The sequence below is a fragment of the Vanessa cardui genome, chromosome 24 (assembly GCF_905220365.1).
Source record: "Vanessa cardui chromosome 24, ilVanCard2.1, whole genome shotgun sequence".
Classification (NCBI taxonomy): Eukaryota; Metazoa; Arthropoda; class Insecta; order Lepidoptera; family Nymphalidae; genus Vanessa; species Vanessa cardui.
In genome coordinates, this window is record NC_061146.1 from 5389864 (window position 1) to 5461952 (window position 72089).

Consider the following 72089-nt stretch of genomic DNA (forward strand, 5'->3'; position numbering starts at 1 on the left):
ACGTAATGCAATTATTCTAAGTAGGTATATTATAGGCTAGGCAAGTGTACAGGATGAGTACAAAGGCTGAAATAAACGATTTGTTTAGATTGCGGACGCGAGCGTGGCAATGTAGCGGTTAGCATTGCGATAAGAGAAGAGGGCAATTCTAAACATGTCTAAGCATGTTGTAGCCTGCAAATTTTGTATGTAAACCATCTGATTTAGATGTGTAGATCGCTCGATAAGTTTCTTTTGCTGGTTCTTCTCTGATCTTAGGTCAGAGTATCAATGACTAAGAGTACAAAAGGCTATTTTTTGTACTTGTTATCAAATTTTTTATTTTAGGTACCATAAAGGCGGTTCAAATTGATTTAAAAACAAATTTCTTTTGAAATGATTGTGTTTAAAATCATTTTGGTAATTAATTTATTTCTAGTAAATAGTTTTGTATAAGAAAATAAAGTAAAGCTCTCTGTAAAAACTCTGTACTAGCCTTACTAGTCCTTCTTTCTTCTTGAGTTTAGCTCACCACGCTGCTCAAATTCTCTTTGGTGAATATATTGTAAAAACATTCTACACAAAGCTTTTCTCGCGATTTTTCTTTACTGCGGGAAGATGAATTTTAAACACAAATTAAGTACATGAATAAATAAGTGTGCTAGCCTGAATTGGCTAACTAATATTGGTTAAGATTTACGCGTTCAAGCCGATTGAAAATATTTGGAAATATTTTGCAGAATTACTCAATTGATAAGGTGAGTCAGGGCCGCGCCTGCGCGATGCGGGTTCCGGAGTTCGAGAGAACCTGAAAACTGATATCATACAATTATAACCCTTATTCTTTACCACCGAAGATTGACAATCTTAAAAAGTTTAATCAGCAATTATGCAGTACTCATAAGCATTGAGATAATACAGTTTAAACTTTACTGCTTAAGGATTAAAGTTGATTTTTCAGTAAGATATAATGATGATGTTGAGAATAGATCCGCTGTTGTATTCAGAAGTGGTAATCGAGTGGGGTTGTTGAAGAATTTTCTTGTTTCAGTTCCCTGTTATATGTTTATACGTCATATTAATCTTGATATTAAAATGAATAAACAATAAATACATATGTGGTGGCGGAGCATTGAGCAAACCCATTTAGTGGTACCACCCACTGTCCACTAATTACAGAATCCAATATCAATACTCAGTTTTGTTTAGTTCCCGTTTGAAGGGCGAGTGAGAAAATATGACAGGGGGGAGGGGTATGTGACGGATGTTTAATAACGTTTCAATCGACCAATCAAATTAAACTACTGAAGTAAGGAATTTTGAGTACTTTTGAATTGTCATCTCTATATAACACATAGCAAAGTCACTTCCGCCGTCTGTACGTTTTGATCTTTTAATCTGTGCAGTGGTTTTTAAAACGGTTTTCATAAATCAAGAGTGATTCAAGAGGAAGTTTGTATGCATATTTTAGGAGAGTAATGTTGGGAAATTCAAATGCCAAAATCGTTTGTTACTTTTGTTCAGGCTGTATAGCAGTGGGATTTAAAAATCTGCCGCAAGAAGCTAGTAGGCTATTCAATTTTTGACGCCCCTACTTTTTTTGCAACATTTACGATTTGTGATTTGTGTTCTATCGTCCTCATTGAATCGGTTTTTTTCCCGTTATTAGTATGATTATAAACTAGGTGATATTTCTGTCAGTTACTAGATTATTTTTCCAACCCGCTATGTAGTGACGAGTATACGGATTACGGACGTAATGTGTATACATATAATTATAAGTTTTTTTTAATTTCTGTAAGATAATATAAAATTTGGGCTAAATTTGTCCCGCCCCTCTAAATCTGCCGCCCTAGGCTTCAGCTAACTTAGCCTATTTGTAAATCCGCCTCTGCTGTATAGTGTTGTATTTGTTTACTCTTTTAGGTGTATAATAAAGTATAAAGTAAACTAAAGTATCCTGCACGAAAGTTATCGAATACTAACTCCTCGATTTTTTTATTATATGTATTGTTTTTTATCGAGGAATAAGCCTCATTTATCGCTGTATTAGTGACGAGAGACATTCATTTCTTACTAGACTAAGTAATGATTTATGATATATGTCTGCGGATTCTTAATATAGAAGTGTTTACCATGCTCCAGGAAGAGACGAGCTTTATAGAGGCGAGAACTTAGCGGGCTGGTGACGTGTGCTGAACTATACCTAAACTATAACTAAGCATATAAGTCTCAAAGGGAAAGCTTCAAAAACTCTGTAACAGATGGAAATAGTCATTGGATAATCGTAATCTTGTCCAATAGTGAACTTCTTTTACTTAATTAATATCAGTGATGATAACTACTGGTCCAAATAAAGTTTACCAAAAGCTTGACCACACATATCTTATACTATTTGTAGCTCATGGATTCGCTCGCGATATAGGGGTTGTTTGACATGTGCTAGGCAAAATAAAGTAGGCTATGTACTTCATTGGAGTTCAAATTTGCTTCATGACAAATTGGGTCAAATACGGTTCCTTGCTTTAACAGTTAAAAAGCGACTCACAGACAGACAGACAAGCAGGTACTTTTACATTTATAATATTAGTATATACATATATTGATTGTAAATATTGTTTAATTATTATCAACATTGAATTATAAGTAGTGCGTCATATATCCAGTGAAAGATTTCCATTACATAGCGAAATTCAGTAATCTTTACATATCCGGTAAATTCTTCAGAAGCAATCGACCTATAAATTAAAGTATTTGGTCGAGATAAGGTTATTAAAAACGAGATTATCTTCGAGTATTTCGAGCATAAATCGTCGCTTGATCTCCGTCGTCGCGATAAATGTACGGGAGTGATATGTTATCGGAGAAATTCGGCAAAACCAATAAAATAACTTTGTAAGTAGTCCACTCGAAGCTAAGCGTCTCAATTACAATAGCATTTTGTGATAAATAGATTTAAACTCACATCGTTATCAGAGCTTATCTCAATTTTACATTTTTTTTTATCCATTTTCCTATTTATTTTTATCGTTAACACTAAACGCTGATATTGAATAATTTACAAAATCTGTTTTTATGAAGAAGATTTCTTGGTTCGTACGTGGCTTAATGACGTCACTAGCTATCTAATATGGCTGACGCTGACACATGATTATATTGAAATATAAATATACGTATACATTAATGTTTCGGATAGAAGATTATTTTTTGTCAGGTACAGGTTTGTCTCTATTAGAGTTGGGCATAATAGTTCGCAACTGAGATCGATCAGTTTAGTTCGCCGAACCTAAACGAACTAGTTCGCTCTTTTAGTTCTTCAGTTCCCAGCTGCTTACCGACTACCGAGCATCTGGGAACTGGGGACGGATGATCTAAAACAGCGATCTGACTCTTATTGACTCAAAAAAGGGCAGATCGTTCGCTCGTTTTGATACTGTACTTACTGTGACGATAATAAATTAAAATTTTCGACTTAAAATAAAAGATAAATGAATTGAATATTCGTAAAATATATTATATTTATTGCAAACAAATAGGTTTATTATTTAGATAGTAATTAAAATCTCTGATCTTTTAGTATTTTTGCTTTTAAATTTTTTATTAAATTTCAAAATAATCAACGATAACTAATACATATTCTCTTTTTTGACAAGCATGTAAAAGTCAAACGAAAATAATCAACTTATAATATTCACCATATTAAATTATTTATATTAAAGTCTTTTTTAGAAATTATCAACAATGAGTGAGTGTCAGGTAGAATACCGCGCGAGCGAGCGAGACAACATTAGTTTGTTTGGCGCAACCTTGTCTCGCTCAGTAACGAACTAACGAACTATGGATCGAAAAATCGGAGATCTAGTTCGCGTAGTTCATCTGTGGGAACGGCTCTTTCGAACTAGTTCGTTCGCGAACTACACAACTCTAGTCTCTATTAGAAACATCAAAAAGCCGATTTCAAATGATTCAATCTGTCTAGAATACCATTTTCGAGAATGTCGATAATAAATACAAACACAATCTACAATCTACTTGGTGGTAGGGCTATGTAAGAGCATCTGTGTAGGTATCATCCACCGATAAATTCAAGGTACAATGCATAATAATTATGTGGTTTGGTTGGATGAGTGGGCAGTGTAACAAGTACAAGAGTCATTTTAGTTCCTATATTTGATGGTGCATTCGTGATGTAAAGATTTTTAAAGTACTGAATGCTTACAATCTTCTGGGTTATTTGCCCAATCTACCTTGGTCATGAAAACCATACTGATACTTATATAAACATTATACAAAATGACAGCCTGTGAACGTCTGACCGCTGGGCTAAGGCCTCCTCTCTCTTTGAACAAAAAAATCTTTGTGTTGCATTCATTTACACATTCTTAAAGCAATATCAACAATCCTAATAAATAGTATAGCAACACTCCGTTAGAACTTAAAGTCAGTATATAGACAATGTTAGTATAACTACAAATTTATCCAGTAATAGATTAATGGAAATGGCCAGTGCGTATACTTAAGGAAAATCATCATACGATCAAATCATCAAGCGCATTGTTTGATGAACCTTAGTTTTATTGGTGCGTTAAAGTCGTGAATAAACACCTACATTTCTAAGTATCGATTTTTTTCCATGAAGCGGTCGTATGACGGAAGTGTGTCACTTTTAGATTATCATCAAAGCCTTATCGGTTTTTAACTATTGTTCACTTGACCGACTCGTTGAAGTGTTTAGTTAGTTTTACCCGAGGTCCTGGAAATCAATTCCGGGTCGGGAAAATGTTTAAAATTATTGAGATTTTCTGTCTGAAAATTTTCAAAAGCTGTTAGTTAATTGTTAGAAAATTGGTAGTGATATACTACAATTCCTTGGAGGGCACGTAAAGTTGTAAGACTTGTTCCTGATCTCGGATTAATAGAGTGAAATAATGAATAGCGTTTTCGTGATTCCACACATTTTTATGAGTTGGCTCGTCTTCCTAGATCAAAGCAGCCGTCATCGCTATCGATCAGTAGTACAGCAACAACACTATAAAATAATTTTAAAGCATTATTAACTGCCATTCCATTTGGAGAAACGTATTTTATTAAGGATTTCTCGTCTGCACATAACTTTAATTACATACTTAATAATTACTCTTTTTATGCTGTTGGTTGGCGGACGAGCATATGGGTCACCTGATGGTAAGTGGTCACCATCGCCCATAGAGAATGGCGCTGCAAGAAACATTAACCATCCCTTTCATCGCCAATGCGCATCCAACTTTGAACTAAGATGTTATATTCCTTGTGCCTGTAGTTACACTGGCTCGCTCACCTTTCAAACCGGAACACAAAAATACCAGGTACTGATGAGTGGTTAATACCCTTGCACAAAGCCCTTCCACCACCAAGTAAATAATAATTTTATTACTAGAACTCTCTTCTCACGTATGCTTATTATTTATTGTCGTTTACAAGTAGCTACGAGCGTGGTATAAGATAGTATTTGTAATTAAGCGTGCTAATCGTTTACAATCTATTAATATGCAACGTGGCCTTTCCCATTCATGTATACTGCACGTCTTGGAAGAGATTCTGAAAAGGTGACTCGCTGAATTCTAATCTGCGCCTGACAGATGTGTCATGAGATCTCCGTATCATTAGCATACTCTTCCATTACATATTAAATACGTATGTAAATGCTTAGAAGGATATACGAAATGTTTTTGAATAAATTTATATGAATATACAAATTACACAAAATAATATATTGAGTAAATATAAAACAAAAGAAAAAATATGTCCCTTAACTGATTTTGGATACGGCCACCTATCGCAAGAAAGGCTAAGGTAAGCGACTTTGTTTTATACTATGTAATGATATTGCACGCTGTTCAAAATATTAACTTGGGGATCTCCACCACTGCTCACCTCTTGTGTGTTTGGGCGGGTATTATATACTCCATGGTGACATATATTGTAAGTTTTATTTTATTGTTAGCTTTGCTCACATTTTTTGGTTGTTTGTCAAGTTAAGTATAAAAAATGTATCTAAAATCATATGTTCTTCCTCTAGCTTCATTCCAAATTTCAATGAATTCGGTTCGGTATCATAGCAAGACAGACAGAATATCTTACTCGTTTTTAATATGTGTCATGTTTTTAATAAAACTTTATATTTATTTATGCTTTTATTTTATTTTTAATTAAAAACTCTTTCATTAAACAGTCATTTTGACATTTCACATCGTTCGGCCATACCGCGGTGTACAATTTCTTTTTTTTTTGAAATTCAAAACGGGCAACAGTCTTACATAATAGGCACAGATAAAAAAAGATCACTGAAATACAATTTAACAATTACAAGATCTTGATAAGATTTCTGAACGTTCCGCATCTTAAGTGTTATACAAACAAGTAAGTTATCTTCCACACTCTTTATCGACACATTATCACGATAACCTAACCCAGTTTTCGTTATATACGTCTGTTTGTACAGTGACCGGCTTACAATTTATCGAATTAATATCTATTTCCTAGGATTTCAGTTTCAAATTAAATTTTATTATCTATCAATTTTTATTGTAATAGTGTGTGTGTTTTACGTCAACGTAAAATTGTAAAGATCTTTGTATAATCTATCCAAAAATGGTGTTCTTTTTTATTATATTTTATGATATAAGATGGTAGAATTAGCATATTGGTTGATCATTAGTGATTCAGATGGTGGAAAATAATAACCATTTCTTACTTCACCAAAGCGATACAAACATTTTAGCTAAGATGTCCATCCCCTGTGCCTTTATTTACACTGGCTCACTCATCTCAACTGTACTAATAATACTACAATATAATACTAATAATGATACAACAATACTAAGTATTGCTGTTTGGCGAAAGATATCTTGGCTACCAAAAAGTCTGTAGGTACTTAGTGGAAGTACAAACACATTTGTTAATAAACATCGTATATATAATCGTTATAGTTTAAAGTAACTGCCTGTAAATCTCCCACTGCTGGGCTAAGGCCTCCATTAAGGAGAAGGTTAGGAACATATTTCACCACGCTGTTCCAATGCGGGTTGGTGGAACGCACGTGGCAGAATTTCGATGGAAATTAGTAGTTTGTCACATGCAGGTTTCCTCACGATGTTTTCCTTCACCGCTGAGCACGAAATGAATTATAAAGACAAATTAAGCACACGAATCAGCGGTGCTTGCCTGGGTTAGAACCCGAAATCATCGGTTAAGATACATGCGTTATAATCACTGGGCCATCTCAGCTCGTTATAGTTTAGTTTATCAACATAAAGCAATTTCGATTCAAACGTACTTAAACCGAATAAAATATTAAATATAAAATGGGGAAAGGTTCAACGGAAATCCAAACTTGATTTCGGAATATTACGTTCATTTATTTTCTCTTGATTGACGCACAGAGGAAAACATTGTCGCTGTCATATTTCATATCTATACAATATAATATAATGAATGAACGTTGTCTGTTCGAGTGTTGCTATCTTGACCGAATTGCTGAACTGAATTTTATGAAATTAGTATGAAGCAAGAATAAATTCCAAGGAAGAACATACACTTTGTTTTTGAACGTCTAATATCTGAAATCTAACTCCTAAAAATTGCGAGACAACTAGCTATATATATATACATATATATGAACGTTTAAATCTATGATAATAAATGGTTTTAATTACATTAGTATTTAGTATATACAAAAGTACAGGAACAAAATTATTCTACCCAGAGCTAAATCGAACTCAGATGATCAAAAATCAACAGCCTTGGCATAAGTAAGTGGCAATTTAATCTTAAAATAACACACATGTACCAAACAATTTTCAAATGACCAACATTATACGCCAGCTCATTCCATATTATCCTTCGCGGAAGCCGAAGACGATGACTGAATCAAAATATCCTCTTGTGGCCGCCAATTATGCCTGACCTTCCCCTCCCCGCTCGCCATTAACAACCGAGACCAAGTGAGAGATGGTTGGTGTGTTCTGGCAGGTCGAGGTATAGTGGATGAGGTTGATAGACAAGGTGTACCGTTACACGAGTCGATGATTGCATGTGAGTGAATGAATGCTGTCCATTCAACTGTTTCGAGGAAACGAAGAGAATATATTGTTTTGATTGTAAGATCGGTTTGATCCTTGTTTTATTTAATGCCACGGAATGTCAATATTTTGTACTTTTCAGGGTTTCCATTCGGTTTTCGAACGTCATTGTTGCATTGTATGCCTTTTGAATAATTGAAATAAATTAAAATTAAAGTTTGCATGTTTTTCCTTTATTATTAACATTTGATCAAACAGTGATTAAACTTGGGTGAGTTACTAACGAGCATGAGTAGGTATATAGTTTCTTGTTTACTTGATTTTCTGGGTTTGGGGGTCTTATGAACTGGTGAACATCATCTAGATAACATCATCAATTGAATCTTACAAAGTGTCATTCTATTTGATCACGGGAAATACCTATAGTCTGTAATTGAGACTTTCGAGAAAATATGGTCCTATGAGAATATATATAGATATAGAACATGTGTAATATTTATGGTTTCATATAAGTTTGGCATGAAAAACAGTTTACCCCATATATGTATATAACGAGGAGTCGGGCATCAACTCGTTATCAGACATGATGATATTCATAATATAAGACTAGTCAAGTTCATAATATCTTTCCTTCTATATCCTTTTTTTTCGCTGTTATGTATTCTACGTCATAGTGACGTCACCAGTATTTACGATATAAAAAAAAGAATCCTAATTAAACTGTTCGCTGCTTCGACATACATATATATAACGAGGAGTCAGGCATCAGCTCGTTATCAGACATGATGACATTCAAAATATAAGACTAGTCGTTCACGTTCGTAAAATCTTTCCTTCGATATTCTTTTAAAAATACCTTTTTTTGCTGTCATGTGTCTTACGTCATACCTACGTCACCAGTACGTACAATAAAAAATAAATAAATCTTAATAAACTTTTTGACGTTTCGACTTCTATATATATTTATATACATATTGTGAAATGACTCGTTACATTTCCATAAACAGAGTGCGTAGCGCTCATTAATGAAATTCAGTTATCATTTATTGTGGTTTTGATAATAGAATCATGTTTTCAGCCATAATTATGTATTATTTATGTAATAATGTTTCTTAAATTTAGGTATATATATTTCATTTACTATTAATGCTCGCGCAAATATAACCTTTTAGAAGAAAATATGCATACGTTTACAATTAATAAAAATATATTTAAGTATTTATGAACTTTATTTAGTTTATTTATGTACTATTTTTGTTAAGCCGTACTCAATACAAAATATGGTTTTATAATTAATTAGTCTTGATAAATTATATTAATTGTACGTCAATACACAGATTTACTTCAGATGACTGTGTTAATTTCTGTCTGGCTGGCAAAATAATTAATTAATTAAAATATATCCTTCTTCATTTTCCTTAAAATAAAATGAGGTGCAGTTTCTAATGAATTTCGGAAATAATTTAAAATAATAAACATGTTTGCTAATTATAAATAAAAAAAAAAACAATCACATTTCGAACGTATTATAAGATATAAAAAGTATTTATTTAATAATGTTACATGACAACATATGTATATAAAATGTGCATTAATAATAAGTCTGATAAAACAAATTTTAAAAACGCAAAGAAGCGACATCGTAACTATACCAGTAAAAGTAATAAAAAATACAGTCGACCTATCATATCCTACCTATCTTAAAAAGGTTCTCAATGTTACAGGGAATTTGGAAAATCTTTGGGTTCCCTTTGAGTTCAAACTTACTTCATACCAAATTTAATTAATTCCGGTTTAGTGGTTTGTCGGCAAATATAAGTAAGTGCAACATCAGCCTGTTAATTCCCACTGCTGGGCTAAAGGCCTCCTCTCCCTTTGAGGAGAAGGTTTGTCACATGCAGGTGTCACGATGTTTTCCTTCACCGCTGAGCACGAGATGAATTATAAAGACAAATTAAGCACATGAATCAGCGGTGCTTGCCTGGGTTTGAACCCGCAATCATCGGTTAAGATGCACGCGTTCTAACCACTGGGCCATCTCGACTAAGTAAGTACATTTTGCGTTAATTCCAGATCAATAATAGTAATTTTGTTAATAACTTCACACAATAATATAACAAGTAATACTTGCATTTATGTTAAATAATAGTTCTCTTTATAACGTTTAGTTCGTGATGTAATCTGATTAGATTAAATCACAAGTCGTTTGATTAAATTCACATCAGCCAGGAGAGGAAATTAAAGAATGGTTAGCGCGGAAGCAGCGGCCGTTGGCTCGGGTTGCGGTTCACATATTGATGTTGGCCGGGTCCTGGGATGAAACCGCGTTTATTATTCCAAACATTTCGTGCCTATTACATTTTCACTTCACATATACATAGCTGTTTTAATACGAATTATATTTATTAACATAAGAATTATTAATGTTAAGTATTAAGTTTTAGGCGTTTCGTTGTCATGTGCTAGGCAAAAAAAGCCTTGGAGTTCAAATTTCCTTTAAACTAAATTTGATCAAATTCGGTTGTGCAGTTAGGTAGTAAGACAGACAGACAGAGTTACTTTCACTTATATATATATATATATATATATATATATATATATATATATATATATATATATATATATATATATATATATATATATATATATATACAATCAATCAATCCCTTAATTTCTTTATGACTATAAATTTATTAAAACAATAGACGTTCGGAATTACGATTGAACGGGGAAATGTACACACACATATATATATATATATATATATATATATATATATATATACGGTGACAGATTTTTCATAGTATATATATATTGTAACTAGCATATAGTATAGATGCATTAAAAATAGTTACTGTATAAGTCTTGACCGCGTGGAATGGTGGCAAGAATGCTAGCAAAGAAATTAAGGGATTGATTGATTGATTTATTTTTTATCACACTTTCTTATTTGCTTATTTGTTAAGCAAAAACTTTGTATTAAAACTTTAAAAATATCTATGAAAAATCTGTCACCGTAAATAGGTATATTTTATAGTTAAGTGGAACTGGACTTTAAATTCAATAATAAGATCTTATCACATAATTTACATATATTTATTTACTACATATACATAAGTATGTTTTGTAAAATATTGAAACTAATCACTACATAGTATAACAAAGTCGCTTTCTTTGTCCATATGATCTTTAAAACTGCGCAACGGATTTTGATATGTTTTTTTTTAAATAGATAGTGTTTCGAGAGAAAGGCTTTTGTATATCACACATGGACAATATAGTAAAGAAACACTGATAATTTTAGATGTTTGTTATGTGATGTCGTAAAATAAATTCTGTAGTATTTTTAGTATCAGTATTGCACCCAAGCGAAGCCGGGGCCGGTTGTTAGTTACCAATAAATGAAATTCTAATTAAATTAAAGTCTATTTAAATACCAGAAGTGAAATAAAAAGTTTGTTAACAGACGTAGGTATGGGCTGAGGTGTAAAATTTCAAGATGGCGATTGCAAGTAAATCGATTACTAAACTAAAAGGATTTCCGATCGTGATTTGCGTACACTTACCTTACATTGTTGTCAGATGTTGACTAAATTAAGTTAACTAAGTCCTTTATTTGTTAGTAAAAGGAGATAACGAGAAAGTATACTTCGAAGTATACATGTTAATTACTTGGTTATTTAATATGTACCATACAAAGCATTTAGATCATATACTAATTTGACGACTTGAGACTTTAAGTTTTCATGGGTACGCCAGTCCGAGGTCCCGGGTTCGATTGCCGGCCGAGTCGATGTATAAAATTAGTTTTCTATTTTGCCTTGGGTCTGGGTGTTTGTGGTACCTTCGTTACTTCTGATTTTCCATAACACAAGTGCTTTAGCTATTTACATTGGGATCAGAGTAATGTATGTGATGTTGTCCAATATTAAAAAAAAAAATTAATGTAAAGTTCAATTGTGATTAATTATCATAATAAAATATGAAGTACTTAATTAAATATAAAAAAGATGAAAATGAATTACTCTATAATAATTGAATGTAATGACAAGAATGTTGTCACATTTTAACGCAGCGTAATGCAATTTAATTACAATTCCGATTGTCTGCGCAAAAACTTGACACCTGTTGCGGTATTAACAATAAAAATATATATTAAATCTTACTGTCATTCTATATGTCACCGTAAATTTTTAATATCGTAAGATTATAATCTATCTATTTCGCGAGATTGTAAACCGTGACATACTGGTTACATTACATTATGGCTATTTGACTGGTTTTAAAAATCCATTTTATATTATTTAGTAGAAGTTTAGCAACCCAGTAAAAGTAGATTTTTTTTATTTCTAGTAAAAAACATCATATTAAAAATTCCATATTTATATAGCGCGCGAAAACGCTACTTAGACGATATGGCACTGCAATATCTACATCTACCCCAGGTGACGTCACTTTCTTGTATTTTAATCTGTGGTACATATAGTAGAAAAGCAAGGTTAACAAGAAATTGACTTCATCTTAAGCCCGGCCAATCAAGAGCGTTTTGTGTCACGTGACAAACGTTTGAAAAAATGCATTTTATTGATGGATTTTTGTAGTAAGTATTATTTTCAACTTTCGTTAGTAAATAACCTTAAAATCATAATATACACTGATTACAATAATTCACAATTTATTTTTCGCATTGTCAAATAGTCTATTTAAAGCGGTATTTATCGGTAGATCATAATCTATTGAAATTAATTTCAATTATTAAATTATATAAAAACTCTAACCCAACCGAAGTATTATGAACTGCTTAAACTATATATTGTTATAAGTTGATTAAACGTTCTCAATCTTTCAACAGTTTCCAGTGAAATATATATAGATAATAATCTATATATATCATTAGTAAATATCTATTAATAAAACACTTCTCGTTAATCTTCATCTGATAATATATATGTCGTGCAAAATTCCAATTTAATTGACATAACGCAATTAATCGCAGTCTTGATTAATATATACTTACAAAGAGGCAAAGTTAAATAGATGCTTGTATAAATATAGTACTAAATTTCTTATCGACGATTTTTAAACCTAGACATCGAACCGTCGCTAGTTTTTACGTTTTTATCAACGTTGTAAAATAACTTATAAACAGTTCTTTATATAAGGCTCTTATAATCTCTTGGAGATATATTTTGATTGCATTATTTTTTTTTTTAGATTTTATTTGTGCCAAGAGGTCTGTATCGTTATGTCAGATTAAAAAAAAAAACAAAATATGACAGTTGATGTCTAAAAATGAATGAAAATGTTTCAGACTTTTATCATTTTATTGTTAAATTTTATCACATAATTATGGTACACAGATTATCGCTGATTTTTTTTTCGTTGTATCTAGGCACGTAATCATGCAAGTTGAGTCTTGTAAATAATTTGTATTGCGAATGTGTTTTATTAACACCGGATATGGGAAAGACTGGTTTTTAGAATTACTCCTGATAATAGTATCACTGGCAATTTTTCAACGTTAACTGTGCAAAAATGTTTCTGGTAAATAAAAATGGGTTTTTAAATATCCTATTGCAACTCGGAATATATTAAAACATACTATGGCGGTAAAATAACGGATTCGTGTGTGGTCACCCAAATAGACCCACGTACAACCGAAAAGGGCACAGAGTGCTAGGACTTATTGGTACCGTATTACACCAATAAAGGCACTAATAATTCATGGATACAATAAATAGTGTTAAAACTTATAAATATACTAGCTGTGCCACCATGTACGTCTTTGTATATAACAAAAAAAATATTATTGTAGCTAAGTTACTCCCTATTATATCAGTTATCTGTCAGTGAAAGTCCCGTCAAAATCGGTCCAGCCGTTCTAGAGATATGCCGGAACAAACATACAAACAGACAGTCAGACAGATAGACTGACTGACAAAAATTGTAAAAATGGTATTTTGGTATCAAACAAACAATCCAATTTTATTATATGTATAGATATATTTATATAAGTGTATACATATACATACATGTACATTGTACATACATACCTACTATTTGCTTACAGACTGATAATAAGGCATTATCGAAAATAGATAAAAAATATGAACAAAATTTAATTAAAAAGATATATTATACATTCAAGATACTATAAATATTATAAGCTGAAAATATAATAGAACTATAATTATAAGGCTTTGTTATTTCACAAGGGATCCCTAAAACAAAAGATTTGAGAGTCGGAAGCGACGGGCGTTAGCTGGAGATGCGGCGATCATATTGATTAGGCGCTGCGCTCGTAAGCTGGGCTTGTTGTAATGTAAGTAACAGTTTGTTGAAGAACTCACTGAGTTTATTTTAGATAATAGTTTCCGAGAAAAAAACCGCTTCGGAATTCCAATAAAAACATATTCATATTGAACGTAGTGTAAGACGAGTATATAATAAGCTACTTAAACATACTATTATTATACTTTAGTTATATTCGTGTTTGGAGTAACTTTTATAACAACAACAACAACAACAGCTTGTAAATTCCCACCGCTGGGCTAAAGGCCTCGTCTCCCTTTGAGGGGAAGGTTTGGATTGTTCCAATGCGGGTTGGTGGAATACACATGTTGCAGAATTTCTATGAAATCCGACAATTGCAGGTTTCCTCATGATGTTTTCCTTCACCGCTGAGCACGAGATGAATTGTAAACACAAATTTTTACGAGAACACTTTACGAGAAATTGTGATGTATTATTAAGTACATATTTCATATTTATACTAATAATAATACTAGCGACCCGCACCGGGTTCGCACGAATTCAATACTGATACATATTTAAATATTCCTAGATATATATTCTACAGAGTTTGTTTATTTACGACATCATATTAGAAAAACATCAAAAATGATGTTTCTTTACTATGTTGTCCGTGGGTTTGTGCAAGCTAGTTTGGGTAGGTACCACCCACTCATCAGTTATTCTACCGCTAAATAACAGTACTCAGTATTGTTGTGTTCCGGTCTGAAGGGTGAGTGAGCCAGTGTAACTACAGGCGCAAGGGACATAACATCTTTTCAAAGTTGGTAGCGCATTGGCGATGAAAGGAATGGTTAAAGTTGGGCGATGGTGACCACATACCATCAGATGGCCCATCTGCTCGTCCGCCAACCTATACCATAAAAAAAAATCAACGTCGCAATTCATCTGACATTTCACGATCTTGTTTCAATGTATTACTTTCAGAATAATTACATTTGGCAAATATGTTATAGTTGTAACTTGTAACTTTCTTGCGGAAAATTTGATAATTACCTGATTGTAAGTAGACTTGTACCTACTGTTCGAAATATAAATGACATCTTAATTTTAATGACGCTAACCAAATATGATGATATATTTTGTCTCTTATATCTGTAACGAGACCGACTAACTCTTGATTGAAATCAGAAATAAGCATTAGGAATTTCTCTGTTATACCTATAAAAATAATCTTAACAAAGTAATAAAATCTTATCTTTTATCTAATTTTATTTAGAATGAAAAAAAATTAATTATAGATAAAATATAAATCATACAGTAATTAGGTACAACTTCAGTGCATGTTTCGTGTAATGCATAGTGTGCAAACTTTAAATAAAGTAGAGCTAAGTTAATATGTATAGCTTTGTTCATCTTAGTACAACCTATAATATATAGTTGATGTGTTGTTGGTGTCGATAGATTTATGAATGAAATGGATAGTCTGTTAAATATATAAACACTAATTTGAAGTCGGCAAAGAGCAAGGGTCGTATTTGATATAGACATAATTTATTTACGACAAAAAAAATCTTTGATAACCATATTATTTTGTCGAACTGCACCTGTATATCTGTACGTCAATTTTTTAAACAAATGAGTAGGATTTTTGTCAATTTTTTGGTGATGGCAATACAATTTACTTAATATTTTATAATAAATAGATGAACCTAATATTTTAGTTTAACTCAATTAAATTCGTTGTAATGTTGTATTCAGACTGACGTCAATTTAAACAAAATGTATTATAATCTAGTTATTTTTATATTGAGTTATTTAAATATTCATAAATATTAAGATGGCGCCATTTTTATTATGCAACAATTTTTCTCTTACTTAATTTTATTGTTTCGAAATCGTTCGAAATTTAAAATTATTCAACGTTTAAAAAATTGTAACTGCAATTATATTTCGTTGACGATAAATATTTAACAAGCACAAACTGAATTATCTACATCGCCTCGGATACCTACTTAGGATGTCTCTCACATTCACTTAAATTCCGATGTTCAGCTTTTAGTGGTCACTCGGAGGCGATTTGAATTTAACGATCGAATGAATGTAGACTATTCTGGAACCGTTCGAATGATGTTGAACGAGATTAATTTTTAAATTTAGAACGTTCTTTTTCGTAATCACTAATTTAAACTAGCCAACTAACCTAACCTAAATTTATCAATAAGAATCAAACGAACAATTAAATAATTATTTACATATTTTGAAGTAAATAAGAAATAATTAAGTATAAAATTGCTGCTTTTCAAATAATTATAAGTAATGTTTTGAATTAGAAGACATTACAAGTATGATAGATAGGTCAAGACTCTTTTTAATTAATTTGAAATTGAAACCACTAGTATCACATAGCCTGTTCGCGTATCTATTCCTACTATGAGCAAAAAGTATTTGTTAGTTGTCAATTTAGATAAGTAACTGTTAAAAAACAAATTATTTATTTTCATTCTAATTTCAAACTTTTACAGACTGCTGCTACAGCTGCTTATATTATCACAAATATTAAAAAAAAATCACGACCATTTCAACCAGTATTGTCTTAATACATTCGATATTTATTATAGTTTATAAAATATTGATTTAAATATAATTGTATTCAAGTTGCTCGGAATAAGCGCCCATCGCATAGGAATTCGCGATGTCAGTGACGCGAGACGACATCTCAGAACAAGATACAATCTCAATTGAATCTCTTTACTTCATAAAACTATATATAATTACGTTCTCGGAATACTTAATACGAAAAAGGGCATTGTTTCACTAACACATAAACACATACGGCATGCGTAAATATAGTAACACACACACATACAGATGGTCATATTCGTTTCTTAGAAAGTATAGTTTGAAAAAAGAACATTTCCTCAAGTTTGACAGATTTATGTAAATATATGGTTTTTTTTTTTTAAGAAATTGTTGAAGGCTAAGACCACATTATAATACGCTGAATGCTACGAAAGGTAATTTTTGAGATGGTGATTTGGGCCATCAAGGCGTCTAAAGCAAAGCCATTTCATTACAACGGTATCAGCATACTTCCATAGAAGATTTTTATTTGTTAATATTAGACAAATGAGTATTCGTACGATGAAGTTGATATCATACAAAACTCACTATACCTATATTAGAAATTATTCGATTTTAATTTATATGGTAGTAGTATGGTTATTTAAAACGGTCCCATAAATAACGCTTTGTAAGATTCGCATGAATTCGCAGATGGAAGAGGAGGCCTTAGTCCAGCAGTGGGTAATTTACAGGTTACTTTATTTTTTTTTTACCACCAACCCGCATTGGAACAGTGTGGTGGAATATGTTCCAAACCTTCTCCTGTAAGGGAGAGGAGGCCTTTAGCTCAGCAGTGGGAATTTACAGGCTGTTGTTGTTGTTGTTGTTACTTTCTACTTTTACTTTAAGATTAGCATCTTATGTATCATCAAATTACATAAGAACCTCTATGGTACATAATTGTAGATAAGTCTGAGAGGCGTAATTCAAAAGAGATCTCATAAATAACACTTCATAAGATTCGCATGTGCCTTCAAATTCAATTAGAACCTCTATAATGGTACATAAAAAGTAAGTAAAGTAACAGCCTGTAAATCTCCCACTTCTGGGCCATTCTCCTATTAAGGAGAGGGTTTGGAACATATTCCACCACGCTGTTCCAATGCGGCTTGGTGGAATGCACATGTGGCAGAATTTCTATGAAATTAGACACATGCAGGTTTCCTCACGATGTTTTTCTTCACCGCCGAGTACGAGATGAATTATAAACACAAATTAAGCCCATATACATATATAGTGGTGCTTGCCTGGATTTGAACCCGAAATTATCGATTAAGATACACGTGTTCTAACCACTGGGCCATCTCTGCTCATCGTATTTCAAAAACGTCCGATTGATTTAAAATTTAAACTATTTAAACCATTTAAACCATTTATTTTGCTACACACATAAATTACATAGATTATTATAAATAACGATTTGTTAAGAATAAAGAATAGTTGGTGTTGTAACTGTGTGCTCTATATTTGCTAATCGATAACAGATACTGTACAAAATCAATATTTGACAATTAGGTTTATTCAAAAACCGTTCTCAGGGTTGTAGCGCGATTTGAGTTTAATCTCTTTAACACCATTCAAAAACACCCACGTATGAAATACTCGTCAAAGAAGCATTATTCTCTTTCTCTCTTCCTTTAATTGATGGTGAGTGGTCCCCACATCTTTTAGATATTATTTTTATTGTACAAATTGTTAGACGAGCATATAACCAATGTATATGTTTTTAATAGCACTATTTAAATATACATGTAGATACATTCATTAATTACTTAAGAATTTAAAGTAAAAATGAATAAACGTTTGGTTTGTTTCAAATGACAATTTTTTGAATTGTTTAATTGTAATTTCAAAGATTCTAAAGGACGAACCTCGGCAATCACGCGTTTCCCGTTTTTCATCAAATAATTTTGACATTGCGCATTTTTTTATCCTACGTAAGAATTATCGAAACTCCTTTCCAAGCCGTTGTAAAAAACATAAGATATGGTCGACCCCAATCCCCCCTTAGATCGTCTCACGTAATAAATGAATGGTCCCATATTTGGAAGGTATCTTAGTACGAATATTGTACATCGCCCAGATATTAGTGAAAATCGCTGCGGAAAAAGCTGAAGCAAAAAAAGAACTAAATATTCGTAATTACTTTTTTGTTCCATTTGCTGTTGAAACACTTGGCCCTCGGAGTAGTTGTGCAAAAAGCTTCATCAAAAGTATAACACCTCGCCTCATTGCCTCCACCTGTGACAGGAGGGCTGGTTCGTATTTTGCCCAGAGGATCGGCATTGCGATTCAACGGGGAAATGGTGCTAGCATTCTTGCCACCATTCCACGCGGTCAAGATTTATACAGTAACTAGTTTTAGTTATTAATTCTTATGTTAATAAATGTTTTGTTAAGTATTAGTTCTCTTTATTATTCATTTATTTATTTATTTACTGACTCAAAACAAATTATATCAAATTAAATAAATTTATTAGTTTCTAGTCGCCTACAATACAATTTACCAGATATAAATCTAGTTAAAAGTGGAGCGTATCATATCTGTGTCTGTAAACACGGCGTTCCGAGTACAGCATAATGCCTCATTGTTACATCTCTCTTATCAATGGCGCGGGTATCAGTGGACAGTGGAATCATGTTCATCCCACGGCTCGACTGAGATCTCGGCTCGAATTACTGAATGTCACTAAGTTGTATCGTTTTAAATTGCGATGCTGTTGATTACTTTTGAACTTGTAAAATAAAACCGAGGGAATTAGGTACTTATTTCATATTATTTTCTAATTTTGGGACTATTATTTACTGATGAAAATTCCTGTTTGAAGAGTTAAATAAAACAGTTTTAAGATTACATATTACATTTTATACATTACTAACGAACGGACGATATTAAAAATGTCTTTTATGTTATTTAGGATATCACTTTAAGAGGACTATAAGAGCTCACCTCAACCTCTAAAATTATCATCAAATCCGCATCAAGATCCGTTATGTAATTTTAAAGATCTAAGCATACAAGCAATGTTAGAGTTAATTTTTTTAAACATTGTATAACTATAAGTTATTAGAATAATTTAATTAATAATATGTCGATTGACTATTTTTAGAACACGTTGTAATATAATATTTTAATTTTTCACGATTAATACCGGCCGAAAGTCTGATGCTGGCCGGTAAGAAAAAGAAAGTCAAGAAATGGAACGTGGCGGCAGTGTTGTGTTGTATAAAAAATTATTAAAATAATTAGAATTATAGGGAAGATTTGGATAAATACGTGATGTATTGTGAAACAATGATAAGTGGGTAAAATAACATGTGAAAATAGTGTTAATAAATGAATTTGGAGGAATATCGTTGTTTAAACTTATGACCATCCTAAGAATAAGGACAAACAGCGTTTGGGGAATTTTTTTATATTATGTAATGACGCACTAAAAGCAGTTTGTTCTTTAACTATATCCGATAACAATATCTATGACACTCAAGTTAGTGTTTAAGGATCCATGATGGATACCATTTAATTATTTTAGATTTCGACCAATGAAATCGCGTTAATTCAAGGTCAAAGTTGTTTACCCGTCTTGCTATTGGACGGTATTTGTTTATTTATTACAATAACAGTTTTTATGATGCTCTGAAACCCACCAATTTTATATATAACGAATTAATGAATGAAAATCTGAGCTAAAAATACCTGCAAGCCCCACGGTACTGCAGATATCCATGGGCGGTGGTAGTCACTTTCCATCAGGTGAGTCTCCTAATCAATTGCCACCTATCACATAAAAAAATTCCGGCCCGGTATTACCACTCACCAGATTTCATCAGGATTAAATAAATCTCTGGCAATATCATAGGATGGCCAATTATCAAACGAAATCGCGAGTACGGATAAAATACGATTTATAGTAATACCAAGTCGCATAGTTAAACAAAATAATTTTACTGTATAAAGTAATTTAGGTTTAGTTTAGGTAAATTTATTACCTGGATTTACCTCGAAATCTATCTAGGTATGAGGAAAATGGACGGGAATACCGGCGTCACGGTGAATCGCTTCCAAAAAGTCGTAAACAAATCACTGATTTTCCAATAAAAAATGAAACAGACTTATTCCGAACGTATCCCCAACTCTCATTGCTCAATTCATTACTCAACTGTGCAAAAAGGAGGTTAATGTTTGACCCTGTTGGTATGTAAAAAAGTCAGACGAAATGAAATGCAGACGAACATTGCAATATGACGTATACATTTATAACGATATGGAATTCAATTCATTTCGTACAGCTAAAAATATATTTTATCAAATAAAATATGTTTTGATAGAACTAAATTTGCCATATATCTCATACAGGATGTATTATAATTAACAACATACTCGTATGTGTATTCAAAAACATTATACAACTTTAGTGTATATATTTTTAATTAATATATTATATCATAACCCCTATTATACTATTTGAGTTTTTTTATTTATCTACTTATATTTATATTATTACATACACGTTTTTTTATGGGGAAAAAATCAAATAAAATAACTCCCTTCACCCCTTCTATGAAGTTCAAATTAAAAAAAAACATTCTTAGCGGATAATTTCTTGCCTCAATTATTCTGGCTGGTTATAAACCAACAGATTAAAAAAAATATAAATACATTTCATCCTAATTAAATTAAAATGAAAATTTAAAATTTCACTTTGATCGTCCTCGTTTGAAATCAAGCAACACCACCCATAGTTCGATTTAAAAAACAAAATAACATATATAATACAGCAATAAAAACCTTTAAATGCATGCATTTTTTACGAAGTCAAGTCCCAGGATAGCGCAGCGCCCGAACGATTTCACCAAAAGCCATTGTATACGGATTCTGTGTATTGAGAGATCACTTGTGTGGCTCTTGCATACAAATCGTGCAAACGTACTATGTGTTAATTTGTTTTGATTCTGACCATGCAAACGTTTATTTAAATACGCATTTTTGTTTTGTGATTTCGAACGGTTGGTATTACATTATGTGTCTTCAATACCACAATACAGTCTTCAATAGACCAGGGTTTGAAGCACGATTGGAAGCAGTTCAAATTGTCTAAACAACACACCGTAGATCTCACTGCTGGCTTAAGGTCTCATCTCGTTTGAGCTTACTCCATGACGTCATACACGTGGCAGGTTTTCATTGGCGAGATGCAGCTCCCCACCACATCTTCCACCGACAAACAATATACACAATTGACCAACATTTAACGTGACTTCTGACAGGAGCGAAAGTGCTTCCAGCTTGTGATCTTCGGGAAACTGCTGAAATATTTCTCTAAATTATTAATTAGAAATATGCTTTATTCAAGTAGGCTCTTGAAATCACTTCTTCTTCTTCTTCTGAATCATCATTTTACAAGGCTCCATTGTGTTAGTTATCCTTATAACAGGAACAGTTACTTGGTGTTAGCGCTTTGTGCAAGCCCGTCTGGGTAGGTACCACCCACTCATCAGTTATTCTACCGCCAAATAACAGTACTTAGTATTGATGTGTTCCGGTTTCGGGTGAGTGAGCCATTGTAACTACAGGCACTTGTGCCTGTAGTTACAATGGTTACTAAGATGTTATGTCCCTTGGGACATAACATCTTAGTTCCCAAGGTTGGTGGCATATTGACGATGTAAGGAATAGTTAATATTTCTTACAGCGTCATTATCTATGGGTGATGGTGACCACTTACCATCTGGTGGTCTGTATGCTCGTCCGCCAAACTATACCATAAAAAAAAAACACAATAACACTTAGGGTTATTGTTTGTGAGTGAACGATGAGTGAATGGTAACCAAAGTCCAGGCTTGCAAAAAACACCACCAAATTATATTTGGGTAAATGACATTATCTTCTGTTACTTATCGCATTGAGGAAGGATCCATTTCGATTTCAACGCTCCAAATATTAATCCAATCGAATCGTTTAATTGTCATTATTTATAGCACATTACAAACTTTTTTATTTCCTCGGGTAAAGTCTCTACCGATAATACTCATAACAATATGCTAATGTTATTCCGTCTATACCAATAGATTAGGAACAGGTAAGGTTGCACTGACGCTCTTCGATTTATATCTTGGCAATTTTACTTTTTTTAAACGTCTGATACAAACAATAAATTAGACAAAATTAAAGCAATTATTTTGTAATTGGACACAAAAAAGCCTGTATAATGATCGGTATTATAATATCTAAATGAATCAGACGCATTCAGACCAAAGTAAGTATAGCTTTTTTTAATTTATACTATCTTAAAGAGCGTTTCTCACGCGCTGTAGCTACTCATATATGGTACGTATCTCAGATAAATGAAAAGTATATTCGATTTCCAACTCTATTGTCTTGATTCAAAGTTGATATTGGAATTGATATGTTTTATGTTTTTACACACTAATTTTCTTTAGGTTTGTTTACCACAACTTGCGTATATGGAAATAGATAGAATATAATATTTTATTTCAAACCCCGATTGATTATATTTATTGTTGACTTAATCACTAAGTAAAAATCTAACCTAAGTTTATTTAAATATCATAGACAATTTGCCGTTTTTTTAAATGTTAACAAGTAATATTTGGGAACAATCAAATATAATATAATGCTTAAATTAAAATTAATATTTTTTTTACTTTTACCAATCAATTTTTTTATACATTATTGTGTGTTAAAAAAAATCTTCGACGGTCGTATTTATATATACAACACGAGACAATTTATTTATTTTAGCGTTAATTTGAGACAAGAGGGCACAGATTAGGTCGCTAATGTCAAGTGCGAAGTGTCAAACAATCACTTTTATTGATATAGCTTTATATAGCTCTATTCAAAGATATAAAAGCGAACCCAATGGACGTGAGTACTAAGAAGGATGTCCCTCTGACTTCGCGGTCGACTGCTTTAGGTCTGGTCGTGTCGAGACAGGAGAAAAAACTTAATACCCCATCTTGTTCGTTATTTTATGCGAAAACGTTGGTACCATTAAATACGATGGTACGTATTTATCTTCAAGTTTGTTTCCTCTTGAATATATTATATGTTGACAATGATGGAGGTTGAAGAAACACATGTATTACGAAACAGGTTTTATATGTTATTCAATAGATACAATGTTCAAATTAATGTTGTAACGATTTGTTTAAGAAAGAATTCATTTTTTTTAATTCAATTAAATGAAACTTTTATATGAACCTGGTGTTGAAATTTAATAATTATTTTTGCATACAATAACGAAAGAAATAATCAATGAATAAATTATAATTGTATTTTTAAATTTTGTTGCTGGCAACACTAATCTCATATATATTTATTTAACTTTGACGCCATTTAATTTAAATGGCAGTTTAATAACGTCGTGACAGTCCCCTCGCATTTCCTCTACGTGAGGAAGTCCACAAGATGTTCTGTCATGGTCTCTTGGACACAAACGGTTGGGTTTGAAATATTTTACTTGCCTACCACATATCTCGTCCTATAAGTTATTAACCTAATAATAATAAAAAAGCACTATAGACAAATTCTTTTTTTGAATATATTTATACACTAGCTGTGCCCGCGACAATAATAAATAAATAGGTAGTGTAGCATAAGTCACTTCTTATTATGTAAGTTATCTGCCAGTGAAAGTCCCGTAAAAATCGGTACAGCAGTTCCAGAGATTAGCCGGAACAAACAGACAGACAAAAATTGTAAAAAAATGTTATTTTGGTATAAGTACAGTGTATACATACATGCATACGTATGCATTGAGTAAAAAAGGGCTATTTTCATATTACAAACAGAAACAGAAAGGCAAGTCGCATTGTTTTAGACTTTGGTCTAATTTTTTTATCGAATCTTGCTTACTTAGAACGAGTAAAAAAAAGTATTACTCTATGTCCATAAGTATAGTTATTTTTTATCTGGTAATAGGCGAAGCCTTGAATAATCGCAGGTGTATAAATTTAACTAGAGACATGTAGGTTTATTCACGAACGTTACTTTGACTGTCGATTACGAAATTAATTATAAAAAAATTAGTTTTTTTTTTAAATAATTTATTTATTTTTTATTACTTTTTTTAATAATGCAGTTATAATTGATAGGTATATATTAATCGTAATTTCAACCGTCGAATACATATTACAAGTTTATATTATGACTATCAATGCGTCGCGGTGTTTACACCAATTAAAAAACACAATTCTACTAAAATTTGCCACTTGATCGCAATCGAATAGAACTGTAATCGTGGCGGTAGTCTATCCGATTATAACAATTATAATCGAAAACGTAAGTACAGTATAATTTAGTAGACTATATGTATAACCTTTCACAATAAATTAGCCATTGACGTTAAAATAATACTAAAAAAAACAAGTAAAGCAATGCTAAAACATGTTTTTATATTATTATTTTTTAATACATAACATTGTTGAAAAACTATTATGTATTATAATATATTTTCAAAAGATTGTGGAAGAACTGAATTTTATTTTTTAAATTATGATTCTCGTACCTTTACACTGAATAGAGGATTATATTATCTGTTGCAAAAAGATTCTTGACAGTTCGAGACTTAAAAATTGTGGCACCAGAGTTCAATGACCCCATCCAGATAGAGTTATCAATAATTGTTGCTTTGCATAGTTAACAGCCTTATTCTCTGAATACCAGTTTAATTAAACCGTGACATTTCCCCCACAACATGTCCTCTTACCGTATTCATGAGGTAGAATCAAGCAAGATGTTATTTCTGACACGGTCTGCTGATTACGTACTTTTTTAAAAATGTCCAGCCTTTTTCCCGCCATTTAACAAATACAGAGTAAAAAGGCATTCAGCTGTCATACGGGTGTGGTGAGTAAGTTTATTTTTTTATTATTTTTAATCTGTTTTCTATTTAAATGTACCTGTCAAATAGGAATCATTTATTTTATTCAAATAATATTGGTTTTTCTGTGATTCATTTAATATAATGTGAAGATATTACGGCGATAGATACAAGGTGTCTGAAGAATACTAAGATTGCTTATTTATATTTCTGTAATGGACGAAAATAGTTAATTACATGCTTATTTTGCAAAAGTAGATACTCATATAGACACTCAATTTATAACCTCCTTAGTAACTTTTTTGTAAGTATATTTAATTTTGCTGCGAATGTATTTGATTATTAGTTTTAAGATAAAAATACTAACGTAGGTGGGAGTCAGGCAAGATGCCGTTCCGGTCTGTTGCCTCTAGGGTCCGGATGACCTCATAAAGACGCGCTATGCACTTCTTTGTTCGTTTATGAATTGAGAAAAACAAGGGTAAATTTAAGATAAGTATGTATATGAGAATAATGCGAGATCTTACGGTCTGTTGCTCATATCACGCATGGGAAATCATTTTTATTTATTTCAAATATAATATAAAACCTATTTTTATAAAATCTATAAGGCTGAATAAAAAAGGCTTTTGCCATTAAAAAAAACTAAGAATGGTGTTACCAGTAACAAAAATCATGTTAAATTGTTTTGATTAACGTATTATGTAAATTTGAAAGCAAATACATTATAATTACAATTAAAACCGAATGAATAATTTAATTAATAAAATAAATAAACAGGTTACGTGTTTAGTTAGAAATTCACGAGATACCCGTAACTTGTAAATGCTAATCACCTGCGGAAGCTGTTATCAGCGAACTGCTCTCCGACACACTTCACTGCATCCATTATCGACCTCGTCACTTAAGCTATACATATATATACCTATATGTATGTTATAACATATTCCTGTACGTGCTTTACTAAAGAACAGATATCTTTTAACATTTAATATTATTATTTAAGTTAGCTTTCGTCTTATATGTATGAAAACATTTCATATAAGTATATAATCATATTTATATATATATGTGTGCTAAAAATACTATGACTTGTTTTTTTTTTAATTTGTAATTTTTAGACGTTCTGGCAAGTTTGTCGTCAGATGGTAAAAGGTTACAACCGCCCATAATCATTCGTTTTCTTTGTTGCATTTCAATTTTAGGATAACAAATAGGCTTCCCATTTTAAAAATCCATTTGTCAGGCCTAAAGTTAGGCTGCTAGACTAATTTCCTACATATAAACGATTAAACTAAGGATATATTCAGAACTAATAAAAGTCGTTACATAAAAAAAAAATATTTAAAAACTGTTAATTTTTTAATTTCATATTTTTATTTTTATACATATCGTTCAACATGAACTAGCTCTATTTTTTATTTGTTAACATTATATACTAATTATCTTGAAATCGAACTCAAGAATATAAATTACGATTACATTAAAACCTCTTTTTTGAATTCGTTTCCGAGCCCGCCACCCGCGTCTAGAAACAATTGAATTATTCATTTCAGCATCCGTATTCAAATATAAAATGGTATACGCGCTGTATATCTGTTTAAACAAAAGATAGAAAGAGACTGTTGTTTATACTCAATCCAAAACCCCAAGTAAGACTTAATGGATGTTGATGTATTTCATGATTACATTTGTTTATTTTTTTTACAGTTTTAACTCTGTTAGAAACGATGTTTTTGTCCTATTTATATTTTTATTTTTATAATTAGGTGACTGTTAGTATAGAAAAACGCCTTATGAAATTAGTCTAAACTTATTCGATTCTAGAAAGCTGAATTCGAACATTTTTTTATAACGTAAGCTAAGAAGTTAATTTTGGATGAATTGAAGGGCCATGTCACCCCTTTAAGTTAGTATAGCTTTATATTAATTTTACCTGTAAAAAGTCGGTACTGACAGTTACGTAGGTACATAATATTTACCACTTACGGTGGCACCCGAGGATCAGTTGAAATTATCTAGATTATAAAAAATATAAATTAATATTCATTCCTATTATAGAAGAATGATTTGTTTGTAATTTTTAAGTATATGTTTAAAATAGCTGTGCTGGAAGAATGAAGTTAATTTATTAAATTCATGAAAATATTGGGTTTTTCATTTGAGAAATTCTAAATCAGAAATAGTTCTGTTGATATGAATGATATAGTAACGAAGACAAAAGTATTTATTTATTCAAATTTATATTTATGTACTGACTCATTTAAAAATAATGTCTTAGTTGGTTCAAGAACTATTCAATAACTAATATTATAAGTGCTTTTGCTAATAGGAAATATTTTATACATCGTATTATAAATATGTATATATCCAGCTAAAGATTATATTTGAAGAGAAATATGAAGTACTTTTATAAGGGAGAAATGACACTGGGTTAAAAACAAAACATATATAAAATACCACCCATCACAATCTGAAATAACATACCATTTAAATGAAAAAAAAATCTTAGTTACTTGCCTTCACTCTCTATAACATATAACTATTTATATATAACATATCTAATATACTAAGTACATAATATAAAATTATATACTTTATTAATGTAAATAAATAGACTACAAGAAATATTGTTTTAATTAAATACCAATAAAACTGCCCAATGTTTCTGAATGAACCTTGTCGAACAAGTCAATAGTTTAATTTAAGTTTAATTCGTCAATAAAACTAACGGTTTATAATTAAATATATCGAAGCATTAAAAAGTTTAATTAGGATTTATTTTTTTTATTTCTGTACACACTGGTGACGTCAGTATGACGTAGAACACATGACAGCCATAAAGAGATTTTTCAGGGAATATCGAAAAGAGAGATTACGAAGGTGAACTACTAGAGTTATATTTCGAATATCATCTTATCTGATAACCTATGCCTTACTCCTCGTTATATATATAAATAAATAAATATGAGACAACATTACATACATTACTCTGATCCCAATGTACATAAGTAGCCGAAGCACTTGTGTTATGGAAATCAGAAGTAACGACGGTACCACAAACACTCAGACCCAAGACAACATAGAAAACTAATGGTAATCTACATCGACTCGGCCAGGAATCGAAACCGGGACCTCAGAGTGGCGTACCCATGAAAACCGGTGTACACACCACTCGACCATGGAGGTCGTCGATATCGTCGTATATATGTATTTGGTGAATCATTAAGTAATTTCGCGTAGACCGTTCTACAATCGAGCGTGGTACTCCCTCTTTATTGCCATATAAAATTTTACGCCAAAAATGATTACGACAGTTAACCCACATTTTAATTAAGACTATTATAATGAAACGTTTGTTTGTGTTCTCTTGTTTGAGGACGTCACGCGAGTTTTGCGTACGAACTATTTTTATCCTGTCGTAATGTTAATGTAAAGGAAAAAACGTTTTTTATTAAAAAGAAAGGGTCATTAATTTAACAACTGTGTGTGGCTGTTACGTATGCTATTTTTATAAGATATTATTTCTTTCTTTGAATACATGTAAATAGGTAATTTATAAATTAATTTATCAGGAACGCATAAGTTAAACACAAAATCCATACTATTCTTTCGGGCATATATTTCGAAAAACAATGAGTAAAATGAAAAAAACAAAACAAGATCGAACGTCCGGTGATTGGTGGACGCGAGGTTGCCGCTCCGGTCCCCGGCGGAGATGCGCTACGTCCGTCCCTTACACCCCTGAACGCTTTCTCTATTCTATCTCTTTCGCCCACCTCCGCAGGATCGTCTCGCTTCAAGACGTAACTGAGATAATTTTATCTTTAAGCTTCGAACGTGACTTTTTTTTAAATAACTGAATCGAAGAGCCAATGAAACGAAAGCTGACATTTGTCATTCTTGTTTTCATTTATTCGAAATTCAATTTGAATGTAAACCTTTTTTCGTATAATTTAAATGTCTGATCTATTGAAAGAGGTCGGCCAGGTCAAGGCTATTGATTGTTTTATGTTGCAGGCTTTTGATGTTCGAATAAAATAAAGTAAAATGCTATTTAATTCTAAAGCTACTATTTAATTGTTATTAATATTCCCTTCTAAAAACTAATTAACAATAAGGATTTTAACCGACCAGGTTAAAACTCAGACGAACCCATCTGAATTTTCATAGATTTTATTTTAGTTTAAAATCTTAAGAAAACCTGAAAAAATCTGTTACACGTTTATTCACCAATCTGATTTAATTACAGTATGATGAACCTCTTAATCTTCTCTTTAAACGAAGAGCGGACCATGGTCTAGCATATACACTTACAGGCTGTAACTATATAAGTACAAGCGAGGTTCTGGGTTTAAACCCTGGGTAGATCAACAAAAAATATTGGCTTATTTGTCGAAATTTGTCGTGGGTGAAATCGCGTACTTCGGAAAGGACGTAAATGGTCCTTCGCGTCAATTTTTGCCGTCTGATCGGATATTGAAGGTGTAGGACAATATAATATAATACACTGCATTTGTCTTACACACACTAATATTCACTGTAATGTGTGCGTTCGCTGGTCTCGGTTGCCAAAAACGCTGTGAAACACATCATCATACTAAAACCGCATTGGAACTGTGGTGCTATATGTTCCAAAACTTCTCCTCGAAGGAAGAGTAGGCCTTAGCCCATAAGTGGGAAGATTTACCGGCTGTTGTAGTTGTTGTATTAATATATGTACTAACTCGTGATCTCTTTAGTAGTGAAAGCGTTAAAACAGACACACTCATTTTTATAATATTAGTTAAGCTATCAATATTATCGTTTCGAGAAACGCTCTTAGCCATATCATGTAATTGAGGTTGTAATTCATTGGGTATTCGCAAAAACCTTATTAATACGGTACGATAAATATCGTACACTCACTCATCGTACATACAGACGTAATGTAATAAATACTCGCGAATTGTAAGTAATAATATAAACAAAGATAAGGCCGGTGGCAACGGTCGGACCCAACTGTCTCGAGAAAGGGTCGCGTGCGCACGTTGCAGACCTACTAAACGAATAGAGGCGTCACATAATCAAAATATACATTATTCCCGAAAAGTTTATGTTAGAAAAGGTTATACTTTGTGTAGATGTTTAATCAAATTGACAAATATTAAGGTAGACGTATATTTACATCACGATGAGTTTGATGGTTAGTTTTATTGTAATTAATTAGATGTTAGAAATATCACATAGAATAGTTAGCATATAGTATTTAATTGTATAAGTCGCCAATATACATTATACTTTACTTAGTTTATATTTTTAATTTATAGCAAAATTATGTTTACTAAATTATGTACACAATGTAACTTTGAACCCGTAACGCTCATGTCATGACATGACAAGACACAATGTACAAATAATATACTACTACTAATACTACTACTACTAATAATATATTTTCATTGTAATGAAAATCTTTACGTATATATTTGGCATTATATTATAACACTGTGAACAGGATCATAAAAATTAAAAAAAAAAAGATAGGTTGCCAGCTCTAATATTTCGTAAGTGTATTCGGCAGGTGTACCGGCGTCACCTTTAAGAAAAAAGAGCATGCGTGGGGAAGTTCGACCCTTGACGATGGATGCGTATAAGACATTGCGTAATATCAACTACAAAGCCCTTTGTACAGTCAGAGAAAGAAAACCTTCGTCAGTTTTCAAATTGATTCCTTTATCAAGTCTAAAACTCTTAGTACCTTTTGAATCTAAACATCAAATCTTTGCGACGCAATATGTCATTTTCGATCGGTAAAGCAGATTATCGCTCATACTGAGCACACGAAAATAGATCTTAAGATGACGAACCTTTTCTTACCCCGACTGTACACGTCGGCGTAAGGATGAAAGGTAAAACGCTATCGTATTTAATGAATTAAAAAAAAAAAGAAAGTTCGTTCGTGTAGGTTGACCATTACAGTTTTTAAAATGCTATTTAATAGTTTCTTTGTTGCGTTTCAACACCTAAATCAAGTATGGTGAAATGAGATACGATTATTATTATATATTATCATTCAGTTATTTATTTATTTGAATGGGAATTTATTAAGCGCTGCTAGATAAATTTGACAAAAGAGGTTTTATATTTTATGTGTAAAAATTAAAGTCTGATTAAATACTCTTTGAAATTATGAATATATAGTATACGTGTAATAAAAAAATCATTCGAATTAGTGTGAAGGATTCTCTTAATAGTTGTAGTTATGATTTTATTATTATTAATAATAATAAAACAATATGTGAACGGTAACTAATATATAAAAACTTGGATAGTATAAAACTGTGGTGCAGTTATTAACGCCCGCCAACAAAGCGACATAGCTCTATTAATTAAGACACTTAAATTGCACATATTTGTTAAATAATATATGAATATACACAAAAGTTTGTATATACACAAAAGAATTTTGATTTGACTGACAAGATTTAAAAAAAATAAAATTACTAAAAATCACCAAATAAATAATAAAATATTGTAACAAAAGGTGATGAATTGTAATATTTAAAAAACTACACTACATTTTATTCAAAGAAATAAAATAGACTTCAATACCAAACTTTAGAAACCGTTTGGACGATGATTGAGAAATAAATAAACTACGCATTGAAATATTAACTTCATCGGTAAATATATTGAAGGATAATACTATGTTTTTGTTGTGGATTAAAGTTTAATTATTCAAATTTCTAGATAGACTATCGAATTTGAGGACGCCTTAAAAAAGGTAGTTTAACAGTTGCCCACTAAGTACACACAGGTCATAAATTAATCATTTGTAGTACGAAACTATCTAGATATATAAATAATTTTAATTGTTTTGAGATCGGATACCATTAATTATTCTTTATATTATTTTGCTTTTATCGTATAGGATAAAAAACGTACTTACTTCATTTAAAAAGATAATTGAATAAGAGAAAGTTATTTTGTAAGACAAGAGACCTTTAGGTCTCTTAATCTTCCATTGAAGTTATGTGCGACTTGCTGCATCGCGTACCACGAGCATTATATTATTTGATGCGATGTACCTACGTAAGAATTATTAATATTAAAAGGATTGTAAGTTGTCGATAACATATCAGTTTTATTATTTTTTACCATCTCCTGTTTTTGTCTAACCAGCTAGTAACTTTTTTTTCCTAATATAAAACCATTTTTTAAATCGCGACTATTTAGTAAATTGCGATCAAGGATCCTCTTTATGGCCAGAGCTCTTCAAAATGAGACCACAACCAATTTTCTATGTACAGCTATAGTTTCATAATCACATACACTATTTATATATAAGATGGTGATTGAACAAATCATGGCCGAGTGGAATATTAACAAGAATGCTGCAAGAGAAGCAGAATTTCCCCATTGAATCGCCATACTGATCTCCAGGGCAAACGAAACAACTTGTCACCAGTGGAGACAGTATGGCGAGGTGTATTGATTAATTTTATTCCTTTCTTTTATGGAATAGTTTAGCGGACGAGCATACGGGCCACCTTATGGTAAGTGGTCACCATCACCCATAGACAATGACGCTTTAAAAAATAGTAACTATTCCTTACATCGTCAATGCGCCACTAACCTTGGGAGCTAAGATGCTATGTCCCTTGTGCCTGTAGTTACACTGGCTCACTCACCCTTCAAACCGGAACACAACAATACTGCGTACTGTTGTTTAGCGGTAGAATATCTGATAGGTGGTACCTACCCAGGCGGGCTTGCACAAAGCCCTACCACCAAGTAAAACTTCAAATAGACTTTTAAAAGCACACACAATTTAAGGTCGGTAAGTAACTGTTTTTATTTTCTATTTAATGACGTAATTTTTATTTGATATTAAAACAAGTTCATTCGGGTTCGGTATAAATATAATCACTAATAACTAACCCTTAATGTGCGTTGAATACAAATTGTCTGTTTGTTTATTCGTTTTAATTTTACTGGGTTATCGTGACTCTGCCGTTGGATGACATCCGCCTATTGTCAGCGCATCGACAGATCCAAACGTTTTGCGATTATCAATATTGGTTTTTAAAGAGATTAAGTTCTTTCGACTGCAACGGTCATAAATAAATAAATAAATATGAGACAACATCACATACATTACTCTGATCCCAATGTAAGTAGCTGAAACACTTGTGTTACGGAAAATCAGAAGTAACGACGGTACCACAAAGCGGTAGGCAATTTATACTTTGATTATATTGGTTCGTACTTTAATATCTCATGCTTGCTTGATTGCTGATGTATGTTGTTTTTTTTTATAAATATTGGACTACTTCACATACAAATGATCCCAATTTAAGTACCTACAGCACTTGCGTTTTGGAAAATCAGAAGTAACGACGGTACCACAATCACCCAGACCCAAGACAACATAAAAAACCAATGAATTTTCTATATCGACTCGGCCGGGAATCAAAATCGAGACCTCGGAGTGGCGTACCCATGAAAACCAGCGTACACACTCGACCACGGAGGTCGTCCTTCAAGCTTTTTTGTATACAGATTTCGAGGTCCTATGTTTAAGGTTCTTAGGCTATTGCCGTACCCACGACTAACACCAGTAATAAGCTCAAAAGGAGGGGTGGATAGGAATATTAGTAACTCCTTAATTAATTTAAAAAAATGGTCAAGATAACACCACTAAAACTACAAGTTAAGTGATATATACTTGGTGGTAGGGCTTTGTGCAAGCCCTTCTGGGTAGGTACCACCCACTCATCAGTTATTCTACCGCCAAATAACAGTACTCAGTATTGTTGTGTTCTGGTTTGAAGGGTGAGTGAGCCAGTGTAACTACTGGCACAAGGGACATAACATCTTAGTTCCCAAGGTTGGTGGCACATTGACGATGTAAGGAATAGTTAATATTTCTTACAGCGTCATTGTCTATGGGTGATGGTGACCACTTACCATCAGGTGGCCCATATGCTCGTCCGCCAACCTATACCATAAAAAGTACGATACTAATATTTATATTTACCGACGAGATACATCACAGGTTTGAAATTAGAAATGATTTAAAAAGTTATCTCAAGAACAATGAATATATTATCAATTCACCGTCATCAGGCTTGTTTTGTCTTCGCTCGTGCCGTATTTAAAACAAAGGCTCAAAGAATAATTACGTTTTCAAAATGTTATATCAATAATGCATCAGATTACTGAATATATGATAAACGGTTGATATATCTTGTAACTTAATCATTCTGCATCCACATTGAAGGCGCCATTTTAATGATTTGTTATAATTGCTAATCGAACTTTTTTTTTATGATGATAGACTAATGACATCAATTATTCAGCCGATATTAAAACTGTTTTGTTTACCAATTGCTATATTTAATCAATTTTTAATAACGGTAGTATTATTTTCCGAAGTAATACTTAGTCCAAGTTATCTGTCGTGTTATTGATTTTGCGTCCATACCTTAAATTAAATTACATTACAGATCGTTATTTAAACTAAATTACACACTAGTAACGATAAATAATGTAAAATAACGTTAAAATACACCTTGTGAAAATTGAGTATCTGTTACACGCCCACTTAGGCGTAAATTAAACTAAAGTAACGATGTTTTTGTTAAATAAAAACATAACAAATTGGACTACAAGTATATTTTGCTTCGATTCGACTACTTGCGTATGTCCAGCATTTTATTAATAAAATGGATCTAATGGAATCTAATTTAATGGAAATGGTTTTGGGAGAATTAATGATTTTCTGTAAAGGTAGTCTCAATTAGAAGATTCGAATTTCTGTGTTCCATATTCGTGCCTCGGAAAGCACGTATCTTTCCTGAAATCAGTGTGGACATTGGAGCATCCGAAATTATACTGCAATTAGAAAAATCAAACTCTTTTATTGATAAGATTATTGGCCGTTGGTGCTACATTTCAAATAAACCAAAATGTGAACTTATTAATTAATTAACAAGAATTGTTTGATGATTTAAAATATCCTCTATCTGATATTATCTACAAAGATAAAACATTCATGTAAGCCTTTTTCCTTCTCTTTATAGACTTAATTTCTATATGCTTAGCAAGATACCTATTAGATAAAAAAAGTTGTTTAATAAAGTCTGTTTTAAATGTTTTTGCGAAACGCTTTTTATACAAACCCAGCGCGACCCCTCTAGCCTCACCCTCGATGACGTCACCACGTTGACTCACGGAACCCGAGTGGATAAAAACAGCGAATGACCCGTTATTACAAAAACACCACATGCCCGTGTACTTTGCGAAATAAGCTTAAATTAAAGGCAATGTGTTCCGAACCTTCTCCTCAAAAGAAAAAGTAAAAGTAAAGTAACAGTCTGTAAATTTCCCACTGCTGGGTTAATGCCTCCTCTCCTACTAAGGAGAAGGTTTTGGAACATATTTCACCACGATGTTCCAATGCGGGTTGGTGGATGGTAGTACACATGTGGCAGAATTTCGATGAAATTAGACACATGCAGGTTTCCTCAAAGGGAGAGGAGGCATTAACCCAGCAGTGGGGAATTTACAGGCTGTTGTTATTGTTGTTTATTGTTGAACGCAAAATGGCACCCGGTCATAAAAGATAATTTATAATCATACTAATCAACTTTGCCATTTAAGGATCGCAGATGATTTACGTAATCGGACTGGGTGATGATGTCCGGATCGATACGATTGCTGATAGAGGTAAATAAGGACGTTGACCTCGCCATACACAAAACAAAAACAAGAATCATAATGAAATCTCGCAAATATAACACAAATAAAAATTTTAACATAAAGAAAAACCGACTTCAAACAAAACATTACTTTAAAACAAATAAATATGCACTAAAAAGTAATAAAAATAATTGCGTATTCAACATATTTTTTAAGAGTGCTCCTTAGTAAAATGAAATTAAAAATATTAGACTACTTAAAAGTCGATTTACGATTATATAACGTAGTTATAGTTATTGTTATATTTGGAGGCGGTGTCAGCCAAGAAAACCCTACACACAAATATAATCACAAAATCGGTCCACCCAGTGAAAAGTTATGAGGTAACAAACAAAAAAAAATACAGACGAATTGATAACCTCCTCCTTTTTGAATTCGGTTGATAACACTGTACAGCTCCGACCCATTACAGGTCCAAACTAATTTAGAACTAGCCGAAGACTCTCCTACGCCTGAACAAACTTGTCCCTTAAGGTCAATGGTAAGTGATCAAAATCTATTTTTTTTGGCGTTATAGGAAATATTAAAGAAACTTTTGCCAATATACCGCCAATGTGTAATCTAAGATGTTATATACCCTAGGTTCGTAGTTACACTTTGAAATTGAAACATACTTTCCTTTACAAATTGAAAATTACAATACAAAGTTTTATTATATATATAGTATGGTATAGAATATATGAGGTTGTGTTGTTGTTGCGGGTTCAAACCCAGGCAAGCACCGCTATATATATATGTGCTTTATTAGTCTTTTTAATTCATCTCGTGCTCGGCGGCGAAGGAAAACATCGTGAGGAAACCTGCTTGTGTCTAATTTCATCGAAATTCTGCCACATGTGCATTCCACCAACCCCCATTGGAACAGCGTGGTGGAATATGTTCCAAACCCTCTCCTTAATGGGGAAGGAGGCCTTATCTCAGCAGTGGGAAATGTACAGGCTGTTACTTTACTTTACTTTACTTATATATATATAAACATCTAATATACGCGATAAATGCTTAACAATAATGGTAAGTATTGTTATACTATGTTTAACTTATATAATCAGAACATTTTTGGAACCGATGTTACTAATTTTCCTATTTATATGATGCTTATTAATTACCTAAAGCGATATCTATATTAATAGCTGACTATGTCCGCAACTTCGTGCCTATTTTTGTAGCCTTAGTTACTTATTATATCAACTTTCTGCTAGTTAAAGTCCCTTCAAAATCGGTCCAGCCGATCCAGAGTTTTGCCGGAACAAAGAGACAGACATTTGAATGTTATTTTCGTATATATACCGTGTATATGCATTACACATACACTCCAATTTTAGTATAAGTATCGATTTAGATTATTGCTCAAACTATTATATTACTAGGCGGTTTGTATATATTATTAATTAAAGAATGATCATTATATATTGGCAAATAAACGTTTATGAACGGGTTGTTTAAAAATATTTTGCATGTTCAAGATAGTCCGAACCATCCTTGATGCTTGGTTAACTTTATAAATTACGTTTAAGTTATATTATAACTCATTTATCAAAGTCAATCAAAGATGTTATGCAAATACGTCATAATAATATAGAATATACATTTAAAAGCCATGTATATATTATGTTGTCACTCATAAATCGATTTTGATTAATTAATCGGTAAATAGTTTCATACTCTTTATTAATTAAACCGCAAGGTGGAACTAGTATGAAGCATTACCCCACTTAGCTGTTTCGTAATCGGAAATAAAATTGTGTATGTTATTGAAACCTGTTTAGCTATAATATGAGGGTGTTGTCACCATGGTAACCGTACACCCTGGCGCCCTACGGAAGGGTACAGCGGAAATGAGGTTTATTCCCTCACCGGAAGTGGGTACCTGATGGTTGTCTATCTCACCGTGCTCTGTTCAATTTCTTACTTGATTAATTGCAAGCGATTCGAATTTTGATGCTTTAACATATATATATATGTCTGTGTATTTTGTCGTATGTATTTATATTTATTTTTAATCTTTAAATGACTTCGTAAAGGAAGAGGTTCCTAATTCGTCTTTTGATTATTTTTATGTGTTGCGTTCATTATAGTTGAAACGTAACATTTTACATTGTTAAGTTTTTATTTTAGATACTATATAATTATTATCAGCGCGCTCTATTTGACACAAATAAAATCGCTCTTAAGTTGTTTTTTTTTTATAATTAAAAAGGCACAGATAATGCCTAATTTCATACAGTCAAAACTATTAGAATCAGCACAATCATTTGAGAGTCATTAAAAAATAAACAATACGCTTCTATAATAATATTCGTAAATTTTTTTATACAATTTTACGCACAGATACAAAATGCATATAATAAACAACAATACCAATCAGTCAAATGAAAATTAGTTTATACTATCCGGTATATCAGTAATTTTCAGTGTTGCAATGATAAAAATTGCCATGTTAGTGATCGCGTGGCGGCATAGTAATGAATAATGTTCGTTACTTAATTATAATTATGTATATTGCAACACTAAATCCTGATTTATTTGCGCGGTTAGAAGTTGTACATGTAACTGATTTTAATACTCGATTACAATATTTTCATATACCTACCTAATTCTATCTATAGTTTAAATTCGGAATATTCTTTGATAATATATAAGCTATTTTGAATCGTATCGTATCGTATCGTAGTGTAGATTGTACATTTTTTTTAATAATCGTAAGAACACATTGGAAGTTAAGCGAGTATTGAAATTACTTTTATAAAAAAAAAAAAAAAAAACAAAAACCCGCTGAGTTTCTTTCGCCGGTTCTTCTCAGGTCAGGGTATTTTCTTTTCCGAACTGGTGGTAGTGTTTCAATTGACCATCAATAAGAAAGTGTAATGCTTCTATATTGAAATTATTTGAGCTGAGTTTTGAGTTTGATTCAGCAAGAAAGAGCCATCATATATATTAATATAATCATGGACTTCGCGAGTTGGTATATTCGGACATCAATTACTGTCTGAATTGGTTTTCTCCACACAAAGTTGGGACGGAAAAATAATATTTTCATCATGATAAATTAATATTTTCAGTTTTGTGTGTGTGTGTGTGTTTTTTTTTAATTTCGTTATGTAACAAAACAACCAGTACATATATATTAACAATTATCTTTTAAGGGTTTTACTATTTCTCCCTTTTAATTAGTTCAATTGATCAAGGACTAGTTAGAACAAATGGATACAACAGGATTGAAATTAAGACTACAGTAACAGCCAGTAAATATACTGTTAAGGCTGATCGGGGAATCCCCTAAAGTTATAAAATTAAATAATTAAAAAATATATATTAATCATTATTAGTATATTAACCCTAAAATCACAACAAACACTAACTTATGTAATAATCACATCATTATACATCACTTCACGATGTTAGGGTGCATTTGACTTTTCCGATTCGCCACATCTGTGGGGCTGCAACAATGGAGGAATCAAACCCTCGTCAATATCACCGCGGACTCAGAACAGTGTTTAGATTAGAAATGGTTTCGTATAATATACGATAAGAAAGATTTTTTGATTATTTTTTAAGAATAACATTAGTTTTTAAATAAAAGTTATTTTTTGTTTTTAGTATGTACTTACTGTCCGAAAATCCACAACAGCGCGATTTCTTAGACATTTTCTGCCTCGCACAACTAGTTTGTGGATTCAGCTTTCGCCGGCGGTTTTTCCGAACCGACATGGAAACCTTCAAGAAAAGAGCGTACTCCTTCCTTAAAGGCCGGCAACACACCTGCAATCCTCCTGGTGATGCAGATGTCCATGGGCGGTGGCATTTTCCATCAGGCATTTTCCATCAGGTGAGCCTCCTGCTCGTTTGCGAAAAAAAAATCCGTCACGTTGAATCTAAATTCATGTTAACGACTACAAATCTGGTGGTTCATACCGGGATTGGGGCCGAAATTTCTTATTTCTTTCATATTTATATGCCAAGTATTTTTATTTCCGATTTGGAAATTGGGCAATTTTTAAATAGTCATATCTCGGACAATCCGTTTCTTCACAAGCCTCTTCTCCTGACGGATTAGCCATGAGCTTATGATTGGATGGAAAGAGGGAGCTCGTGTTCATATATATACACTATATGTACTACGCTTTTGTGTTATATCTTGGAAATTGGAGATCTGAAACGTAAAACAACATCTGTTTAAATGGGTCATGGCTAATGTTTATCTGTAAGATCGGTTGAAGATATACAATCAAATATAAACTAATTTTCAAGTCCTTACCATGTATACCATGCATACCATTGTTACGGAACCCTCTGTTCAAAGACAGAACTGTTCAGAGGTGATGCAGGTGATGTAAATCGGAAAGGTGTTACGAATGATAAAGTAGATTGCTTTTATTGATTTTCATTCCAACAATCAAAAGGGGATACTTGTATTGGCTTGTAAACGACTTATGCCTTTTTGTTTTTATGAAAAATCAAAATACTATGTTATTTAGGTACGTTGAGTCAAATTATTCTGTATTTCACATTAATTTATACTGTTACTTTTAATGTTCAATGTTGAATGTATATTTTTTTAAGAAAATGATTTCAAAAAATGTGGTCGATGATGTCCATTTTGAAGTCGGTCAGAACGTTTGAAATCAAAACAAAATCTTCCAAAATTCACTTCACTCTTAACATGTATGGCATAAGGTTCAAATTTTCAAACGCTACAGCGCAGAAGAATACGTTTATAATCATAATCCAATGGAATAATATCCAGACAAGACATGCACAGGATTTGCTATAAGTTGTTTATGACACATACATAGGTGTGTCGTTAACTTAACTGCACATATAAGTTTTTCGACAACTAATATGTTTAAAAAGGGTAACTACTGAGTTTCTTGCGGGGTCTTTTTGGTAGAATCTACATTCCGAACCGGTGGTATCTTCACTTAATTGTAAAATGACGATTCAAGCCTACGCCTACTTGAATAAAGTTTATTTTGATTTTGATTTTTGAACGTTTCTGATACATTTCTAAAGCCTTATTAACAGACTATCCATACCTAATAATCAAAATAGTCTTCACTATTATTATATTTTATTATATTATATACTATTATTTTATTTCGCTCCGCTTCGCCCGCATCGGTTTCAATGTTTTCTCATAAAAAATTGGTTGGAAATCGTTCGAGTTAAAATCTGCAATGCAGTGGTCTCGTTCGAGAGTCAATACGAAAATCATTAACCACACCAAACCTACATTTTAACTTATACCTTGAATAATTGAATAGGTATACAAAATGTTATAGCGTTGAAACTTTTGAAAATACTTGATTTGATACGATTTTTGTCATTGTATTTGGAAATAAATACATATTGTTTATAGTCTCTCTGTCCCTATATCTTTGTATGCTTAAATCTTTGGAACTACGCAATGGATTTTGATGCGGTTTTTTTTTCATAGGTAGAATGATTCGAGAAGAAATTTTTTTATGAACATGGACAATTTAGTAAAGAAACACTTATATTTTTATTAGTTTCCACTGTGATGTCATAACACTGCTACCGTACGAAGCCGGCACGGGTCCTAGCGACCTGTCCCGGTTTAACAAATCTTAAGCAGCAAATGAAATAATCAAGAAATATTTTTATATAGAAATATGTATATACAAGATATTTAAATTTATTTTGTATACGAATTTCAGAAAGAATATCGGGCATTTCTTTGTCCTACTTAAAAATCAGATAATTATAATTTAAATATTACATCGACCAATCACGAGCTTAAAAAAATTTAGAACACAGCTTTCGTAGCCATTGATCATTAAAAAAAAAATTAGCTTTTATTTTCAAAAATTTATCTCTATTGGCTAATAATTAAATAAAGAATCATTTTCAATGTTTTGATTGATAAATACAAAAAAATCAAAGAATGTAACATAGAGAGGCGTAGTTATTCAAATGAGATATACTCTATATCATTTCTTCTGGGAAGCGAGGACGGCGGTTGCCATGGCAACGTGCCGCATCAACACAGAGACACGTGTGAATATCCAGGTGACCTAGGATTAGGGCACAGTGAGAGAACGACCTATCATTGACAGGCAGCCCGTGACCTAGATTACGCTACTCATATTGTATATATCATTCATCATACAATACTATATAGGTAAGTAAGTTAAACAAACATCCTCAATTCTTCATTTTTTATATTTGAGGTTCCATAGCATGGTCAAGAGATTGTTTTTTTTTTTAATTTAGAAAAGGTAGACATTCTCGCGAATAGGCTAACTGGCACTGCCCAAGGATATTGACAGTGTAAGATATATTACCTATATCGTTCATCGCCAATGCGCCTCCAAGCTATGGAACTTTATGTATAACCTGAAATTGACTCACACCCTTAAACCTTAAAACTACTGAATTATTACTGGTTAGCGGTAGAATATGGGATTGTTAGTGCCTACCCAAAGCTTGCAAAAAGCCATGGTACCAAGTAAGATATACCTACTTTAACTTATAATGGATGTACATTCGTATAATACTGACATATATTATTCGATGTATGTATTTTATAAAAAAAACTGTAATTAATAAGATCGACAGATGTGAAACATCGAAATTGATGTTTAATTAAATAATTTCTATAAGAAAACCAATAAATAAATATTGCCTAAATAAATAAACTTAAAGAGTTACTTTACTAAATTAAATGTACTTAGTACCTATATTTTCTTATTATTATAATATGTAAGGCAGTATTGTATAATTTTAATAGCGCCTCGACTTCGCACGGGTGCATATCTGATATATAAATATACTACAGATTTTTACTTGTTTCTTTATCAAAATAGTCCATATATTATACAAAAAACCCTTCCTCTCGAATCACTATATCTATTAAAAAAACCGCATCAAAATTCTTTGCTTAATTTAAAAGATCTAAGCATACATAGGGACAGACAGCGGTAAGCGATATTGTTATATATTATATCATGATGATAAATAAGCTACACACACACACACACATAGACAAGTGAGTAGAAGACAGCTGAGAGACATGATGGAGTGAGAAGGAGGTGGTAGCTGTTATGTGGTTGCCGTCACAGTCGGTCGTACTCGAAAGTGGAGGGTGACATTTAATATAAATATTTCTCTAAAAAATGGAATTTATAAATTAGCCGAAATTTTAGACTTTGGCAATTGATATAGAATTTATAAACAATTTAGACATATAATTAAAGACTGCAGTGCAACTCAGCCTTGGAGCCTTAAATTTCAGTTCAAATTCAATTTGCCGTATTATGATCGTTATTGTTTATGGTACCCTAAGAAGAGTCACGACTATATTATTCTAGGGCACTGCAATGTCTGTGGACACGGCGTACCACATCCTGACTGAGTGTGTGGGAGTAGTTTAGTAGGTATTAAACTAGGGCGCAGTCCTGGGCATCAGCATGTCTCACATACGACTCCACTTCACGTGAGGAAACGTGTAATGTGTTTTTCAAAATTGAAAAAAGGTCACTGAAATGGCTACAACCAGCTATTCTAGTCCTTACTATACTCATAGAATAATAAAAAATCTTTATGAAAATTTTAAGGGCATTGAACTCAAAACGTCAATTGAAAAACTTTTTGCATGAAATGGGTTTTTTTACGCGTTTAATATAGAATAGATGAAATTCGATTTCGAACGATCCGTTTAATTTCAAAAATCGAATGCCCTGTGAGCCCAATGTGTCGCTACCCGATTTTTATCCCCGTGCTGTTTATCTGCCACGTCATCGATGTCATAGTCCGATAGTGAGCTATTACCGCGGCGTTATCAACACGACATCCATGCCAATAAAATTGACGCTTTCGTTTTATTTTACGGAACAAATTAAACATTATATATTTCAGCTATTTTAGTAAGTGTAATAACTTAGTCTATGTATAATATCAAGAGTGTGAAACTGGTTATTTTTTTTTATTTTATTTAGCAAATAGTCCTGTTGATAGTAAGGATTCATCTTTTATCATAGACACTTCACTGAACGTTTTTATTATGTACATTACGCAATTAATAATGTAATTTAAGATGCCTGTAATTATACTGTGTATAATTATGTTGGTTATCATTTCAGTTTTTTTTATTTAATAATATTCTCTTAGTAAAGCGAAATTATTAAATAGCAACACAATTCGTCTTTTAGAACTAAATTACTTAGATAACTATAATCAGTCTCCTAACCCATAAATAAGTGATTACCTACAATTTGTATAATATCTAATTTTATTCCTGAATTTACGTTAATATTCTGACTTAATAGCCTTCTAATAGCTTTTTCAGTTATAATTATTTATTTAAGTTGGCAACACAAAAATGAAATTTCATAAGTTCTAATTTTGACATAAATTTTTAATTGATTGGTGATTGTACTGTTATAGCGTAATTTTGTTTTTTTTTTTTTTTATTTATCCGCTGCCCATGACCCTAATTACATTAAGATTTTAGTACATTATACAATATATGCATAAATAAATTCGAGAATGTTTGTTTTTAATATTTGAGCTTACATTTCTAACTAATGCCTAAGTGAGAACTAGCATGTTATTACTCGAAATCGAATAACTTTTTCTGCGAAAGAAAGCATGACGAAAATACTAAAAAAAGAGCAACAAAATTAAATTCACATTTGACATTTAATAATTAAATGTCAGTGTTGCCAGATCATAAGTCGTCTAGAGAAATGAGAAAAAAGCAATTAACACTTGACATTTCACTTTTCTCGTTACTAAATGTCAGTATTACCAGATAAAGTAACTATACCCACGAGATGTGGTATTTAGGCGCCCTGAGGGCAGATTGTCAGTACACCCTCGGCGCCATGGCGACCAAAGTCTAAACATCGTCCCCTATTAATCTCGAAGTTAGGGCGTGTCGAATTAGAAGGGTGACCAATTATTTCACAATTTATCTAAAAAAACAGTCTTAATCATTTATTTTTGTAAATTATACGTGGATTAAAATAAAAATATGCTTATACAAAGATACATTTTGATGTCTTATTCAATAATTTATCGTTAAAGGCACCTCCTTTTAATTAATGAGGTGTTGAAGAAAGTATTTTTTGTACAAAAAAGCGCACCGCTTAACATGCATTAAAATTCATAGGTTTATTTTGTAATTTGCATGGTAACCCTATTATTATGGGGGCGCGGATTGATACCAAATTGGCGGGAAAGCTGACTATTTGACAGATCATTTTTTATTCCGTTCGTAAATTTGGCAGTCATTGTTCCACAAATTACAAACCAGCTGGCCAGGAAGTGAATTAGGTTTGTTACACCTTGAAGGGTGTGTGTAAAATGTTTTAATTTAATTAATCTGATTACATGAACACTTTTATCTGCTATAACATTAAGGATTTTTATTTATTGTACTCAAATTTTGTTTTGGCTGAAAACAAAAGTTTTTTTTTTAATATTAGTCTCCAACCTAACAACTAAAGAGGTTTTAATTTATATAATCTGTGTATCTTTATTAGGTTAATCAATAACCTAAATTGGATCTATCATTCTTATATACCTGGCAGGGTAATTTAATCTCTCTAATAGCATAATTGGATTAATCTAAAAACTAAGTGTAAGTCAATCTTAGTAGACTTATATAGTTATACCTTCGGACCTTTTCAAGAGGTAACACTTTAAAAAAGTTATACAATACGTAGAAAAGTATTGGTACAGTGTATCACTACATAGTATAAAACAAAGTCGCTTTCTCTGTCTTTATCCCTATGTATGTTTAAAACTACGCAACGGATTTTGATGCGGTTTGTTTTAATAGATAGAATGTTTCGAGACGAAGGTTTTTGTATACAATACATGAATAATATAGTTCAATATCTAATGACAAATTCTGTAGTATATTAAGTATTAGTATTGCACCCGTGCGAAGCCGAGGAAGGTCGTTAGTATATTGTAAAACAATGTATGTCTGTTGTTTTATGCAGAATCTTATTATACACGTGAGTTTTCGTAATATAACACTACAAATATTCTTTGTTTTGAGCTCATTATTAATATACTAATTATAATTTCTGTGCGACGAAAACTTTACCATGATGGATGATTTCTTTCAGTGGGAGTATGACGTTAAATTAATATTAATTTTTGTACAACAGCTTTTGTTACATTGGCCGTTTTTGGGATATAATTAATTTTGTGTTGTATATATTAATTACATTTCCCCATTACTTATTTATGATTACCGCATAATTCACTTATGTATTTTAAGGTGCGTTCAATGTAATTAATAAAACGTTTTAATAAGTCGGTGTCACCAATTACTTTTCGATTCATCTCGGTCGAGTTCCATTTCGAGATTCGAGATTATCTTTCATAGAATAAGTCCACCAAGGTTTCTATAATGTATAGAAAAGTGTATTTTCATTGCAAATTGTGTGTGATGGGTTTATTTGTTATTTTTATATTCCTAAATTTAATCTAATATTATAAATCAAAAGTTAGTTTATATTGATGGAGTTTAATTACGTTTGACCATCTGGAACGTGTCTAATGATAATAATACCAGGCAGAATTAATTACATATATCATCGTCATCATCAGTCTACTACTGTCCACTGCTGAACATAGCCCCCCCCCCCCAGATTGACATTGAACATAGACTCCCCAGTTGCTCGGTTCCCTGCTTCTCTCATCCAGCTTCTACCGGCTATCCTGCGAATGTCATCAGACCAGCGGGTAGGTCGTCCTACATAACGCTTACCCAGACGCGGTCTCCTCTCTAGGACTCTGCTCTAGCGGCCATCGGTTCTACGACAGACACTGCCAGCTCACTTCAGCTTGCTGCTTCTCCGAGCTATGTGCGTTACTTTGGTTTGGTTTACATATATAAGTGTATTCAACTAACATGACTGTATTTTTAAATAGAAATAGAGTAACTACTGACATTCTTGCCGGTTGTTTTATATATCTTATATTATATATTCCTTATATTCTTATATATTCTATATATCTTCTTTCTGAACCGGTGGTAGCTTCACTGGATATAGTTGTTTAATGATTTCTAAAAAGATCTGGCTTATTCCAAAGGGTTTAAACGAAACATCCCTTAAAACAAATAGATGACATTTCAACTTAACCTTAAATCGGGACACAAAAGTTTCTAAGCGATTAAGAAGTGTCAAAATATCATATATTCATATCACACTGCGCGTGCGCCGGCGATCACGACCGCATTGTTCTCTGTTCGCGCGTGATGCATTGACGTGATGGCTGCATCACGGATATGTTTAATTGTTTTTTAATTTACTTTCATTACGTTTCATATTTTTTTTAATCTAGAGTAGAATATATAGAGTTCGATTTCTAGATTATTCTATACGTCTTGAAGTCAAGATTAATTTTAATGTAACGCTCCTCTAAATATAAAGTGAAACAATAACCATAATTTACATTACAAAATTTATACTTTACTGTCTATATATATTTTTTAACTTGGTTGTAGAGCTTTTTGTAAACACATATGGTACCCACTCATCGTATAAGCTAGTATGCTACCGCTAAGCAGCATTACTTAGTTTTTCTATGTTCCGTTCTGTTTCCGATGTGTTCCGGTTTGAAGGGTGAGTGGGTCAGTGTAATCCAGGGGGATGTGACCACCTATCAGGCCCGAACGCAACGAACGATCAAATATCGTTCGTTTAACTACAATATTTAACAAAATCGGTGCTAGTGAAAATACGGAAATAACGAATATTGTCAGTTGCACAAACAATGAACTGCAAAATCATTATGACTTGATTTTTACAGGTTTATCCGTAAGAATAAACTTATAGTTAGGTTGTTTTATGAGCATTATATATCGGTGGTAGCAGAACAGATCGCGGCTAAAGACTTGAAGACGGAGCTCATATTTATTAAATATCTCAGATATAATTTCTTCTCTTGTTATTTGCTAATTTAGATTTTACACATCTATATCTATCTTGCTGGGTTTCAACCAAGATTAACGACTTATAATATAGATGAAATATAATATCGAATTTACAAAATAAAAGTAAATTAATTATATCTATCTTTTTCTATTGTAATTTATCTATCTTTTTTAGAAGATTTGCCTTATCTCATACGCTATGATCTTGAGTCCTAACCCCTATGATAAAAAATATAATTTACGAATCTGTTACATAACTTAAGTATTATTATTATATAATAATATATTTTTTTAATTATATATTACAATGATTTATTTTATTAATCAACCCTGTAATTGAAATCAAATATAATCACACAAACGTATATAAAAACCACATTCATACGATGAAATGAAAACAAAGGTGCGATGAAATCATTAGCGAGAAGACGCCCTGCGCACGCGCCGGTTAATCGAACGTTGAACCGTTTATTGATTTTATCCACCGTTTTTATCTATCACGCGTCGAATATTACCGTAAATCGGAAAGTTTTTGCGTATTTACAGACAGATGTTTTGGTATTCATTATTTACACGAAATTATTTGAATAGTATTAATTATGTATGTAATATGTATTGTGTATTGGATGGTAATAATTTGATTACCTATTGGGTTTTTCCACGATTCTTCTGAGTAGAATCTACATTCTGAACCTGTGGTAGCTTCAATTAATAAATAGTATTGTTAAATAACGATTCAAAAGTGCTTGTTTAACTTGAATATAGCATATTTTGAATTTGATTTACGAGATGACCAAATAAGAGTTGAAAAATGTAAAAAAAAAAGGTGGCAAATGTGGTCCAGCAGGATTGCTGGACTTACACTTCGCCCTTCAAAGGATTTAAGGAGTGAGTTGACCTTACTTCTCCACACTGCTCCAAAGCAAGTTGATTTGAGGTCAATGTAAATTTTCTGATGTTTTCCTTTCACGTCGAAATGAATTATTACTACATATTATAAATCAAAGTCCCCGCTCGCGTCAGTCTGTCTTTTCAAACAGAACTCCAAAAATACTAAACGGATTTTCATGCGGTTTTCACTATTAGAGAGTAGGATTCATAAGGACGGTTTAAGTATATAATTTATTAAGGTTTTTATGTAAATAAGTCGAAATAGAAAGTCACATAATTCTCGTGTGAAGCTGGACCGAAATTGAAATGTCATCAAAATAAATTACTTGGTGGTAGGGCTTTGTTCTAGCCCGTCTGGGTAGGTACCAACCACTCATCAGTTATTCTACCGCCAAATAACAGTACTCAGTATTGTTGTGTTCCGGTTTGAAGGGTGAGTGGGCCAGTGTAACTACAGGCACATGGGATATAACATCTTAGTTCCCAAGGTTGGTGGCATATTGACGATGTAAAGAATAGTTAATATTTCTTAAAGCGTCATTGTCTATGGGTTATGGTGACCACTCATTAAGTGGCCCATATGCTCGTCCACCAAGCTATACTATAAAAAAAATCTCGACTCGTATGAAATATCTCGAAGGAAAATCCTTTCGGAACAAATGTTGATTTTGTGATCTGATATCATTGTTTATAAACATCCATCATCACTTAACAAAACTAATCACGCTAATGAAACAAAACCCCAAAAATGTGCATTTAATCAAACCGTTTCCCCGTCATATTTTTTACTCTGGCACGCGTTTTATCCCGTGATCCTATCTCACGGCGATCGCGTGTCAGTCTACAGTTTGCGAGATATATATGTGCTACTATTGTAACTCGACATATTGTATGTATTTTTTGATTTAAACCAAAACAAATTTTATAACTGCCAAAATCTATATTAATATTATAAATGAGTAATCTTTGCCTGTCGCTCTTTCACGACCAAAACGCAAAATTTCGTGAAATTTGGTATGAAACAAACATGAACTCCAACAAAGGATACAGGCTACTTTTTTACTTGACACATGACAAACAACACCTAAAACGCGAGCGAACTACTAGTATAAATATAAAGCTAAGTAGGTACCTATATATAGTTTTTAATTCCATAAATAATCATTTACTTACTGTAAGTTTTTCATTTCTCGCTTGAGTATTTTAACATTTTAACATGTGACGCTGAATAAGTCATTAGGACGAACAGGTAACACTATCCAAAACAAAAATGCACATCGACAACACTGTTAAGTGTAATTGTATATATGTACTTACGATTTTTTGCTCTTAGACTGACGCTCACTAAGACTGAACCCATTTCATTAACGAAAAAGTACTTACACACTTTACTTTACGTAAATATATTTTGAAAGTGATTATCATTCGAGTTCCAATAGTACTCGTTCTATCTCTTTTCTGCATTCGTGTTTGTGTTTACGTTCACCAATTTACTGATTGTTGCGAGGTAACGAAGGGAGCAGGCCTGCGTTATAATCTATACTAATAGAAGATCGTTTGCGGGGTCGTCTGTGCGATACAAATTGTATAATTTTATTATAATTAAATTTCAGTAGTACTCATCATGAACAAGTATAAGCTGCACTGTGATTTATTTTTGGGTTATCTCATAATACCACATGTAATATAAAAAAGTTAGGTCTTTCAGACATTAATCTCATTTCAATAATGAGAACTTGTTTCGAGAGGCCTCGTTACGTAACGCGTTACGCTAGTAAATTTTTGACAGATCGAATTAATGATTGTGGAAATTCCAAATTTAAATATGAATAGTTCGCTTTGAAATAATTCAAGTTATCACTTCTGTCGGCAACTTAATTTGTTTTATTCATCCTATAATATTTCTTAAATCCATACATATAAAGGCGCTTTTAGTATCGCAGGGATTATCCATATTATACGTCAAGCTCTTTTTTTTAATTTAAAGAAAGGTATTTTAGTATACAGCACAAAATTCAAGTGAAATCCTATAGATTCTTCTGTAAGAACCAACTTAAAGTTCATTGTCATTACAGTCGTGAAATGTCAAAGGATAATAGAGTATAAGGAGATGCGAGTTTTTTTTTAAATAGTACCGCTAAAGGTCCTATTTATTCACAACTCTCGTTGAAATTTGACACACATCTTATCAAGTATTCTCAAAGAAACATTCATTATAATAACCAAAACAAACACAAAGACAGACGTAAAACATCTGACAACAGTGGCAGATTTACAAATCTGCCGCTAGTAGGCTATTAAATTTTTGCCACCCCTACTTTTTTTTTGCAACATTTATGATTTCTGTTCTATCGTCCTCATTACATCGGTTTTTTCCGTTATTAGTATGTTTATAAACTAGGTGATATTTCAATTTCTGTCAGTTACTAGGTACCGGGTATACGGTTTACGGACGTAATGGGTATACATATAATTATAAGTTTTTTTTTTTATTTCTGTAAGACAAATTTGGGCTAAAATTGTCGCCCCTCTAAATCTGCCGCCCTAGCTTCCAGCCTACTTAGCCGATTGGTAAATCCACCACTGACTAACAAACAACTGTTTTCCAAATATTTCGATACAACTTCCACTTAAAAAATTCGAAATTTGAAAAATTTATACTATATCTAATTACATTAAGAATTCCAATTAAATATTAAAATTACAATTAACCGTTTTTAAATACCAGAGGAATACGCGGATAGTGTCAAGTGTGATTGGACCAATGTTAACATGGCAGAATAAACACCAGCTTAAGGGCTAGACGGTACAAACGAGTTAGAAATACAATCTATAATTCAGCAAAGCTTTTCCTTAAGAAATTAATTTTAGACGACGTTACACGATTATACTCAAACGCTATGAATACATAGAGTTTATTGTATTTACATGTTATTTGTATGTTTTTGTGGTTATTTATTTACAGAAATCAAAAGTGTTTACTTTGACTAATTATAAACAGATATATTTTGTTAGCGTTTATACAAAACTGAACTAGCAAAAACGGAAACTAGAAAAAAAAACATCTATAATTAATTTCATTTCGTTTGTAAATCTAAATAAATAAAAAAAAATCTTCTAACATTGAATAAAATAATTTGAATATAAGTTCTTTATAAAACGGCTTACGGTTACGACATCAACTGTAACTCATATATATATTTTCTCAAATGGTCCTTAAGTCCTTTTTTTAAATGGTTCCTGTACATGAAACTTTGTAAATTTTAACTCATGACACAAACAGCTCTATACATATTTCTTTACAAATATACATACAACCAACAAGCGGCACGTTGACTCGTAATGATGTTTGCCCACTCTCCCACGAGATACGTTCCGTTTTACGTGAATTAAAAACGCAACCCCAACCTCCCCTTTTATTATAATCATGACCATATTTTTACGAAATTGAACTTTCTTCAATTATTATGTTTTTTTGTTTTTTTTATGTACATTTTTTATAACATCTATTAATAGATAATGAGATACATAAGATAAGGTTTGTTTACGTAATATTATAAGTAATATTTATAGATTGTATGTGTTTAGTTACAGTTATTACTTTAAGCATTTATATTAATTTATTTATTTGACAATAACAATAAGCAGTACAATAAAAATACACATTAAATCAAAAATTCATAATAAGTGAATGAGTAATTGCCTACTTTTTACAGGTGTTCTAAGATTACTTGGAAATTAAAATATAAGTCAACATTGTGAAAAGATAATTGATAAAATAAAATATTTTAAAATAATAAAAATAATGAGATAATCGGAAAACAGTTTAAATACGGTTTTATGTCAAAATGTTAAAAATAAATTAAATTAAGCAAAATTATCGATTGTGAGTTTATGTGAGATTGTAAAATGTCATAAACAAAATAGAAAGTTGAATTATACATAGGAATATTAAGTTACAGTCACATTAATATTATAAATGGCAAAACCTATCTATTCTATTCCTTTGCAGCAATCTTGAACTCCATAAAAGGTCATATCTTTTTTTTAATGGTATAGGTTGGCGGACGAGCCACCTGATGGTAAGTGGTCACCATCACGCATAGACAATGATGCTGTAAGAAATATTAACTATTCCTTACATCGTCAATGTGCCACCAACCTTGGGAACTAAGATGTTATGTCCCTTGTGCCTGAAGTTACACTACATATCTACGCTGTTTTATCTAATACATAACAAGCAATCGATAAAACGCGAGCATAGTCACGGGTGACACCTAGTCGGCTATAAAATTTGCATTTAATTTGTATTGTAACAAAATATATATAGCTAAATGTCGAATGAACTGTGTTTTAGCTCGATGACCTTAAACCACAACAAATAATAATTAGGATTTGATATATCGGATCAAACGTTATAAAACAATATGGCTACCGACCAGCTTCGTTGATAGTTAAAATTCATCTAAAAATTATTTAGACAATAAAGACATATAAGGCATAATGTTTATATATTTTGTAGTAAAACTTAGAAGACGCCTTTCTCGTCTATATGTCTATATCTGTGTTAATTACTCGTAAAATAAAACGAGAAATCAAAAGTCACGTTTAAAATAATCGGAGGTAACTTTTTATTATTTCAACAAATTCAATAAATAATTTTAGTTTAATTAAGTCTTAACGTTAATCTTTACATAGTATAAAACAAAGGCTACGCAACGGGTTTTGATACGGTTTTTTTTAATATGTAGAGTGATTCGAGAGGAAGGTTTTTGTGCATAATGCAAAGACAATATGGTTAAGTAACACTGATAATTTTAGAAGTTTGCAATATGTTGTCGTAAATAAACAAATTCTGTAGTATATTTAGTATCAGTATTGCACCCGTGTGAAGCCGGGGCGCTGGTAAATAATAAGGCCATTTTACAAAATATCTTAGATATTGCTAAACGTATTTGAAAAAAAAATATTTCAATTTTCGAACGCAAAAAATTTAAATCTTCTATACATAAGTAAGCCAACATGTCTTAACTAGTATAATAAATCGAAACAATAGCCTGTATCATTATTTAATCCTTGCTTAATGGTCTATCGCTGCCAAGTATCATAGTCAAACTGGGTCTCATTATAATAATTGAAAAAAATAATACGAAAATGGCCGTTCCCCTAAAAGGAGGTCGTATTTAGGACATGAATATGCTTACTAAGAGTAACCATAGAGCAATGGTGGCCATAGATTTGTAGACATCCCGTGGCGCTTGACATCAAAGTTACAAACAATATATAGTACAGGAGCCGATTGACAATTAAGAGTTTGGTTTATTACGTAAAATAATTGTGAGTTGAGTTGTATCTAATTATGACTTACCCAATTCGAATAAGAAACAATCCTTAATAATATTATAAATTAAAGTATAGTGTAGTTTATATGTATATAAATATGAGTGGTATTATTATGGAATTTGAAATTGAAAATGTTTCAGATATGTAAGTAGGTTGGTTGGCAAAAGGCCCATCTGATGGCAAGTGTCCGCAGATACTTACGCTGTACGAATTTTTAACCATCCCTTGTCATCATAAATACGCCCCCAACCTCAATACCTAAGATTGTATATCCTTAAAGGTTATGAAAGTTTTACTAAAATACATTTCTTCGAACAAATTACACTATTATATACCTTACGCTTTTTTGTTTTACAGACAGGCGTTATATTAGTTGCTTTTATAACATATATTTATTAAAAAAAATAAAAATAATCTCATCTATAATTTATATATCTAACTACAAATATCAATGTTATCAGTTTTATCCATGAAGGATTAAAAAATGCATCTTTATAAGAAACATTTATATTACAATTAAGTTCGTAGGTTCATTGAATCACGAGTTTTAATTCTTTTTAAAGAAGTCAGTTTACAAAAGTAAAAAACGTGACTACTGAAAGGTAATAAACAAACGATACAAATCAACAAAATTAGAAATCTTATTCCAAAAACCATCCACTTCCATAAATTAGCAACTTCTATCACGAAAAGTAATAACTTAAAAATCATTCCTATACTATACATTAAATCTGTCATTGCATATTTCCCTCGTCTCCTAGACTACAGAGTTTCAATATTCAGGCCGCGTAGATCTTCGAGCGAACGCTTCTGCGAACATATCAGCAAATAATGCAGATTCGCGTCACTGCAACGCCTCAGTATTAACATCGCATTTAGGAGAGGAGCAACGAACTAACATTAGGTGACACCCTACACTGTGCGCCGCTGGGAGAAACGTCGTATGTCCAATACATAACACACAGCACAGTGTACAGTCAGGGTAAGAAAACCTTCGTCAGTTTTCAAATTGATTCCTTTATCAAGTCTTAAACTCTTAGCACCTTTTGAATCTGAACATCAAATGATTACGACGCATACGTCATTCTCAATAGTAAAGAGATTATCGCTCATACTGAGCACACGAAAATAGATCTTAAGGTGACGAATCTTTTCTTACCCCGACTGTACATAACACAGCTATTCCGTAACAAGATTTCGAATCTCACAACAATTAACAATTGTGAAATGTTATGAGTGACTACAATAATCATAACATGTACAGGAGTAATTTCGGTCCACATTTCATGAGTGAGGTGATAAGTGAATTCTTACAGAATCTCACTGCATACTAATCGTTCGTAAAGTAAACATGTATAGTAAATATTCCAATTTTGGACCTGACCTGAAAAAGGTTTTAAGCTAATTCCAACACACTGATCGAATTCATTTAGAAAGCGAATATACTTTCCTTACAGTGCTTAAACCTTAAATATTACAACACTAATAACCTTAAATATTAAATAATATACACGCGTATATGATTTAAATTTAGAGTAATATACAGAAGTTAAATACTGTAATTTTTGTTTAAGTTTCTGTACGTTATATAAATAAATAAATAACTGCGCCATAAAGGAACACGTTGCATGAAATACTGAAACTACACTAATTAAATTTTTAATAAATTTTCCTAAAAATTTCAAAGAAATTCTACCCATAAATAATTTAAATATGATTATTACAATTTACATACAATATGTATAGTGTGTCATAAGTATGAAATTTTTGTCATTTACTTATTATTAAGTCTTGTTAATTTATTTAATATTCTTTTTGTTTAAGGCATAATATAAATTGTTTCTTTTTAAATTTGTTTACAAATAATTAGAATAGTGTACTAAATAATACGTATATTGTGTATGTGTTACATTTTAATCACTACGAAATATTTGTAGACTATCAGTGAGTATTCGTTATCTTAAGGTGTGGACGAAACGTTTTAGTGGTTATCGGCCAACGCAGGCTCTCTGGTGACGATGACGCCATAATCTGCTGCGCACGCGCCGATTCTAGACCTATAAACGAATAGACAAGGCACATTGTATGATATTTGGTTTGATTTATTTATTTAATTTTCTATAATATTTTTCATGGTTTGATGTAATTAGTTCGTACTGACTTTCGTCAGTATTAAAATAACGTCTAATAAATATCATAATAGGAGACTACGGATACAGCTGTATATTAGTATGTTTTGAAAATGTCAACAATTTAATTTAATAATAAATTTAGTAATGTTTCTAAATCGATGTTAAAATTCCAAGACATCAAAACATTTCAATATTATTATGAAGTCTCTAACACTTTCTACGGTCTGTAGATTGGATTCATCTCCTGAGTATGCGGAGGGCCATTATCACTGACGATACTCGGTAAAACGGGAGGCAACTGAGTTAAGTTAATTTTCTACAAAGATTTTAAATTTCGGGTAAAAAATCTCAAAGTGTTGTTGGTGCCACTGCTGTCTACATTGTTGGAATATCTTAAAGGACATCTTTATTTGTTACAAGCCTTCAATAGATAATTAAAGTAGTTCACTTGGTGGTAGGGCTTTGATGAAGCTTGTCTCGACAAACAAAAATGTTTAGTATCGTTGTGTTGAAGGTTTAGTCTGTAGGTACAGGCACAAGGGATATAACATCTTATCTCGACCTCGGTGGTCGAGTGGTGTATACACCGGTTTTCATGGGTACGCCACTCTGAGGTCCCGGGTTCGATTATCCGGCCGAGTCGATGTAGAGGGTTTATTAGTTTTCTATGTCGTATTGGGTCTGGGTGTTTGTGGTACCGTCGTTACTTCTGATTTTCCATAACACAAGTGCTTCAGCTACTTACATTGGGATCAGAGTAATGTATGTGATGTTGTCCAATATTTATTATTATTATTATTTATATTTCCCAGGGTTGGTGGCGCATTAGTGTGAAGTACGCATCCGTTAATATTTCTTACAGCGTCACAATGTTCGTCAACGGAGGAGTCCGTTTATTATCCTGGACAGGGTTATAGTATTACATAAGAAATACACATAGAAATAACAGAAAAAAGCATCGCAGGCGTATTTCCGTTCTTTTGATACATCTTTCTCTTAATTTCATCCTGTTTGATTATAGATCTTAAAGTACAGCGATAGTGCACTGTTATCTTTTCTTCTTCTTCTTTATTCTATATAAATAAGTCTTTATTTCCGTAATATCTGTGACGTCACACAATTTTACAAAAACATCGAAATAAATACGCCCTCTTATTTAAACCGTTTTGCCAAGAGATATCAGTAAATCATACTATTTTTTTTTACAAGATTGTTTGTATGGAATAAGCTCGTAATTTTTTCTTTTCCGTGTCGTTTTGGATGACGTAATTACCTAAAAAGTCTATGAAATCAGAATAATTTGAAGTAACACATGTGTTGTTCTCAAGTCGGTGATCACCGTTTCGAAAGTTAATAACAGCACGCAGAATTCCCCGCTTATTGTGTCGTGGGTCTAATTTGACATGTATTACTGGTAATAATACAATTGGTAGGAACGTGGGATTCCCTGTCTCATTCTATTATCTTACCGCAATTCTGGGATTTCTCGACACAGTATCCATGTTGACGTTGACCATAGGTTTCGACACTTTCTGACATCATTTGTAAAAAATACAATGGTAAAGAAGGCATATTAGGCCTAGGTATATTTCGGCCTAGAATTAATACTTGTTGACTTCCAAGCCGGATATATTACATACATATATAATTGTATTTAACTAAAATGACTGTATTGAAAAATATTAACTATTGAGTTTCTTGCCAATTTCACTCGGTAGAATCTCCTTTCCAAGCCGGTGTTAGCTTCACTTGATACAATTGTTAAATGACGATTCAAAAGTGCTTGTAAAAGCCTACTCGAATAGAGTATATTTTGGACTATTTAATCAAAATTTGTGTATACAGAGCAAAGGCGTCATCTCATTAAATTGAACATTGAACATCGATAAATACTCATTAATATAAGGCCGATAAAATTATTAAACATACACATAAAATTCAAAAAAATATGGAGATTAAAACAAAGTAGAACACTATATGACATTAGTTTAAAACGTATAAAACGCAACGCCGCGCGGCGACTCAGTTCATTGTAGTATTTAATATATCTTATACCTTCACACTTTATTAGCATAATGATTTTATACGTTGACGACATCATCACGTTTATATACAGAATGTTTACAATAAAATAGGAATTAAGATACAAATACCAAACACAAATGACTCAATCATACGCATTAATTCAAGTTCAATTAAGCCTTGTTGAATTTTGTAATATAGGTACATAAATTTGTGTTTCCATTTGATGGTGAACGATGAAATATAATATTGGGAAATCTATATAAGCTGAGAGAGATTCACAGTTAAATCACACCATGCTATTATTAACCCACCATAATTTCCACCCAAATTCTTTCTCTGGCTTAACAGTTGATTAACATTTTACGATACGATACAATACGATATTGTTTGTTCTGGCAAAAATTCGACTGCACCTATTTTGACGGAACTTTCACTGGCAGAGAGCTAATTTTATAAGAAGTAACTTAGGCTACAACAAAAGCCTTTTTGTTAAATAGAAACGCGCATGTAGTCGCGAGCATAGCTAGGAAATAGGTATGTATATCATAAATACAATCCTATAGTCAAATACACTACATAAGTCTTGTAATTACAGTTAAATTTTTAATTATTTATTTTTGAATGTACAGTCGGGGTAAGAAAAGGTTCGACACCTTAAGATCTATTTTCGTGTGCTCAGTATGAGCGACAATCTGCTTTACCGATCGAGAATGACATATTGCGTCGCAATGATTTGATGTTTAGATTCAAAAGGTACTAAGAGTTTAAGACTTGATAAAGGAATTAATTTGAAAACTGACGAAGGTTTTCTTACTTTGACTACATGCATCATTGGACAAACGCATCCATGAGTGATTTCGTCGTTCTGTTAGCTGTCGGTGTCACACACTATCATTCTTTTGTTGTTCAACAGAATAAAGTCTTCAGTAGCCTCGTAGACACAGCGTATAGTTTATGTATGGGCAAGCTGCTTATATTGTTTAAGATGATAACGGAATATGTCTGTTATTTTCTTGACTGTAACTACATTGGCTAGTTAGCATTTAAATTATAACATGTATATTATTATTATTACAAGATATAGTAATTGATAAGTGGTGGGTGGTACTTGCAAGGGATTGTAAAAATTTAAACATCTAAAAATCTCTACCATTAAATAAGTATATCTTGGGATTGTGTCACAGTTATTAACATAAGAATTAAAAACATTAAATGCTTAAATATATACAAATATGAACTAAAAGTGGTTACTGTAAAAATCTTGACCGCGTGGAATGGTGGCAAGATGCTAGCAGCATTTCCCCGTTGAATCGCAATTCCGATCCTCTGGGTAAAAGACCAACCAGCCCTCCTGTCACCTCACCAGTGGAGGCATTGAGGCGAGGTGTTATACTTTTGATGAAGGTTTTTGTACCACTACTCCAAGGGCCAAGCGTTTCGACAGCTGCACATTCATGAGATACAAAAGTAGAAGAAACCTAAGTGTCCTCATCTAGCCTTTTCCAATGGCAGCAGGAAAAAAGGTAAACAAACCTTTTATTTACGTATTTCGTGCGATTTGATTACTTATAGTCTATGATTAATATGTATTTATTTATAATACAACACTATTACACTTAACTATTTATTTCCACGACAATTTTGCTTCCAAAATTTCGATAACACTTTCGTTGACATTCAAATCGCCATTTTGCTGAAAATCTATAATTGAAATCGTTCAGAGTCTCGTGTACAAGCCATTCGTAGATAATGTTGAAATGTCGAGCTCGAAAAAAATAAAAAACATGGTAAATATCCCGTAATTATTTATTTATATATTTAACTCTTTATTGCACACCAAATATACATAAACACACAAAATATATTTTTTCAAACAAAATTGGCCAAGCAAAAGGCGGTATTATGGCTTATAAGCCATTTCTTTCTAAGTAATTAATAAGTTTAATATATTATTCAAGCTTTCGAGCAATGATAACGCGTCAATTTGCTTTCGAAATTGTTTATTTGCCTTCTCTCCTGTTATGGTAGGAATAGAGTATTAATCCTAAGTAAATCTTTTCTGATAATTTTAATTTTATTTTTGGCAAAACGAAAATAATATTAATTAAACGTTCAAAGCGGATTTGCAAGTCGGACATCTGATGACATATGACACCACTGCCTATAAAACTCAAACTCAAACTCAAATTCCTTTATTCAATATAGAAGCATAACACTTACTTATTGATTGTCAAATAAACACTACCACCGGTTCGGAAAAAGGAACACCCTGACCTGAGAAGAACCGGTGAAAGAAACTCAGCGGGTCAGTTTTTTGTTATTTTTTTTTATCAAATTAATAAGATACATAGTAGTATATGATTAGAAATAGCCAGGAGGCGATCGTTTCATTCCCAAGGTGTGCTATCAAATATAAACTCGCTAATTGTATAGTAACCTTTTGCACACAAGCGTTCCTTAACAATTTTTTTAAATTTGACAACAGATGCATTTTGAACGCTTTGTGGGATATATGAAACTTGTAACATATATTAACCTTACATGCCAGCCTATAAGGAACACACCTGCCAAATTTCAAGATAGTAAGTGTTATATTTTATGAGATTTCGTAATTTATCAGTGAGGCACAAGGGACATAACATCTTAGTTCTCAAGGTTGGTGGCACATTGACGATGTAAGGAATAGTTAATATTTCTTACAGCGTCATTGTCTATGGGTGGTGACGACTTACCATCAGGTGGCCCATCTGCTCGTCCGCCAACCTATACCATAAAAAATAGAGTAGTATTTCACATATATATGTATTAGTTCAAGCTACTATCAAGAATGATAATCCATTACGATTTATTTAACCGACAATAATATAACATGCTCTACTAACAGGCTCTTATAAGCACTTTTTAATTTAAATGTAAGTAATTTTTGAATTTGATTCAAAGAGTACGACGTAAAATCGTAATATCCCGAATACATTTCATACTAGAATTCATGGAAATTATGAAACAACGAATGCTCTGTAATAATGTGGCCACAAATCTAGAAATTAGTTCCCCTGTTCCTGGAAGCCAGCGCCGCAGTTATCCGGCTTTTTAGCTGCACATAAAAAGACCAAACGGGGAGTTTGTTCCTCCCCGCTGAGGGCGAGCTCAATCGATATACACGTATAATGTACCTGTGTTACCATGAAGCATGCACATTGTGGGACTGTCCTGTATAAAAACAAAATGTACTTTATTAAAACAGACTATTTCAGATGTTATTTAATATAAGACAATACTACTATATATTAATATATTATATACAAAACAATACTAATAACTTATAATAATAATCCATTGCGAAAAGGTTGCAAGAAACGTAAAATACTTCTTAAATAATGATATATATGGCCTTTATGCATTTTCTTATCATTCTTATATATTTTTGTATTGTATAACAAATTGTTCAATACACCTTCAAACAAAAAGACAAATAATAAAAATGTGTCCTGATTAATATAATGTATAAGAATAAACTCGACACTCACCCAAAATGCGTGGATTGTCTTAATTATGCTCATTGTATCAAAATGACGTATCATCGTAACTTGATTGACAGTTTGACGAGTGAGATTCGAAGTGAACTCATTAAAATCGCAAAACAGTTCCGATGCAATTTCATTATTTTATATGATTTATTTATATATTAAGTATTTCATTTTTATTGACAATAATGCTAGATTCATCATGTAAACGATGCATGTTTTGTATTTGTGTGTATGTATGTATTTATTTATTTGACATTTGTGTTTATTCATCATTTCATAATCCACCAAACCGATGAAACTCATACAAACAAAAATCTATACTTTTTTAATCGATACTAAATAGATATTATTAGAATATGTATAATTATAAATCGTTACGATGATAGCAGTTATAAGTGAAAGAGTCCTGCTTCCTCCCCCAAACTCCATGGTCACAGCGTACACCCTCAGGTGAGTCACGTTATCTATTCAGCTGTGTGCGCGCTGTGTGTGTGTGCGCCGAGACTGACTGGCGTCGGTCCATAGACTGGGCTTGCTGCGAACTGGCCGATTTGTTTTTTTTTTACATATACAAAAACAAGTGTATTTTTCACCATTCCTATCTATTCTATAATCGAAATCATATCTAAAATTGATCATTCGTTCTTAATTAAACTTTTAAATTGGCAGTACTTACAAGCAGAGTCGTGTTAATCTCCTGAATCGAAAAGAACTTTGTGGCTGGTCTTAGGTAACTGAAGGTTCAATTTTATTTATGGTATAGATTGGCGGACGAGCATATGGGCCACCTAATGGTTAGTGGTCACCAGCACTCATAGACAAAGACGCTGTAAGAAATATTAACTATTCCTTACATCGTCAATGTGCAACCAACCTTGGGAACTAAGATGTTATGTGCATTGTGCCTGCAGTTACACTGCTCACTCACCCTTCAAACCGGAACACAACAATACTGAGTACTGTTATTTGGCGGTAGAATAACTGATGAGTGAGTGGTACCTACCCAGACTTGCAGGAGGCCCTGCCACCAAGTATCATCATTCATCTTCATAGATAGCTATAATTATTCATGTAATCTTTATCTGTCTTGTCTAGCTATAATAATATAGAGCTATACAGAGTATAATGTACTTGCGTTATCTCGTGTGTAAGTCTTGCGCCTTTAGGGTCATTTATTTATTAAGACGATATAGGGGGAGCGGGTCAACTATGTCTTATGTTTTCTTAAAAGGATACGATACTATTAATTGTAATAAACACTGCTTATGTGTTATTAAGTTTTGACATAATTTGTGACGTAGTTTGAACTTAAACACTTTTTTTTATAACTATCGTAAAATTTAAATCATCATAGTATGTTTTTTTTTAGTAGTACAAAAAATATTGTTAAAAATGTAACCAATACGCAACTAGAACACTATACAGCAAGGCAGGCGCGGGTTTTTAATATTTCATCGTTTCAGCACGCGCCTCTCATGGGAGCTGCCGTAAGATAACCCAGAACTAACCAAAATATGACACTTATTACAAAAATCATAAGGTCGATTGTCATTTGACAGGGTTAAATTAAACATTTTAGTTCTAAGCATGAATGTGTCCAGTTTTGACACACCCTTTATTTGGTTTGCTGTTTTATGGAATATTAAAAACATTCAGGTCTCGCGATAATATCTTATGTTTTAATATATAATTTCATGAGACCAACATATCTTTGCTATATATGATATGAAGCGCTATGAGTTATGGGAAGATATGAGAAGCTGGTCTTCTCGACACTAATTATCTTCAAAGGAATTTTAATCTTAAGCATGGATGTGGATGGATATACCAATGAAACGATAGATGGATTGTGTGAAAGACGATATGGTTAGAAAGAATGTTACTTGTGAGATGACGTCTGATAGAGAAGTATGGAAGGAGAAGACATGCTGCGCTGACGCCAAATAAAGTTGGGAAAAGGGCAGGAGGATGATGATAATGATGACAAGATTATAGTAGAGGGCAGATTTCTCCCGTCTCCTCAATATATCTGTCACCATAAGATTACAAAATTGGTTAGATTACAATCTATATCCTCAGATTGTAAACTGTCGAAATATTGTGAACCGTGGACTATGATTGTAATTTAACACATTTATTTTTCGCTATATTGTAATCTTACGGTAACATATATATGTACATCGTGGGTAAGTATTGCCGTGTTCCAAATTTAAGGATCAGCCATGAACCAGTGTAACTACAGGCATAAGCATAGCAAGGCATAGCGAATTGGCATTAAAAAGACAAGCATCCATCCCAGACTATTATCACTATCACATGACCAACAAAAAGTAAAATAAGATAACGATGACAGAGTTAGTGCTCTTTAAAATGGCATTACATAATATAAAAGTTATCCCCATTACATATAAAATATGTTCTTACAGATCCATTGTGATCTGAGAACAACAGTGAGAGCAGATATTAACATACATAGCGAAGTGGTTTTTATGTATTTGTGAACGAGCTGATGATTACTTAATCGTTTTTTAGTCAAATAATATCGTTAAATTGCATTCTTGCCACTATTCCACGCGGTCAAGATTTATACAGTAATTAGTTTTAGATCATTTAAATAAAACTAGTTATAACGGATTTGAATCGCGTATATTAATTATTTTTGGCATCCCGACGTTTCAAGCACTTTACAGCGTTCGTAGACGGGTCTACCCGTGACCGTGACGTCGGGATGCCAAAAATAATTAATATACGCGATTCAAATCCGTTATAACTAGTTTTATTTAAATGTGCAATAATCGCGAAAATTTAAGACAACATCAGTTTTAGATCATATTTGTATATATTTAAGCATTTATTGTTATTAATTGTTATGTTTCTATTAAAATGACTATATCCAAGAAACCATAATTGTAAATAAATAAGCATTTTAAAATCGTTAAATTGAATTATTTATTATTAGTTTTCGAACGTTTAGTGCCAGTGTGTAAGAAAGATTATGTTGGTGATATTCGAGATTATAATCTATATGTTATTACTGTGCATAAATTTCATTAGGATCCGTTCTACCGTTCTAACGCGTCTAATGCTTCTTTGCTGATAATGGTCAAATCTAAACATATTTTTGAGTGGAGACCAGAATACTTCTTGCGCCCCTGTTTGCTGGAAACTACAAGAAAGAGCGCAAAATACTCAAATGATCTATATAATTATTATCTATATATATATTATCTAGGGCGAAAAGAGGTGAAAATAAAACATAGAATTCGATATTTACATGCTTTCTTTTAACTAAATTCGTTTTTGTAATCAATTTCGTATCTGCAAAGTTTCAAAAGCCGTAAGGTGGCCAAACAATGGCATCCTCATCATCTCATTCAACATTCTTATCTACCCAACAGATCTTCATCGCATTAAAGCTTATTGGATTTATCTTAATCAATTCCATTGATCGAGGTTATGGTGAATCCAGGAGGTGACCACAAGCACTTCACAGACTGTTCCCTTGTTCTCCTTTTTCGTTAAAAATAAAATATTTTTTAATGCGTATACACTGACGTATATAGACTGACAAACAGATAGACAGAGCTACTTTTATAATTTATAGTATTGGTGAAGATTTTATGTGATGACTATTTCAATTGATAAGATAAACATCATGAATCAAAATTATGATGCAGAGATTGCTAGCAATCCACACAATCATGATTTGTACACTTAATTTCAGTCATATATTGAAAGTAATCATTACGCAGATTCTTCAGCGTTTGTTGAAGTGCCAAGTACGCTATATGTTTCTAAAATACAGTTTCAGGGATTCTTATCACACGTAATATGACGTATGTGTGAAATTTCACAATAGGCTATTTGACTGGTTTTTAAAATCTATTTCATATTATTGAGTAGTAGTTAAGGAACCCAGTAAAAGTTGACTTTTTTATTTCTAGTACATATTTACCGAAAAATATCATATTAAAAATTCCATATTTAAAAAGCGCGCAAAAACGCTACTTGGATAATATGGCGCTGCAATGGGGTCTGTGACGTCAATTTCTAGTATTTTAATATGTGATACATATAGTAGAAAAGCAAGGTAAACAAGAAAGTGACATCATCATAAGCCCGGCCAATCAGGAGAAATAAAATAGAAAAATGCATTTTTTTATGGATTTTTGAATTAATTAAGTATTTTAACTATCGTTAAAATAAAATAACCATTTTTAAACTCATAATATACACTGATTACAATAATTCACAATTTATTTTTCGCATTGTCAAATAGCCTATTATAATATTCCGATATATACACACTTGTGACGTCACATACTCGAAGCTAGAAGATCGCAGAACTCGTTCGTTAAATCCCAACACAGCTTATTGTAAACAAATATATAGAAACGTTTACAAAAGACCTTTCATAACTTATCCGTTACACCTCTAATCTTCATAACCCTTTTATATAACCCTAAGATACAAAAGGTCAAACTTGAATTACAAATAAATTCAAAGGGTCATATTTTCTTTGTTACTAAAGACCAATCCGTGTTTTTTGTTTGGTCCACTCTTGTCCAGTTCTTTTACGAATGGTCCAGATGACCCGTAGGTCGCATTACAGGGTTAGGGGTCAGTAATGAGTGGTCAGTTCGGGTCGAGGTCGGTAATTTTATTAATTTTATGCTATATAAGTCTCCTTAGTGGACATTGTGTAATATTAAGTAGGCGTGTTTTAAAAGTATATTTAAACAAAACTGTGCCGTATTATAATTACCGTTAAAAGAAGAACTATTTCGTTTATTTTATTTTATTTTAAATTAAATAAACTGGATGCACCATTTATTAATTTATTTAAATTAATACAGTTTAAGTAGTACCTTGGTCTATAAATCAATCTGAAAAAATTAACAGATTAAAAATATGTGAGCTGTCAAAATCTTCGCGAACCATTTTGTGAATTATTGAATCTTTACGTTTCTCTTAAGTAATATTTATTTTTAATAAGCTTTTTTCGTCTTCCATCATTAACATCCAGTGGATAATAAATATTACTATTTTTATCAATTCGTTTCTTCATAATCTTGAATCTTTTTTGACCTTCGTTTTCGTAAGACGGTAGAATGAATTTATGGCCAGCAATAATTTTTTCGTGTCTTCTATGTAAAAACTCTTTGGAATATTTTTTTAACACAAATGATTTCATAGACAACGTCCTATATTGTACTGTTTGATAATTATGTGTCATGACAAAAGGTAAAACAGCTATTATTATCAGTCCTGTCATGATTACAAATAAAAAAGACATTGATAAGTTTACACGTGAATTTGACGAAATTAATTGATTCTACGGGTACAGATAAATCGATTATCCGTTTCATTAACTTTTTTAAATTATGAATGTCACTAGACTCAGGCATAATCATAGCCAGTCGAAGACGAACTAATCTTGACAATTACTACAAAATTTGATTATTATTATTCAAATGCATGCATAAGTTACAACACCATTAATAAAAATATACCTGGCATTTACATATTTAATGATTCCTTGAATGTTTTTAAAAGAAAACTTTTCAATCATTTTATTTAAATAGTTTTAGCTTGTTAAACTTCTATTTAGGTATTTTCTATTAGGTTTTAATTTGTCTAATTTTATATTCAATAAATTTATCATACATATATGTATAATTGTTCCGTGTCGAGTTGTTTGTGAAAGTCATGTACGCTAGTTATTGATGTATATATAAAGAACATGATTGTCTACTTCTGAAATTATGTAAGTGTGTTAAATATATGTATTGTTAGCGTGCTTAAATAAATAAATAAAATCATAAGAACGAATTTTATACATTTTTAATTCTGCTTTTAAAATTGCCAATGATATTATTCCATTGAGCCCAAAAAATCTAATAAATGCTCAAATACAATCGCTGTCTCCTTTAATATTTTTCTAAGTCCAGCTGCGACCAAACAAAGATACAAGGGCCGTTACGTGAAGAAACTTAATTGCCAATATTTGCATAAACACCTCAGGGTGTGCAAAAAAGTACAATGAAAGGCCAGTGAAAGGATGCCACGTTGATAGATGGCTACTAGTTAATAAAAGGGGGTATGCAATAGACACATCTGCATTTAGATACTTTTCCTTGGGATTCTACCCAAATGTATCAGAACCAATATTTAGAAGATTAAAATGGATATTGCAGATGGATTTTGGTTATCTTCTATACCAAAAATAAAAAAGTTTCTATAGTAAATTTGGAAGTAATATTGTACCTTAATCGATTATTTATATATCTAAATAAAGTGTGACAATGCAAAAGAAATATAACAATCGTGTTTGTGTGTGTGATAGCTACGTCATACTTCTTTATTAGTGTGCGTGCAAGTTCAGACCAACTTGTTAATATTTTTATTCGAGTGTTTTCAGCTTGACGGTATATATAGACTGATAAATAATAATCAAAGCTTAAAATGTTGTCATTTTTACTGTGATAATTATGTTATGTTGTATTGATAATACATACACATACATTGAGTTCTTAGTCTTGTTAAGTTGTTATTTACACTTTAACTGATTATTATTACAGATTCCCCATACATAGACCTCTAACATAGTCTTCTGACTTACTACTTACTGTCAAATATAAAATATACTCTTTAGACATTTAAAACAAACTAATGTGATGTATCCCTAACATATATCGCAAAAATAAAAATAACAATGTTATTTAAAAACTTATGGTTGATAAGAGATACAAAATCTGCCATTACGAACGAAGCGTTTAAACCACTGACATGATATTGTTTAAAAAAAATCGCACCATAATACGCCACTAATCTCATCAAAGACAGCATCCTATGTCTAGACCCCATTAAAAAAAACAAACATACCGACACAATAAAAAGCTAAATTACCATAAACAACGCATTATAAGATGGCGGTTGAGGGAAACCGGTTCGAACCGGTTTTGTCCGGAAATTGTCAGTTCCGACACCGTTCGACAATCGTCTCTTTGTCTTTTTTCATGAGGTACAATAGACCCGGTAGTTGGGTATTAAGCGATTAGCGGGTCAAGAATGGGATGGACGAAGGGTTAGATGCAGGGAAGGAGCCGTTTTGTATGATGTAATTGATTTTGCTCATCTCTGGGTCTAATAGTTCCCATGGTACTGGTGGGGTTAAAATCTGTACAGTTAAGCATTCTATTAGAATAATATATCTGGTAATTTTAAATCATTTTTTTATCTTCTGATTTCATTGTTTTATTATTATTTTTTTCTTAAATTTACAAAAACAATATAAGCAGAAATTAATCATGCCACAGACTATACATACAAGCAAAAGAAAATAAAAACAGATCGAACAATTAAAAAAAATTTATAAATGTTTTACATATAAATTAAGTTGAGTTTTACAATATCTAGACATATCTTGTACACGATGTTTTAGTATTTCAGTAAATAATATAATTTTATCACTAGTTGCGAGTCTGAGCTTCGCCCGCTAGGACTTAAGACTGTTGACAGTGACATGCGTGGCTGTCAAAATCTTTTTAATTCGGTTTATAGACAAATCTGGTCAAAAAGACGATATACATTATTTAATCCAGTAGCTTATTTTCAGGGATTCGAATTCACATACCACAAGACCCATGCGTTCATCATTTGAGGCATCAATTTTATATATTTCCATTCTTACGTAACGGGTCGTTAAAGATCTCGTTTGAAAACTATACGGTACGGGGCTTATTAGAACCCGTAACGCTTAAGAAACAAAAACTCGATGTGATGTCATGATCCCCCAAAATATATATAGGTATAATATATAATGTAATAAAACTACTCACATACCATTAATTTATGTCACTATACTAATTTACGAATCGATACATGTATTAATTATCCTTTTACCGCCCATCCTCGAATCTAGTTATCTTCTGCTCTGCCCGTTCAAAATCCACCGCCTTTTGTTTTTCTCGTGCCAGACAGTACCAGCTCGACACACCACGCCACGAGAGGAAGTGACGGGAATACCACAATACGGTGTCGATAACCGAATCAATAATTATACTAATAAATATCATTTCAATTAAAATTATAAAAGTTAATTTAAAATATCATGACTATAAGATACTTCAAAAAAGACATGGGCTTCTTTTATGTCTCGGTAGGTACCACCCACTCATCAGTTATTCTACCGAAGGGTGAGTGAGCCAGTGTAACCACAGGCACAAGGGACATAACATCTTAGTTCCCAAGGTTGGTGGCGCATTGACGATGTAAGGAATAGTTAATATTTCTTACAGCGTCATTGTCTATAGGTGATGGTGACCACTTACCATCAGGTGGCCCATATGCTCGTCCGCCAAACTATATCATTAAAAAAAAAATCAGCACTTTAAAACGCGAGCAAAGCCGCTGTCGATTACTAGTGATTACATAAAACAAACGTCCGTGCTATCAGCCTGGGAAATGTCAAAGTTCTCATCTCGATCCTCGACGTTACCTGGAAGCGGTGAATTTAACGTGAGAAGTTCGTAATAGTCATTACCAAGAAATACGGAGATAAAATAAAAATTATAAAATCTCTATGTGATAAAACTCGAACCCGACGACGTAATTGCGGCATTTGGAATTACGAATCTCGGAACGAGCAGCGTCTAATGTTTTATGAGACGGTATTCGTTTTCATCTTGACTTACACTAATACTAATTGAGACCTGCGGTTTCATCCGCTTTAATTAATTAAAACTATATTAATTAACTATGCCCGCGACTTTGCACGCGTTTGAATTAAAAATGATATATATTATTGTTATAAGTAATCTAAGTTACTCCTAATAATATCAGTTATATCAGTACCTGTCAAAATCCCGTCAAAATCGGTTCAGCCGTGCCAGAGATTAGCCGGAACAAAGACAGACAAAAATTGTAACATATGTTATTTTGGTATACATACCGTGTATACATATGCATTGAGTAAAGAAGGCTATTTTAATATTACAAACAGACATTCCGATTTTATTATATGCATACATTGGGAGACACTTTTTGATTAAATAAAGCTCATCTATAAAGATTTAGTTTTGTGAGAAAGTTCTATACTTATAACTATTTTATAAAACGTCAATACTTAATAATTAAAATTAAAGCACTTTAGACGTTTTATAAAAAAGACGTTGTTTTGTAAGACGGAATTTTGTATTAGCTTTTGTTACTGCATTGTAATGTTGAGAGCGCTCCATTTTCCTTTCTTTTTATAATCTCAGACTTAAGAGCTATACTTTAATCATTTTTAATGATAAATGTCAATGTCAATCATAATGCATATCATTATGCAGCATTGACTGGATTCCTCAAATTATTATCAAGCAATCGTCATCCATTGTTAGATAAGGTGCACCAAAGCCTCTAGTACATCGGCTACATCATCCCATCAGCTTCTTCATACCACATTTGTTATAATAATACAGCAATTTAAGGACTAACGCACAAACAAAACATAGTTATACTTTATAACGTATACGAAATGTGAAGTGTATTCTTATAGAACGTCACTGACGTTCCGTATCAAAGAAAAAACGTCAAAAAATAATTTATATAGGTTGAACTAAATTTATAAATTTCTCTGATTATTTTTGATTATCTCGTTGAAACGAACAAACTGTTCTTCATATAAATATGTACATTATATGTAAGCACAGTATTGTATGTAACTAGTATTTTAATGTCAAATTACTGTGACGATAATG